A 72089-nucleotide genomic window follows, 5' to 3' on the forward strand; every position below is an offset into this window, starting at 1 on the left:
CAAGATGTGTCAGCAGCAGCACGTCGCCAGCAGTCGGTGTCGCGCGGCGTGGCAGCACAGCGGTGGGCAAGCGTCAGCAGGCCGTGCTGAAACTACTTAGCTTAGGAGAGAAGAGGCACATGGCCCACGAACTGCTACAGGGTCTGACAGAGCAGACCGACCGCTGGCTTGCGCCGCTGAGCCTCCAACCGGGCAAGGTTGTGTGTGACAACGGCCGTAACCTGGTGGCGGCTCTGCAGCTCGGCAGCCTCACGCACGTGTCATGCCTGGCCCACGTCTTTAATTTGGTGGTTCAGCGCTTTCTGAAAAGCTACCCACGCTTGTCAGACCAGCTCTGAAAGGTGCGCCGGCTCAGCGCACATTTCCGCAAGTCCAAGACGGACGCTGCCACCCTGCGCACCCTGCAACATCGGTTTAATCTGCCAGTGCACCGACTGCTGTGCGACGTGCCCACACGGTGGAACTCTACGCTCCACATGTTGGCCAGGCTCTATGAGCAGCGTAGAGCTATAGTGGAATACCAACTCCAACATGGGCGGCGTAGTGGGAGTCAGCCTCCTCAATTCTTTACAGAAGAGCAGGCCTGGTTGGCAGACATCTGCCAGGTCCTTGGAAACTTTGAGGAGTCTACCCAGATGGTGAGCGGCGATGCTACAATCATTAGCGTCACCATTCCTCTGCTATGCCTCTTGAGAAGTTCCCTGCAAAGCATAAAGGCAGACGCTTTGCGCTCGGAAATGGAGGCGGGGGAAGACAGTATGTCGCTGGATAGTCAGAGCACCCTCCTGTCTATATCTCAGTGCGTTGAGGAGGAGGAGGTGGAGAAGCATGAGGAGGAGGGGGAAGAGACAGCTTGGCCCACTGCTGAGGGTACACATGCTGCTTGCCTGTCATCCTTTCAGCGTGTATGGCCTGAGGAGGAGAAGGAGGAGGAGGATCCTGAAAGTGATCTTCCTAGTGAGGACAGCAATGTGTTGCGTACAGGTACCCTGGCACACATGGCGGACTTCATGTTAGGATGCCTTTCTCGTGACCCTCTGGCCACTACGGATTACTGGGTGTACACACTGCTCGACCCACGGTATAAGGAGAACCTTTCCACTCTCATACCCGAAGAGGAAAGGGGTTCGAGAGTGATGCTATACCACAGGACCCTGGCGGACAAGTTGATGGTAAAATTCCCATCCGACAGCGCTAGTGGCAGAAGGCGCAGTTCTGAGGGCCAGGTAGCAGGGGAGGCGCGGAGATCAGGCAGCATGTACAGCACAGGCAGGGGAACACTCTCTAAGGCCTTTGACAGCTTTCTGGCTCCCCAGCAAGACTGTGTCACCGCTCCCCAGTCAAGGCTGAGTCGGCGGGAGCACTGTAAAAGGATGGTGAAGGAGTACGTAGCCGATCGCACGACCGTCCTCGGTGACGCCTCTGCCCCCTAAAACTACTGGGTGTCGAAGCTGGACACGTGGCCTGAACTCGCGCTGTATGCCCTGGAGGTGCTTGCTTGTCCTGCGGCTAGCGTCTTGTCAGAGAGGGTGTTTAGTGCGGCTGGGGGAATCATCACGGATAACCCGCCTGTCAACCGACAGTGCCGACAGGCTTACACTCATAAAGATGAACAAAGCCTGGATTTCCCCAGACTTCTGTTCTCCACCAGCGGACAGCAGCGGTACCTAAGCAATACGTAGGCTGGACCCGCGGATGGAAGCATCGTTCTCTATCACCATAAAAAACGGGGACCTTTTAGCTTCATCAATCTGTGTATTATATTCATCCTCCTCCTCCTGCTCCTCCTCCTGAAACCTCACGTAATCACGCCGAACGGGCAATTTTTCTTAGGCCCACAAGGCTCAGTCATATAATTTTTGTAAACAATCTTTATACGTTTCAATGCTCATTAAAGCGTTGAAACTTGCACCTGAACCAATTTTTATTTTAACTGGGCTGCCTCCAGGCCTAGTTACAAATTAAGCCACATTAACCAAAGCGATTAATGGGTTTCACCTGCCCTCTTGGTTGGGCATGGGCAATTTTTCTGAGGTACATTAGCACTGTTGGTACACCAATTTTTTGGGGCCCTCGCCTACAGTGTAATCCAATTAATTTTTTGCCCACCTGCATTAAAGCTGACGTTACATCAGCTGTGCTGGGCACTGCAATGGGATATATTTATGTACCGCCGGTGGGTTCCAGGGAGCCACCCATGCTGTCGGTCCACACGGAGTTGTAACTGCATGTGTCCACTTCTAAAGAACCCCAGTCTGACTGGGGCATGCAGTGTGGGCCGAAGACCACCTGCATTAAACATGACATTACCTCAGCTGTGCTGGGCACTGCAATGGGATATATTTATGTACCGCCGGTGGCTTCCTGGCACCCACCCATGCTATCGGTCCACACGGAGTTGTAACTGCATGTGTCCACTTCTAAAGAACCTCAGTCTGACTGGTGCATGCAGTGTGGGCCGAAGCCCACCTGCATTAAACATGACATTACCTCAGCTGTGATGGGCACTGCAATGGGATATATTTATGTACCGCCGGTGGGTTCCAGGGAGCCACCCATGCTGTGGGTCCACAGGGACTTCACAATAGGGAGTTGTACCTGCCTGTGTCTATGAATTAAAAACCCCGGTCAGGTTGGGGCATGCAGTGTGGGCCGAAGCCCACCTGCATTTAATCTGACGTTAGCTCTGCTGTCCAGGGCACTGCAATGGGATACATTTATGTACAGCCGGTGGGTTCCAGGGAGCCACCCATGCTGTGGGTGCACACGGAATTCCCATTGCGGAGTTGTACCTGCCTGTGACTATTTATAAAAAACCGCGGTCTGACTGGGGCATGCAGAAACCTTGACAGAATGAATAGTGTGTGGCACATAGGTTCCCCATTGCTATGCCCACGTGTGCAGCTCCTGATGAAGGTGGCACAGGATTGGATTTCTCATTGCTTCTGTACAGCATTGTGGGCTATCGCCCCGCCCCTTTTAAAGAGGGTCGCTGCCTAGCCGTGCCAACCCTCTGCAGTGTGTGCCTGCGGTTCCTCCTCATGGCAGACGCACTTATAAATAGACATGAGGGTGGTGTGGCATGAGGGCAGCTGAAGGCTGCGCAGGGACAATTTGGTGTGCGCTGTGGACACTGGGTCGTGCAGGGGGGGGGGGGGGGGGTTGGGCAGCATGTAACCCAGGAGAAGTGGCAGCGGAGTGTCATGCAGGCAGTGATTGTGCTTTGTTGGAGGTAATGTGGTGCTTAGCTAAGGTATGCATTGCTAATGAGGGCTTTTTAGAAGTATAAATTGTTGGGAGGGGGGGCCCCACTCTTGCCGCTATTGTGGCTTAATAGTGGGACCTGGGAACTTGAGATGCAGCCCAACATGTAGCCCCTCGCCTGCCCTATCCGTTGCTGTGTCGTTCCCATCACTTTCTTGAATTGCCCAGATTTTCACAAATGGAAACCTTAGCGAGCATCGGCGAAATACAAAAATGATCGAGTCGCCCATTGACTTCAATGGGGTTCGTTACTCGAAACGAACCCTCGAGCATCATGAAATTTTCGTCCCGAGTAACGAGCACCCGAGCATTTTGGTGCTCGCTCATCTCTAGACACAACACATCATCACCACTGAGGTGTGAGATCCTCGCAGTTCTCTTTTTATAACCTCATAAAACCTTTAACTTATCACAAGAGTCGCCATGTGCTATGCCCACATCACCCATACATAAACCTCTTAGATTAGAGAAAGGATCCTGAGAGGTCCGAAAGCTTGCAACAACATCATGTATTTTTGTTAGCCATTAAAAGGTATCATATCTACAAGATTGCTTGGTTTCTCTTGATGGGAACAATCACATTTTAAACCTCTTAGAGACACAGAATACAGAATAAAACCATGAAAACATTAAAATGTAACTGCAAATAAAGATTACAAGCTCAAAGAACCCCTTTCTATGCAGCCACTATACTCTGCAGTCTCAACTTTACAACTGAGCATGTGCTGGATTCAAACAAAATGCCCCTTATAGAGACAGTCTGGAACTCAAGCTCGTTCATAGGTGGACAGCTCGGCACTTTGCAGAAAGAGTATCACAATACGTGACACACTTGGGCACTGAGAGAAGCGTCAGTCGTGGGAGTACAGGTCACTAGCTGATCTGCATCCAGAACAGACACTCCAACTTACTGTCCCACCCATGCTTAAGCAGTAGGTCCTTTACTTGGGCAGCCTATACACTGATCCCTTGAGCAGCCTGATCCTTGCTGCCATCTTTCATAAGCCCTCTCTGCTCTGCTGTGGGCCCAGGTCATTCACCAGCACAGAAGCCACTACAGTGGCCTTTCACCCTGGAACTATTGGGGGCCCTGATGGCTTACTGCCTCCTGGCCACTCCCCTAGAAATACGACTTTCTATTCAGTCTATGCCACACTCTTCTTTAAGTGCAAACACCAGCACTACTTATGTGCTTAACTGAGCCATAATGTCTCCTCCTGCTTTTGAGATGGTGCCTGTCAGAGCTGTAAATAGTTCTCTCTCCTTCCCTTCTGATTCACTGTCCATGTCACTACTGGAGGCGTATCTTAGCCCATTCACTTTCCCTATTGTGGGCTAGGTCGTTGGGATGGTGATGAACTAGTGGAGTCACCACCCGCTACAAAGAGGGAGCAAGACCCTGCTGTCTCAGCGGCCATTCTTAGGTGGGCATGGCTTTGGTCTAACAATGAAATAATGATTCTTCAGTGAAGAAGTGAGTGGGTTTCTCTACCACCTTACAGGTATGCAGTACCCTTCTTTTAGTTTTAGCTGCAACAAGTTGGAATTGTATCATTTAAAGAGGTTAACTAGTTTAGAAAATCTTTTTTGGTATCAGTGTCAACAGAGGGAATTTGTCTATTCAGAATCTTCATCTTTAGTCCACAGTGGAGAGGAATTACAAAACGCGCCTCTAGGTCTGGAGGACCTCTTCTCTCCGGCACTACGTAGACAACCCATTGATTCTTATGGATACTGTATAATGCTTATTTTTCCCTGTGATGGTGGCTGCACAGAAATTAAACACTTACTGCTAGACTTCCCCACCAGATTACAACTGATCGCTGGAGGATCCAGTTGGGGGATACTTTGTAATCGGTTTACCTTTCTAACATTTAAAGATTGATCAAAGTGTAAAACCTCCTTGAATTCTATGACCATGTAAGAGGGAAGCAGGGATTTGGAGAACTGTATCAAGAAAGATGTTCAACCCTTATTTTATGAAAAAAAACCCATTAGGGCACATTTCCTAATACAGTCTGAGAGTTAGGCAGTGCATAGTAAGACAGACAGTCTTAAAATGCACCAGATTCATTACAGCTGGATAGTAAGTCTGTCAGGTTTTAAAACTGTCTAGTCTAAGTTTATACAACCGATTAGTTGGGTTAGCTTATGCCAAAGAATTGCTCCAACATTTTGGTGCAATTTAGGCTATGTCTCTTTTTTTGGCTGAGTTGAAAAACGTGTCAGAAAGTGTCTAAACACACATAGTAAATGTGACTCAAATGTAAGGCAGTTTTCTCATGTAATTTGTGTCAGAACACTTGTATTTTGAATAGTAAAGGTCCATTTACACACAAAGATTATTGCTCAAAATTTGCTCATACAATGTCTTTTGATTGATAATCGTTGCGTGTAAATGCTACCATCATTTACTTTTCAGCCGAACGATGATTTTTAGGTGAGCATAAGATCCATCATTCGGCTGGAGAGCTGATAGCAGGGACTGCATGCTGTGTTCTCCATGGGAGAGCTGATTACATTGCATTCAGCTTGCAGCCACGCGGCAGAACAAAGGGGTTGTATGCAGATAATAGACCACCGGCTGTTCTCTGCATACAGCTCCTGGAGGTTCATTTACATGCAAATGTAGGTAATAAGCTGTTAATGGGCATTGGTGCCCATTAACAGCTTATGCAAAATGATCGCTTAAACGGTCATTCTCTTGAATCTTTTGAACAAATTTTGAGCGATCATCTTTGCGTGTAAATGAGCCTTAAGTCAACCTCATTGAGTTAAAAGCAGAAATTGACTTTCTCTTTAAATTGATAAATTGTTTCTTTACGGTTTACCAAATCTACATTCCTGCAAATTATAATAATGTTGTATTTATTCCTTAGGCCGCCTGCACACGGGCGGAAATCCCGCAGGATTTCCGCCACTGAAAGCCTGCATAGTAATGCATTACAATACGCACTCCTATGCAGACGGCCGCGTTTTGGCCGCGCGAAATCTCGCGTGGCAAAACCGCGGCATGTCCTATTTTTGTGCGGGGCTCGCAGAGCCTCGCACAGAAACGTCACTCACCCGGCCGCCGGCTCCGATCTGCGCATGCGCCGGCTGCCCGGCAGCTGGCACATGGAAGAGGCGGGGCCGCCGGGCACGGGTGAGTACGCGCTTGTCTCTGCAAGCGCTCGGGTCGGGTCCCGCGGCGAGAATTCTCGCCGCCGGATCCGACCCGCTCGTCTGCAGGCGGCCTTAGTACTCAGTTAATACATCCAAGGACATATAAGCTTTTCCACTTCAGTGTATGATGCAGAGAATAACAGCCGAATGATGCCTAGCCAGTATTATTACTCAAGGTTACTATATGGCAATTCTTGTGCCTTATGTTATAATGCATGTTTTACTTGAGTTGTGTTGAGATTTTAGTGAAGTATTTAGAATTTGGGTGTGGAAAGTGCAAAGATAGTAAGAAAATTAACTTGCTGAATGAAACATCTCACATACATATATTCTTTGGTAGGCTATAGTTGCAGAGATGTCACCTGGTAAAGATATTATGTGTTCTACTGGTATATATTAAAAACATATGTAGAGGAAAAAAGACATATTGCTTAACTATGGTTATTATGAGTGACGGTGGGGAGGGGGGAAAGCCAAATTCCTCAGCAAACCGGTACTTGGACCCAAACTGGCAGTATGGCCTTTCTGCATTACCATTTGCCCTGTCATATGTACATGATGTTTATAAGCTTACACTGTGATAGTATTTTATAACTCTGCTTAATTATTCAACTATAGTAATGTTTTGAAAAGGATGATGGTGAATACTTGGTGCAAAGCTACCTTAGATTGTAATCCCTTAAAGGGGTTGTCCCGCGCCGAAACGTTTTTTTTTTTTTTCAATAGCCCCCCCGTTCGGCGCGAGACAAACCCAATGCAGGGGTTAAAAAAGAAAACCGCACAGTGCTTACCTGAATCCCCGCGCTCCGGTGACTTCTTACTTACCTGGTGAAGATGACCGCCGGGATCTTCTCCCTCGGTGGACCGCAGGTCTTCTGTGCGGTCCATTGCCGATTCCAGCCTCCTGATTGGCTGGAATCGGCACGTGACGGGGCGGAGCTACAAGGAGCCGCTCTCCGGCACGAGCGGCCCCATTCAGAAAAGAAGAAGACAGGACTGCGCAAGCGCGTCTAATCCGGCGATTAGACGCTGAAAATTAGACGGCACCATGGAGACGAGGACGCTAGCAACGGAACAGGTAAGTGAATAACTTCTGTATGGCTCATAATTAATGCACAATGTACATTACAAAGTGCATTAATATGGCCATACAGAAGTGTATAGACCCACTTGCTTTCGCGGGACAACCCCTTTAAGGACTAAGACTATGTTGATATAAAGGATCACATGAATTTTTTATTTTTGCATTGCTGCAATCAGGGAACCAAAACGAGGAATTTGGGGGGATTCTTTGGGTGTTTTTGTGTGTTTTTTTTATATTGTTAACCGGGGGGTTTCAATAATGTGTTAACCTTATGATACTGGTTGTTACGATTGCAACAATACCATATGCAGTACTATGTAAAACCTTTAGGCAGGTGTGGAAAAAATAAAAGGCGTCTGATTGACTCTAAATCTATTCTGTAGCAGGACAATGACCCCAAACATACAGCCAATGTCATTAACAACTATCTTCAGTGTAAAGAACAAGGAGTCCTGGAAATGATGGTAAGGCCCCCCACAGAGTCCTGAGCTCAACCTCATCGGATCTGTCCGCGGTTACATGAAGAGACGGAAGGAGTTGAGCCAGCCTACATCCGCAGAAGACCTGTGATTAGTTCTCCAAGATGCTTGATAAAACCTACGTGCCAAGTTCTTTCAAAAATTCTGTGTCCCTTGAAGAATTGTTGCTGTTTTAAAGGTGAAGGCTGGTAACACCAAATATTGGTTTGAATGAATTTCTTTTTTGCTCATTTACTTTACAAAATTATTAACACTTCTTTTTGTGAACGCACTCTTACCTTGCAGCATTTTTTTCCACACCTGCCTAAAACTGTTGCACAGTACTGTATGTATATTTTTTTAACACTTTTCTAAAATAAAACCACTTTTTATGAAAAAGTGTATTTTTTAACTGTGAATAGTTCTTAATAAATATTAAAGAGTAACTTTACTTTCAGCTGAAGTCTGACATGTCATAATAACATGTCAAAAGTATTGATTAGTGGGGGGTCCCGCTGCTGAGACACCGGCTGATCGCTAGAATGAGGATGCTGCAGCGCTCATGGAGCGCTGAGCCCCCTTGGCTGTCTGCTTTTTTTAGTTGCTTCCAGCAAATGAAGACAGCCTCATGGAGGTCTATAGAAATTGCTATACACCTCTTTGAGGCCATCTTCAAGAGCCAGAAGCAGCTGAAAAGTATCAAAAACAGGCAAGGGGGCACAGCGCTCTGCGAGCGGTGCAGCCTTCTCGTTCTAGCGATCAGTGGGTGTTTCAGCTGATCCCACTGATCAAAACTGTTGACGTGTCTCCAGGACTATGATGAACAATCACTCACAAACCCTCCTTATATTGAGAGGGAGGGCTTCTTAGTGCTCTTTTGTGTATGAATAAGCACCTAGCAGCCAACCCCCTCAATATAAGGAAGGGTTTGTGAGTGGTTGCTGATCATAGTCCTCCACATGTTACTTGCTCCTCCATTTAGCAGTCTAGCAGTCTGCATGTTGAGGGATAAGTGATGTATACACCTGCCCTCTTGTTTCAGTATATCAGTGAGTATATGTCCACTTTCTGTGATTTTTTTTCTTTACTATGAATAACAATTAGACACCATTTTACTAGCAAACAATGCAAAAATTCAAGTAGTTCCTAAGAGTCTGCACCCTTTTTCTTGTGACTGTGCCAAAGTATTTTTGCCATCAATAAATTAATGTTTTAGAATTGACTTTGTTGCTGGCCTAGGCTCCAGTGTTATTTCTTTCCCATATGTTTCCCGCTGTCTTTAGGCTTCATTCACACTATCAGAGTAGACGCCATACCATTAGGTTTCCACTGCTTTTTGATGCCTTGAACTTTTATATACAGATACACTTTTAAGATTCACATTTAAGTGTATATTTCCATTGTATACATTTATGGCATAACCCACAGGATATACCCAAAATGGTAGTGATAGGTGCAGGTTCCACCTCTGGGACCCTCATATACCAGGAAAACAGGAGTCCCCTAACCCCAGTTTGTTGATTCCTACAGGTGGTGCTCCCCATAAAGTACAATGGAGTGGTGACAATTCTTGCATGTGGTCCACACTATTGAAGTCTGTGGAAGTTAGGGAACATGCTGAGCACTGCTTGATAGTTGAATAAATGTTTCTAATATGTGAAAAAAACAGGATAATTTATTAATAATATTGTTAAATATACATAAAATAGAACACTTTGTTAGACTGGAATTCAGTCACTGACAATTACAGCGGACATACAATGGTAAGTGTTGAATCAAGATTTAACACAGACGAACACTGTGACTAGATGAATCACATTTCCGAGTTCCAGACCTGGCATAAATATACATGCTGTGCATTAGTTTGTGAGCTGATCTGTGTGGAGAGGAATGAAGATCATCTCTAATGATGACTGGGATTCGTCAGGATGCAAAGACAAATTGTTATTGTTGTTGATGTTCTCCAAGGACCGTCCTTGCAGATTCTGCACCTTGTATCTCTTCAACAGAGTCACCAGAATCACTTTCATCATCACCATAGCTATGTATTTTCCTGCACATGCCCTGGGACCAAATCCAAAGGGCTGAAAGTGGCGGTGTGGGACCTGGAATCAACAGGGAAACAGAGCATTTAATAAATGTATGTACCTTGGCCTTAACTCTCTATATTGTAATATACTATATATGGTGACAACTTGCCAATCCCATGAGCTAACTTGCCCCCATCTATGGGGCAGGGCCTGTTTTAGACAAAGTGTAGTGCTGGGCAACGTTAAACGTGGGGCCCCAAATGCAGAAGTATTATACAACAGCATACTCAACAGTTCAGTTAGTGCAGTCATTGGTGTGCAGAGAGCTGTGGCACTTCCAGGAGTACTATTAAGCTCTTAAAAGATGAGAGGCACAAGCCCCAGGACATGCTGTATGTGCCCCCCCACAAAAAAAAGATTTATATACAAATATAGTTATTAAATATTACCACTATACAAGAAGCAAATATTACCAAACTACAGCAACTAAATATTACCTCCATACCGTTACTGAACAAAACACCTTACACAAAAATTACCACTACTAATGCTACAATAGTACAAGGCCCAAAAAAATACCATCACAACATGACCACCACCACTACTTACTATTATACGTCTGTATAATATTACTATTCCGTTACTGAATGAAAGAACACCATACAAAGACCAATGTTACAGATGTAGCAAAGTTTAACATGAGTGTGAAAACTTTATCTTATCTTAAGCCAATACAAAACGTTATCTTAATGCAAAAAAACATTGAAAGTTATTCATTGGTTAATAAACTGTGGCACAGAAACTTTACTATGTATGTTATTTAACATGTTAAGTCTCGAGCTAAACTTTGCCACATCTGTACCAGCATATAATGACCATATAGTGGTAGATACCTGTTCTACACAGGCACTCTGCAGACTGTATAAGTGAATACAGTACAGTGAGATCAAGTAACTCAGGGGTGATGCCGTCTCTGATTGCAGTCATTCACTTTTTCATCTGACCCAGACCACCATGAAAACTTCTTCCATTTCTAACTTGTTGGAAGAGTTTGTAAGAGAGAGATCTTTGACTCCTCAATTTTCTAGTAACCTCCCTACTATTTCCCAGGCCAACACAAACTCCCCATCCTGCTAATGCCTCTAGTTCTGTGCAAGTTACTGCTCCATCTGCCCATATTTTTGTATCTGTTGCGTGACACACTGCCCTCGAATACTATACTTAAGAAATAATGGTGTCATAACCAATATTCTCTCTAAGCGTTTGTAGCTAGTGAGTGGAAAATTTAGGGACCTGAGTGCTGTAACTGCTATCTAAAGCCTCTTCTCACTGACTTCATGTTCTCTCATATATTTTTTAGCTTAGATTTAATGCTTTCTGTAGCCTCCAGGAGATGAGGTGTATGCATTTGATCCTGACACATAGTACCATGACAAACAGATGTTAAAATATCTTTAAAATGGGATAATATCCTAGAAAATATACGGTATGATAATAAATGCATCACTGCTTAAGCTCTGGAAATGTTTTTGAACATCACTTTGTGCATTTATTTTCCACTGCATTGTCATATTAATGTGCCCACGTTCTGTATTACTCACCAAACTCAATTTCTAATAACAACATGTAATTATCACTTTGAAATTTGGGAGGATATTGTAACAATGGAAACTAGCCCTGGCAAATGAATCCCTGATGAGTATTTCCAGGTCTTACTTTTAAGATACATATGAACTATTTTCAAGGACATCTATAAGATGCTTAGAAATGGTTAAGTTCCCACTATATCACTTCCAAACATTTTGATTGTCCTAATACTCTCCCTGCAATCACAACCATATACCTAATATGAATGAGTAAAAAAACAGGCAAAACCAGCTTCTGCAAACAGCTCTGTAGAGATCTAGCAGAGAAGTTGCGGTTGTTGAAGCATATTTATCAATGCAATTGCACCAGTTTTCAGGCTGAATGCCCTATTCACAAAGCCCTGAACCCTTTTAACTGATGAATTGGAATTAAAATCAAAAACTGTGACTTTTCCACTTAAAAAGTGATGGTGAGCTATGGCAGGAATCTGTTGATGCACAGTTGGTGCAACATTCTCAGATCAGTAGGACATCTATTCAAATTACTTACTGGCCTATGACTTGTCAGTACACCAGTTTTAATAAAATTACACCTCCATTTGCTTTTCGGCATGCTCAGTTGGTGTTATGCAATGGGATGGGTCAATAATGCAGGAAAATGATTTAGTATTGCCTTATATGAACTGCAATCAGAGTAGCCTAAGACAACCCCCCCCCCTCCATTTCCTTATCTCAAAAGTATTCAAACAGTATGAATTCATGAGTAAGAAGGAGGCAGAATGAGTATTTCTAAAAAAAAAGGGGGAAAGAATATGAAAAGTTTTCCCCTTAAAATGCAATTTGAAACTTTGTTCCTTTATATAAAAATAACATATTGAGCCGTGATTACAATTAGTGGCATTTTGCTATGTAGGACTCCTACTTGCTTTGTATCGTAACAATAATATGTACATACCGTTTTCTCAAAATTGTCCAGGCTGAATTCATTTGGCTTTGGAAAAAACTCAACTCTATGCATACGTCCAAGATTTAAGATGATATTGGTGCCTTTCTTAACATAATACCCATCTATGATATCATCCTCCAGAGCTTTGCGCATGACCAGGTCTACCACGGGCTGGTACCTCATGCTCTCACAGATGAAGTTCTCCAGAACCTTAAGGTTTTGCAGGTCACTGCTCTGCACTTCTCGATCACCTACAACGATAAGGAAGATATTTAGTAATAATTACCATATTCTTTCCAGGCTTTGAGAGATGCTGTTACTAATCTGATCGGCATCCTAATTTCCACTGTGTTCACTCCAAAAGTCCTGAGTGCAGCTAAAGCGATTTAATTTTTAACAAGCGTGCCTAACTACTGTAGCTATAAAGTTTACAATATGGTTCCTTCATCACCCGTTTGCATTTCTTTTTGAGGCTGTAAAGTATTAAATTGCTGTAGTTCACAACATCTCAGAATTTATTATAACTGCTCTTTCATGTGCATTATTCTACATTGATGTATACTGTACATGGCAGCCAATGTTAACCTTGCATTGTTCGGATACTGTATGTGACTTGAGCTTTACAATGTCCTTTGAAATGCCTTCATGTTACAAAGTAATCATTACCATTTATGTAACATGTTGCCACAAGCTCTGCACAACAGAAATCAGGGCAGCCTTTGACATTGCATATCTGTAGAGCTAGTATCATCTATTGCCTACTGTATAAAACCGAGACAGATGTAATGTGACATACTGACCATCTCTAGGCAGTTTATGGTCATCAGGCACGACAAAGTTAGTTAGTAGGTTCATATTGTAAAAAAAAAGAAGTAAATCTAAATTAAATATTGACTTGATACAAAGTTTGCAAATGTTTTTTGTATATGAGTGTATACAGTATGTGTGCATATAGATGTATTATTTGGTACTACAACCCTTTCCCATTGATAACTATAGATTGTGCATCAGGGCTATAGAACCTTTTTTTTGTCCCAGGGCCACACTGTCAAAATGAAGTAAACAAGTGCTGCCCATACTGTAAAGTACTGTGTAGGATGCTATAATAATGCACATGAATTATGATGTATTGGAAGGGCCGAGTTGCATTAGTTATTTTCCTATAAAAATGTATATGAATATTCATGCATATAGCAAGACACTGCAATGAATTGGTACTCAATCTGGACAGTAAGATAACCTGCACCCCACACTACCTTGTATTACGCATGCAGGAAAACTGAGCTGGTTATTTACCTGAAACCTCCTTTAAGCATTGGTGTGCTGTGATAGCTCTCATTTAAAGGCATTGTCTCAATGTAGACATTCATGGAATATTGCTAGGATATGCCATCTACGTCCAGTTGAGTGGGACTTCAAATGCTGTGATCTTGACCAATTGCTAGAATGGATTGACAGTTGCAGTAAGAAAGCACCATGCCATTTTGTTTGCGTTTGGCTCTGTTCAGCTTTCTTCAGACTGTTACAGTCAATAACTGACTATGTGGCCACCGGGAGGAGACAAATTTCCATGTTGCTTTCTTTAGAACTGCTGACTTACCATAATAGCAATTGACAGGGTTTACAGCAGTCGAAGCTCTGACAATTGGACATTGGTGTTATATCCTAGCAATATGCTACCAAGGTCTATACTGAGATAAGCCATGTGAAAGTAACAAGGGGTCATCCTCCACGTCTAGAGGAAAGACGGTTTCTACACCGACATAGCAAACTCAATAAAAGAATTTATGAGGGCCTGGACACTTTTCTTGAGTGCTACAATATTACATGTTATAGTCACTAATTACTTTAGAAGGGCTGTTGATCTGGGGATTATTCTGATTGCAAGATTGAAGTTGGGAAGGAATTTTTTTTCCATTAAATGGGGAAAATTGGCTTCTACCCCATTGGTTTTTTTTTGCCTTCCTCTGGATCAACATTGGGGGAGAAATAGGCTGAAATGGATTGACATATGTCTTTTTAGGCCTAATATACTATGTTACCATGTTACCACAAATAAAAATAAATAACATGTTTACTAGTTTCTATGCTGAGAGAACCCAGAAATAGCAATGTTCTTTCCCATTACATATTTACCAACTACTGTGTTGATCTCTTTTCTTATCTTCTCTTCAGTAATTGGATGTTGAGCAATCAGGATCAGCATGAAGTACAGAGAGACAGACATGGTGTCAGGAGCAGCTATCAGCATCTCCAAAATACTCTGGTTCACATTTTCAGCAGTCAGATCTCCATGGTTCTTTAGGGGAAAAAAATATTCAATAGAATAATATTTTTTATTAGCATTTATCTTCTATCCCTATTTACTTGAATGGAGCTAGTGCAATTTCCTGCACAGCGAGGTTGCCAGTAATATCACTGTGCAGGGACAAATTAAAAGGGGATACAGTGCTAAAGTAGTGCTCGATCATTCATTATCAGGATCAGTGGTGATCCCAGAGGTCAGACCCCCATTAACCATAAAGGGATGGCATATCATATGGAAATGCATTCACTTTATAAGGCGAGAAAGGGGCTTTTTGACATCTGTGTGGATTTTTGGAAAACCCATTTACTATGCAAGATATTGAGAAATAAAATAACATTACTGTATTCTTACGTCTTGAAAAAGTCTTGTTCTGCCACTGTAATGTCTATTGAGGTGACAGATGACAGGACTTTGGAAACAATTGGTTGCCTTGTAAGGAGCTGAGCCATACAGTAATTGGCTTTCAGAAACATGTGACAGATCTATGGACATGACATCACTTCCCAGAGGATCGACAGCAGGGTAAGTGCTAAACAACTTTACTTAAAAGAGGACAAATTTTCGCCACGCTGAAGGATCCGGCGTTGGCAGTTTGTTGGAGGGAAGTTCATGATCCACGTAGGGGATACACCTTCTTCTCGACCCCTCACAAATCATACTCTCGTATCGATTGGGTGCCGGTGTCCATTCATCTACTTCCCACCCTCGCACAGACTAGACACATACCTTGTGTCTGGTCTGATCATGATATTGTTCTAACGCATTTTGTGGGTCAGTTCTCGCAGATTATACCTAGGAGATGGAGACTTAATGAGTCCCTGCTGAAAGACCCCGTAACCTTCGTCCAGATTTTGGATCAATTAGCTACATTTTGGGTGACAAACGACAATGGAGACACACAACCGGTGTGGTTATGGCTTTCGCATAAACCCAACATGAGGGGCCAAATCTCCCAGGTAGCCTCCATTAAGAAGAGGGAAAAAACCTAGGCCCTACTAGCCCTGGAGAGGCGCCTTGCCCTGCTAGAAATAGCCAATCAACAACGCCTTAATTTAGCTTTGACTAAAAATATTAGAGACATAAAACTACAGATTTTGTACACCTGCCAGGCAGAGAGGGACCTTCAGTGGACTCAGTCGGTTTATTTCAAACTAGCAAACAAACCCGATAAGCTACTGGCCGCTCAACTTCGAGCAAAGGAAAGAATTAACTCAGTATATTCTATCAGAACAGAAAACACAACCTGCACTTGGAACTCAGACAAACTTGTCCACACTTTCTATGACTTCTATACCAACCTTTACAAATATAAACCTCAAAAGTCCCCCTCCGCCCCCCAGGACTTTCTGAAAGAGATTTCTCTTCCACAGCTCATGGAGCATCAAAGCAAGCTTCTTGGCCAACATATCACAGTAGAAGATGGGGAGGAGACTATTAAACCTTTAAAACTAGGTAAAGCCCCAGGTCTTGATGGGCTGACGGCCCTGTATTACAAAAAATTTATTGCAACCCTCTCTCACCCCCTAACGCGATTCTGTAATGATATTCTGTCAGGAAAAATTACCCCAGAGGAGTTCATGGGAGCTCATATCACGGTTATACCCAAGCCAAACAAGAACCACACCTCGCCCCAAAAATTACAGACCAATTGCACTTCTAAATCTAGACTACAAAATCCTGACCAGTATTCTGGCAAACTGTTTAAACATTTTTCTTCCCTCGCTGATCCACAAAGATCAGGTTGGTTTTATCCCCTCCCGTCAGGCCCCAGACAACATTAGATAAGTCCTCAACCTCATATGTGTCTCAACAATACACAGAACCCCGCTATTGACTGTGGCCCTGGACATTAAAAAGGCTTTGACAGCCTCTCCTGGAATTACCTTTTCGCAGTTTTAGCGAGGGCGGGTATTCAGGAAAGCTTCGTCACAGCGCTACGTTCCCTCTACTTAACCCCCTCAGCAGAACTAAACCTGCCCTGTTCGTCAATCAATAAAATTTCTGTACAAAGAGGAACTCGGTAGGGTTGCCCCTTGTCCCTGGCCCTCTTCGCTCTGGCGATGGAGTCTCTCACCCAAATCATTAGGAAAAACCCAAACATATTAGGCATTAAAATAGGGGAGCAAGAACACAAAGTTAGTCTTTTTGCAGATAATATTCTCCTCACACTATCCAGGCCCCTCACCTCTCTACCAAACCTAATAGCAACCCATGACTCATTCGTGGAAGTCTCAGGTCTAATAGTCAACATGGACAAAACTGAAACCCTATTCTACAATACCCCTCCACATACTCAGAAACTCATAGAGATTAATTTCGGGTTTAGGGCTTGCCCACAATATATTAACTATCTGGGTGTTAGGCTTACTCCCTCACTTGATACACTATACTACCCCCCTTTATTTGCTTCTCTAAAAACAGAAATGAAGAAGTGGAGTCAGCCTGCGCTCTCGTGGATAGGTTGCATCAATTCGGTTAGGATGACAATCCTGCCCCGCCTTTTTATACCTATTCAGATGCCTCCCTATAGATATCCCCACAAAAGATATATCTGGGATGCAGAGCTCAATTTCCCAATTTATCTGGAGGAACAAAAGACCCAGGATCAAACAAAAAGTAATGTATTATCATAAAAGAGTCGGAGGGTTGTCAGTGGCTAACCTGAAAAAATATTTCATAGCAGCTCAACTGTCACAGATCTCCCCCTTTTTTTCGCGGACACAAGGAGACCCCTGTGGGTCGACATGGAGGCCTCCCTTCTGGCTCCAACGGACCTCGGGGCACTTTTCTGGGATAGAAGTCTAAAACTCACAAATGCCCATCAATTGTCTCCACTAATTTATCACCTGTTTTTTATCTGGAGGAAAAACAGATTTAAATATTCCTTAATGTTGCCTGTCTCCCCACTGTTGCCTGTTATCCCTAACCAGGGACTTCCCCTGAGCTCGCAGGACAGAAGTTTTCAATGGTGGCGAGCCAGGCACATCACCCTTCTCCACCATTTTATGCCGCAAGGCAAACTTCTACCCTCGCAACAATTGCTTGACAAATATTCAGTCCCAGGCTGTCTATGGCTTGAGGTGGGGCAAATCTACAGCTTCCTTCACTCCCTGGTAGGCCCCGCTGGCGCAAATGTAATTCCCACAGCATTCGAGAGATCCTGTACCTGGCCACCGCTTAGATCAGGTATGATATCCTCACTATATGCCTGCATGAATAAACCCCCACAGGGATCCAAACTTCCCTCTATGCATCGTTGGGAAGCAGACCTCAGTATCTCCCTCTCACTGCCCCAATGGCATCACTGCTGCACCTTCATTTCAAAAAGGAGTCACCAAGTCACCGAGTCATCGCTAAAAATCCTGCACAGAACCTATCTAGTCCGTTCAAGAGTCCATAAATACTCTCTATCCACATCCCTGAACTGATTCAGGGGCTGCGACAGCTGTGGCTCGATGACCCATATATGGTGGGCTTGCCCATTCGTTAGGTCGCTCTGGAGACGAGTGACTAGACTTATCTCTTGTGTATTGGGTAAAACATTCCTTCTCTCCTTCTGCTTGCCTGCTAGCTGACAGGCCCACAGGCTTTAATAACCAACAACATAAGCTTTTACAGCAAATATGTATGGCCACTAGAATCTATATAGCCTCTCAATGGCTGTCACAAACACTCTCTCTAGACCTAGTCACTGCAAGAGTCCCGAGAATGATGTTATGAGGGAAGACAGCATGGAAATACTACTCAAAACTTGGAAACCATGGGCGGACTTCCTAGACATACCAGGCCTAAATAGAGTTCTTAGCACCCAAGGCTTCGGATCGGAGCTGCCTGTGGCTTCCCCTTGGCACGTCACGGGAGGGGGGGCAGAGGGCCTTGGCAGAGGTAGGGTTGGCGGGGGGGAGAAGGTTGGGGCCTAGGTTTGGGACACATGGGAAGGAATGGGGGAGAGGGGCAAGGGGAGAGGGATGGGCTACTGGATGCCTGTATCACATATTGATTATAAGACGAGGAGGGGAGAGGGGTAGATATAGGGGAGCTGAAGCATATCCCGACCACTTTGATACATCTCGATACTGCTTGTGGTTTTACGTTTCTATATTTGTGTAATTTTGTCTTTTTTTTCCCTTTCCTTTCCCGTTTACTCTTTATCTATACCTTCAATGACATTTAGATGCCCCCTGTTCTTCTACATACTTTCAATAAAATTCTTTAAAACAAAAAGAGGACAAATTTATCAGCCCTCTACCAATCATCACTTGTGGTCTTTTTTATAGGATTCACAGCACGCCAACAACAAATCTCTCTTTATTTTTGAACTTTTCATTGGCTGGACTCTTTAGATCTCATGCATATATATCATACAGATCCTAATCCAATGTAGCTGTCTTACAAATTCAGTATTACATAGGTATTCTATCCTAGAAGCATTACATTATATCTTGCCTCGTAAAGGCAGCATACAGCTGTGCATTGAATGCAATATGTGCATTTGTAGTGTTAAGGCAGCTCTTGCTCATGACCTGAAGGTTGCAAGTTTAATCCCTGAATAGTTCAGGTAGCCGACTCAAGGTTGACTCTAGCCTTCCATCCTTCTGAGGTCAGTAAAACGAGTACCCAGGTTGCTGGGGGGTAAAAGATGACTGGGGGAAGCAATGGCAAACCACCCCACAAAAACAGTCTGTCAAGAAAACGTCACGCTGTGACGTCACCCTAGGAGTCAGTCATGACACGGTGCTTGCACTTTACCTTATCTACCATGCATGATTCAGATTAGATCACATATCTTACAGCTGAATGCTAAAGTAGTTTGTAAGCAAAGTGTCATCTTCTATTCTCCACGCACTTACTTATACAGGTATTTATTTAAACTCTCACTACACACCTGTGCAAGAATAAGCTCCGTTGCAAAATCAATGTTCTCATCCAGCTTGTCTGAAGTGGAAAGCTCCCGTCGCTTTTGCTCAATGAGAATTTCAACAGCCTCTTTCAAATCATTGCTGAAGTACAAAAGAGAGGACGGTTACTCTCAGAATCAGCAAAATCATTTTTGGATTCATACACAATTACATTCACAGTAGGCAGAGGGTTGCTTAGACAGTAGGAACTCACGCTGATTTCTCATACTTCTTGTAGAGCCAAGAAATTTTAAAGAATATGTCTGGTTTCAGCAGAAGTGCCTGCCACGCATCAAAGTATTTCTGAATCTTTACAACAATGTCATTTTCTGGAACAACAATGATAAGATGATGAAAACATGACAAACCACTTCAAGCATACGTCTTTGTAAAACAAGCATTGTATTCTGCAACTTATGCACATTGCCTTGATCAAGAACAATACTGAAAGAGCATCTGTTATCAGAACAGTGTTTTCGCATGTTTTAGACTAATTAAATGAAATAAGATTGTTTTGTACTTTGTGAGATTTAGTGTTTTTAAACAACTAATGTGATTCTCTTAACTTTCATCATTTCATTTGCACATTAAAGTGCCTTATAATGAATATTCACTAAGGCCGCCTGCACACAAACAAGTTTGAATTGCGGAATCCACAATCATCTCCTGTACGATCCACGGAACTCTGCACGAATTCAAACCGATAGAGCATCCACATATCCACTCATGCAAGTGGACAGCGACTGCGATTTTCTGCTTGCGGAAAAAAAAATTGCAGCGTGCTCTGGTGAGCTATGAGCAATGAATGTGATTTGTCCTCTCTAGACTTGCCCCACCTAACAGTCTCATTCAAAGATAAATAGGGCCGCCTTCACATGAGCATACGCATATTTGCACACGCATGAGCGGAGCGAACAATGCTTTTTTTTTTACTGTACTTTTTGTGTCCACTAGGCATGTTCATTTGCATGCAGCAAATAAAGATGTCCAGATTGAAATGACTAATTTGTTAAATCAGTTCCAGATGTGTTTTATCCCCAGTGGAATTACACAGCGTATTGCGTGCGCATTTGTGCCCCCCTCATTGACTTCTATGGGGCCTTTGGTGCACAAATGCACAAAAAAGTAGAGCATGCTGTTAGAGATGAGCGAGCATACTCGCTAAGGGCAATTGCTCGAGCGAGCATTGCCCTTAGCGAGTACCTGCCCGCTCGAGAGAAAAGGTTCAGGTGCTGGCGCGGGGGAGCGGTGAGTAGCTGCAGTCAGCAGGGGAGAGTGGGGGGGGAGAGAGAGATCTCCCCTCCGTTCCTCCCCGCTCTCCCCCGCAGCTCTCTGCCCACCGCCGGCACCCGAACCTTTTCTCTCAAGCGGGCAGGTACTCGCTAAGGGCAATGCTCGCTCGAGCAATTGCCCTTAGCGAGTATGCTCGCTCATCACTACATGCTGTATTTTTTTTTCCATGACCGAAATGTATAGGAAAAATGAGTGTTTGTGTACAAACCTAAGATCCTATTCTCTGCATATTGCATGCGCAAATAAGCCCGTGTGAATCTGGCCTCAAACCCCATTAGGCCTTAGTCAGACGGGCATTTTTAGCCGCGATTTGCGCATGCGCATGCGTCCGGCGATTTTATAAAACTATTGCTTTGCAATGGTATCAGACACATGAGCGCTTTTTATGCGCTCATCCGATAAATTATAGAACAAAAAATCACTGATCGCACCTATCTGCGATCTGCGATTCCTGTTCGCTTCTGTATATGCGCTCAATGTGGCCGGCTGCAGCAGCGCCGACCCCATTGAGAACATATAGAAGACAAATCATTCTTCTCTGCCACAGCTGTAACAGCTGTGGCAGAGAAGAACGATGTTTGCCCATTGAATTCAATGGAGAGGCAATACAGCCGCTCCATTGAAAGCAATGGGCTGCCGGTGTGCGCGGGGTGAATTGTCGGGAAGGGGTTAAATATATAAGCCCTTCCCTGCAATTCATCCTAAAATGTGTTAAAATAAAAAAAATTTGTATACTCAACTTTCCGCTGCAGCCGGAGTCCAGCCGCGGCCGCTGTCAGTTCTCCTGAACTGCTTCTCGGCACTATTCAGCCGGCGGGGCTTTAAAATCCCCGCCTGCTGAATGATCTGCCTCTGATTGGTCACAGCCCTGACCAATCAGAGGCCGGTTTCACTCACACACCCATTCATGAATTCATGAATGGGTGAGTGACTGCTGCCTCTTAGCGCTGAGCCAATCAGGGGCAGGTCTGACTCACATCCATTCATGAATTCATGAATGGGTGTGAGTTAGGCATGCCTCTGATTGGCTCAGCGCTGAGCCAATCAGGGGGCAGGTCTGACTCACACCCCCTTCACACCCACTGCAGGACGGCTGTGCGGAGCTCCGGCTGCCGGGAGAAGATGAGTATACAATTTTTTTTTATTTTAACACATTTTAGGATGAATTGCAGGGAAGGGCTTATATATTTAAGCCCTTACCGACAATTCATCCCGGGCTCGCCCGCAGCGCATTGCTTTAAATGGAGGCGGCTCTATTGCCGTCTCCATTGTATGCAATGCGCTGGACAGCTCCGGCCCGTTTCTAATGAAACGCGGCTAGGAGCAGATTTTCGGGCGATTTGCGGGCGACTTGCGCGCACCGGTCACGCGATTTGCGGATGCGCATCCGTCATGCGATCCGCAAATCGCGCGAAAAAACGCCCGTCTGCCTAAGGCCTTAAGTTGCATAATCGCAATAAGGTAAACGTCTTAGTGTCGGTGCAATATAGTTCACAGAATGTAGTTATTGCAGGAGTCATTTTTAGGCATAAAAAACAGGAATGGATCCCAGAAGGATGAGAAGTACAAAATATCTTTGAGACTTGTTTCCTACTTAACCTAATCTCTCTTCTCTTGGCTTCTCATCCCATTTTGGTCATAGGCCAATCAGATGATTGCTGGTTGAAGTGCAAAAAACATCCGTAGTTATTTCAGAAGGGGAAAATGTTTTTTTATTGTTTTATAATTTTAGAACAATTTCCTAATCTCAACTGATATCATGTACGAACAAGCCTTCTTAAAGAAGGAAGTGGCTCTATGTTGCAGAATAACAACCTTAAACTTCCCTAATCTTATAAGGAATAGGGTTTATATATAAGACATAGCGTCAGGGCTGCTATACTGGTTGACTAAGCACACACATTACTGGGACCGTGACTCTAAATGAAGCCTACACCTTTTTGTATTAGACACATCTGTGTCAAATAAGACATTGTGTAATTTATAAAGCTGATGTCATGTTATATCCACATTACAGTACATTGGAGTATAGAGGGAGATGAACTTGTCACATGGAGCGGAAATGAGTTTGCCATCTAGGAATTATCCTGATATCTATTGTCTTTTCTGTGACTTTATGTGGACCTGCAGGCTTAGAAAAAATTGCCAGAGTAGAAGGTATACCAGCTAGAGTAGGAAAATAAGTAGATGACGGGGAGGCCAAGGAGAGGAGGAAAACACAAGGATCGAAGAGACTAGAAGAATCATGTCCTTGTGGCGTGGACTCCATTTCAACTTATGCTGTGAGGTCTCATTGCTAGGCCCAATGCACACGGCCGTATTTGCAGTGCGAAATCAGAGGCGGGCGTCCACCCTGCCCATGAGCGAAAATCAATTGCACATCTGCAGTGAGTGCTGCACAAGGTTCGCAGGATCCGCGTCATCATATCAGCGACGGAACCTACTTCGCATGTGCGACAGCCAGCCCATCTGCAGCATAGAGGCCGCCTGCACAGGAAGACGCTGGACAGGTACGCAGGGGCCACAGTCGGGGCACAGGGTTGGATTCTGCAGAGAGATCCCACAGGCGGAATACGACCCGTTCGTGTGCATTCAGCCTTAATGTAAATGAAGTTAGAAGCCACTGCTACAACATGTCAAACTATTTTCTCATAAAGAGTTACGGATAAAGGGGTCAGTATAAGAGATAAGATGAGATTCATAAGACATTGATTGCAGCCTATGTGATCTCATCAATTTCTACTGAAAATCAGACGTGAGCCTTTTCTACAATGTACAAAGAACACTAGTACAGAGTGAGGTTATTTGGATAGAATCTAAACATAAAGAGGAAGTTCCTTCAATGAGTCAACTCGCTGAGTATATTTGTTGACAATTACAGAATTAGGGCCATTTAAGGCTGGTTTCAGATGCCCGTATGTGCAAGTAAGCTTGCCGGCATGGAGCGTAGTTGTGCATGAACAAGGTTTTTTGATGGCCAGTCAAACTGCACGACAGTGCAGGAGTTTGAAAAAGATAGCGGGAAGATAGGTGCTCCCTATCTTTCCAGCACATAGTTAATACTACGTGTGGGAAAGATAGGGCAAGTCCTATCTGTTCTTGCCTGTACAAGTAACAGGCCAGAATCCCACTAGTGAAAACGAAACCACTGAATTTACTGGTTTCGTTTTGTCACGTTATGCAGCCGTGATTATCATGGCCGCATAAGGGGAGAAAAACATGTTCACGAGTTTAAGCCTTTGAGCACATCATCGGGTTTTTCTCCCGTTGTGTGGCCGTAATAATTACGGCCACATAATGGGACAAAACTAAACCATTGATTTTAATGGTTCAGTTTTCACTAGTGGTAATCTATTCTATTAACATTAAATTAAAGATAGGACTTGCCCTACCAGGTGCGAGAAAGATAGGGCAGGATTAGAGATGAGCGAGTATACTCGCTAAGGCACTACTCGCTCGAGTAATGTGCCTTAGCCGAGTATCTCCCCGCTCGTCCATAAAGATTCGGGGGCCGCCGCAGCTGACAGGTGAGTTGCGGCGGGGAGCGGGGCAGAGCAGGCGGGAGAGAGAGATCTCCCCTCCGTTCCTCCCTGCTCTCCCCCGCAGCTCCCCGCCCCACGGCGGCACCCGAATCTTTCGGGACGAGCGGGGAGATACTCGGCTAAGGCACATTACTCGAGCGAGTAGTGCCTTAGCGAGTATACTCGCTCATCCCTAGGCAGGATCTATCTTCCAGCTTTTTTTTTTCTCAAACTCACACACTATAGCACGGATTTTGAATAGTCCAAAAAAAACCTGGTTCATGTGCTTATATGCTCCGTAGCGGTGAGCGTATTAGCGCATGCCCCATGTGTTTTTGCCCTAACTTAAAGTAAAAGATTAAGGGAGTTGAAATGTGTAATGTGAAGCATGACAGGACCGCTCCTCTTTATTATATACATGTGCTCAGTAGTCGGATCTATGCAGTGGATGACTGGTTTGCGGACGCAAAGGCAAGGGAATAGAAAGGAGATTTTAACTCGGTGTCCTCTCTAGTACTCATTACTTTACATTGTGGGGGTTGTCCAAGGTGACAGAGTCCCTCTAAAGGGTTCAGTTTCCTCCACCTGAGCAGCATGAAACAAATGCTAAAAGCTCCTGCGTGATGAGAATATACAGTTTGACAGCTCAGATATAATGTATTTACTGCTAAATTGACAATGAATTTCATTTTACCAGAGTTTCAGCATAAACTGAGATGGAAGGAGACTGTGACCCTTACCAAGGTCTCTACTTTTCTTATTCATCTCTTCCCATAAATAACCCAATTGACTTACAGTCTACATGTTTGCTGATTTACCTACCATCTAATGGGACGCTGAGAAAGAGTTTGTTGGAAGTGTCTAACATGATCAGTCTCATTAGCTTGAGAACATTTACTTTGCCCAGATCATCAGTGACATCACTCAGCTTTGCCAGAAAGTGTTTGGTTGAGTTAATGCAGTGCTCCGTGGTCTGCAGTAGTCCGGGTCCAGACAAAGCTAAAATATCAATGAGCATAACATCAATATCATCCTATATGGTTGTGACAAAAGAATCAAAATCACTACATTGACTTACTACACTGTACACATATAGGATTCCTCCTGAGAAGCCACCATATATGATTAGTCCTTGGTCACAGAAGATTCCGTTCAAATCAAGCAGTTTGGGATATTTTACCATATTTTGAGATCCATTCACATTTTTGAGAGCTTATACTTACATAGTAGTAGGGTCTTCCTGCCAAAATGGTCACCTTTACATGTAAATCCAATAGTTTTGAAGCCTTTTTTTAGTTCTTTCTACTTCAACAGAGGCTCCACAAATACAGATTGAATGGGTTCTGCTTTAAGCATTAGGGTGCTTGCACACAGGACGGAATAGGACCCAACGCAGATACAGATTTTATCAATTAGTATGGATTTTGTTGTATCTTTAGCTACGGAATGTGTCCTGCGGAATGTCTTGTGGAATTTCTTGCGTTTTTTCTGCAAACTTTAATTGCAGAATTATATCTGCTGTATGTGAGAAATCAGGAACAACAATTCCATAAGACGACCTTAATTCTGCAGCTGCAAGCTTGCAGAATTTAATCTTACGGTTTTCGAGTAAAGACATTCAGAGGGGGCATTTGTGCATCATAGCCCCCCCCCCCCCCCCCTTTCCAAGTAAGTGTCACAACAAATCACTTTGTTTGTGATGCTCACGTACCAGTTTTCCTTAGTTTTACTCCATGCTGAGCGCGGACATTTTTTCTGACATTTTATTATTTGCTGTATCTGGGGGCGTTCTGATCTTTAGACCCCCGGTTTGTATCTGCAGCTCTCCTTTGACCCAGAGGATTGGAGTACTGAGGAAAGGATTCATCTGAGTCACTAATCATACCCTTTTCATTCCTGGATTACATCTACCTGTGGCGCTCCCTACGATTTTTTTGACCTTTTGGACACATATAACATTATGGCGCAGAAATGTCTGCACTGACATACCCAATCCCGTATGAAAGCACCCTTACATGTGATAGCTTGTTAAAGTAGCTTTTGACCAATCCAGTCTCTACTCTGGATACTAAGTGAAGAAGGACGGGTGCCTGGGAGCAATGATCCAATTGGCTAAAAGGCGCAGATAGGTTGAGTGGCACCTCTTACTTTTGGTAAAATACTGTATGAACAAATACTGTTTGCACCAAGCCAATCATGCATAACGGCTGCATTGTCCAGTAAATTTATCGAGCTTTCCACATAAAAAGAGCAATCAGTGTATATTAATTAACAGTGAATATTCTAATTGGCTATCTGAAGTCTTAAAAAAGAAAAGTAAATTTACAGAAGTGCAGTACAGCTTGTGCACGTCTGATGCTTTATACGACTGCTCGACTGATTACATGATGGTTCTTCTTTCTTTGGTGATTTGTGCTAAGTCCCTTACTGTCTATGGCAAACTCTAGAAGACTGAGGCCTCATGTCCACAGGGAAAATAAGGCCCGCTACGGATTCTCCATGGAGAATCTGCAGCGGGTCCCTCCTGCCCCGCGGACATGATGCTAAAAAATAAGAATAAACTCTTCTGCAGCCGTCCAAGCGTGTCTTCTTTCCGTCGCGGCCGGATCTTCTTTCTACGGCCCGGCGGATGTGCTCGGCACATCGGCTGCGTGCCGTGCACATGCGCTGGGCACATCCGCCGGGCCGAAGAAAGAAGTTTCCGGCCGCGAAGGAAGGAAGACCTGCATCGCCCGGAGCAGGTGAGTTTAATTCAGACGCAGGTCTCCTGTGGATCCAGACGGCTTCCATAGGCTTCAATAGAAGCCTTGGCAGCCGTCCCCACGGGAGGCCCGCGCCTGAATGGAGCATGTCTGGATTTTTTCCTGCATGCGGGACCCGCGTCTGCAGGGAAAAATGACATCCACAGTTATTTAACTACCTGTGGGTGTCTAATGCATCCCTATGAGGGGGCGCGGATCCGCGTGCAGGAAAAACGCTGCGGATTTAAAATCCAAATTTGTCCGTGGACATGAGGCCTAAAAAATCTACTGAATATCTGAATGAGCTAACAGAGTTCTTAACCCTTTCCAATCCAATGTCGGGCCTGCCCCGACATCATCATTTCCCTCCACAGCTCCGATATCGGGACAGGTCCGACACTGCAGTGTGGGGTGCATCTGCACCTGATCGTCAGACACATCGGGTGCAGATACACTCCTGCACTGATCCTCATCGAGGACCCCCGAGGAGATGGCAGAAAGGGTTTCAAAACCATTTTTCAGCAAGCTCTCAACTGTACAAAGTGATTTAAAGGGCCATTCTAGTGATTTTTTCCCCATTCCTTCTGTATCTATCTCCACAGTATATAAAAGTGAGTTAGTATTATCTTGGTTACTTATTCCTTTCTATCTGAAACTCATGTCCGCCTCCTCCTCACATGGTCATGTGATCTCAATTTTGACCAACACGGATGTACTTGGGGTTATATGTTTAGTTTCTAGTTGCTTTCTCAGTTTGTGTGATGCTATTACACAGAACCTACCATAGAAACTACTTAGAGGGGGATGCAGACACTCCTATCGTCAGGGGCGTAACTATAGGGGATGCAAGTTATGCAGTTGCACCCGGGCCCAGGAGCCTTAGGGGGCCCATAAGGCCTCTCTTCTCTATATAGGAAACTCGGTACTATGAGAAGAGCATTATATTTGGAGGCCCTGTAACAGATTTTGCATTGGGGCCCAGAAGTTTCAAGTTATGCCTCTGCCTATCACAGTTACTTAGGGTGATCACACAGCTCCTGTCACACAGTTTTAACAGAGAAGATCACAGCTCAATTACCTGACTGTATACGTATGGCTTGTAGCTTCCATAGGTGAACACAGAATACAGATGGTAATGGCAATGTTGCAGAGATGGTGCAGACTGTAGCTGATCATGTAATGATGTGCTGATGCATCATGGGATTGATGTGAAAGCAACATCAAGATGGTGCCTGATAAGCAACATACAGGAGAAGGCTGCACTGCAGGGAAGTACTGCAATATACAAATGAGATATCCAGGGTGTGACAGGCAAAGATAGGACATGCTGCAATTTTTTTTTCTTGCAACATCGCAGGAGTGAAAATTGCAAATGTGTAGGAAACCATTGAAAATCGTTGATTTCATAATTCTGAGTTTTCACTCACTCTTGCATCACACAAAAATCGCGCAATTTTATCGCCAGTGGGAAGGCCCCCTAATAAAGTAGTCAGACACTGCAGCAGAATATAACAAGGTATTGCACAGTCTAGGTGTGAGGCCAAAAGAGCCTCTGCACTGTGTAGTAGGAGAATAGTCTAAGCTTCAACCCTGGAGACATACTACTGAGAGAGTGGGCCGTGAAATACTGTAGAAGAGTGCAAGTCTGATTTTACAGCCACTGCATGATGCACCATAAGGTGCTTCCAGGCAGGTGGAGAGGAGAAGCTTCCAGCATACAGAGGCTAAGACGATAATTGTCAGGCTGACGGTTGTGGATCTGCCCTGCCACACACTGGTTTAGCAATAGGCTAACTGATGTGGCAGTTCCTGGGAACTCTGGTTTTAATGCTTTGTAAGGAGGGAGCCCAGATTCCAGTTTATGCTGTACTGAGCTCTGTTATGGTTCCTATAGTTATGTAATTGGATGACATAAGTGCGACCTCTACTGGCTGCCATACATTACTGCAGTTTGTGTATTTCCCTGTGGAGTGTTGTATGTGAATTCCCATTGGTTACAGAGCTCCAGGATACCTGGAGGACTGAAGAGCATAGAGAGGTGCAAGCTGGAGAACAATTCCAGTGGTACTGAGCCTTAAGAGACACTGCATTCCCAGGAGAGAGAGCTGCCAAAGGAGTGAAGAGTTGGCTTTGGGAGCCATTGAGGAAGTGTCCTGGAGAATCTGTGCCTGCTACAGAGGGATAGTAACATAAGAAAAGAGGCAGATGGTGCTTGAGAAGCACAGCTCCATAATGCGCCAGAACCGACATAGCAGAGAGAGCAAATCTGCAGGGAATACAGCTAGAGAGACTGCTACAAAGGATTCACATTGTCCCACAGTTCTGTGAATCGAAGTACTTCAACAGACTTCTGAAGTACCTACATTATGGTACTGAACACGTTGGAGATATGTAAGTGAGGAGGGCCCTCAGGAAAAGGCCCGACGTGTGTACACGGGTAGTGACTAAAATATAGGCCTACCAGTTAAAATAGCCGTCTAATGTTTCTGAGTAACCGCATATTGTTTATCTATTAACAGAAGTTTCTGTGGCCAACTTAATCTCCAAATTTGTTAAAATGAAGTAATATATATATATTTGTAAGCCTGGTGTCCGCATCATACCCTAATTCCTGTGTTACCTGCCCCTACTGCAACAGGTTAACCCCTTCAAATGGGATACTGACTTTACTGTGTGGTCCCTAAATTGGTACAAAGACAGACAGCCCAGGTAGTGTGGCTGCTGATGCTGTACTGGGACGAGGCACGGTACCTAAAAGTCTGAACAGGTGTCTGGTAGGAATACAGGGTGTGGTCAGGGCTGGCAGCACAGGTACAATAACGAGATCAAGGCTGAAGGTTAGCTCAGGCAGCAAGTTATAGTAAAGTCCAGAATACAAATCTGATGTCGGGGAACACAGAAATCGGGATAGCCAGAGTCAGGCTAAGGCTGCATTTAGACGAACGTATATCGGCTCGGTTTTCACGCCGAGCCGATATACGTTGTCCTCGTGTGCAGGGGGCGGAGGATGGAAGAGCCAGGAGCAGGAACTGAGCTCCTGCCCCCTCTCTGCCTCCTCTCCGCCCCTCTGCACTATTTGCAATGGGGAGAGGCGGAACGGGGGCGGGGCTTATTCTCAGAACTTAGCCCCGCCCCCGTCCTGCCTCCTTTCATTGCAAATAGTGCAGAGGGGTGGAGAGGAGGCAGAGAGGGGGCAGGAGCTCAGTTCCTGCTCCTTGCTCTTCCATCCTCCCCCCCCCCCCCTGCACATGAGGACGACATATATCGGCTCGGCGTGAAAACCGAGCCGATATACGTTCGTGGGAATGCAGCCTAAGGGTCAGAACCAGAAAGTACATAAACAAGGCCTTTGTTATAAATGACTAATGAGAACAAATTGCTTAAGGCCCATTTACACACACAGATATGTTACAAAAAATTGGAAGATCAGCGATCGTTTTGCATAAAAGTACTAATAGGCACTAATTGTTATTAGTACTTATCAGCTTGATTTGCATGCAAATGAGCTTCTGGGAGCTGTTACAGAATGCAGCAGGAGGTTTGAGACCCATAGTTAGCTGTATTGTTCAGCCAGGGGCTCCCTATGCAGAATTCAGCACCATGGACAGCAGCCACAGCGTGCAGTCCTGCTTATCAGCTGTTCTGCTGGTGAGGGTAAGAACTGAAAACAGCTGTAAGAATGTTATCAGCTGTTATCAGATCGGCAGAAAATAGCGGTCCTGCTTATCAGCTGTTCTGCTGAAGGATGGTTTTCGAGAAGAACTGAAAACCATTGTTCGGCAGAAAGCAGAAAGATGGGCACATTTAGACAGAACGATTATTGCTCAAAAGATGTCTTTTGAGCAAAGTTTGAGCAATAATCGTTGTGTCTAAATGGGGCTTTAGGCATCCTCCATGAGTACATTATTAACTGTTATGACTGTTAATAATGTATTGTAAGTGCCATTACATCTAATATAAATACGCCTACTTGCTTTTTTTTTGCACCACATGTTGACCCATTTGCTGTAACTTTGGTGTATGATGTTGGTGTCATTAGATGACACACATGCTCACTGGTGCTGTAAAATCATCAAATGTGAGTTTAATACACTCAGGAACCTGTCAGGCGGGTTGAAAGTTACAATGTTAAGTCTATGGGTGGCGCTGCTGTGCTTCAGGAATGCGCTGGAATGAGTGAAGCATTGCCAAGCAACACACCATACACTGCTAAGCTGCACCATACACTGCCCAACCAAGAGCGATAGAGAGACAGAGAGACATAGAGAGACAGTGATAGAGAGACAATGTGAGAGACCGATAGAGACAGTGAGAGAGAGCAATAGAGAGAAAGTGAGAGAGAGAAAGAGACAGAAAGAGATAGTGATAGAGAGACAAAGAAAGAGAGTGATAGAAAGAGATAGTGAGACAGACAGAGAGAGAGAGCAATAAAGAGACAGACAGAGAAAGCAATAGAGAAACAGACAGAAAGAAGGCAATAAACAGACAGAGAGAGAGCGATAGAGAAACAGACAGAGGAAGAGTGATAGAGAAATAGAGAGAGAGCAATAGAGAGACAGACAGAAAGAGCGAATGATAGAGAGACAGATAGCAATAGAGAGACAGAAACAGACAGAGAGGGCGATAGAGACACAGAGAGAGAGAGAGAGAGTAGAAGGACAGATAGAGTGATAGAGAGACAAATAGAGAGAGATAGACAGACAGAATGAGAGCAATAGTCATACAGAATGAGAGAGAGAGGCAGACAGAGACAAACAGACAAAGAGACAGACAATGAGAGAGACAGATAAACAGGGAGAAAAAGACAGAGAGAAAGACAGACAAACAGAGAGATACCTGTAGGCTTTTTTTATATTAGATATCTGCCCAAATACAAAGTGACTCTAAATAATCACCTAACCAATCAGATTTAGAAGTTCACAAAAGCCACTACTGAAACATTTTATGTTCGCGTAGTGAACATCGGGTCAATCTAGTTTCTCTATAAAAGAGTAACATGAAACTGTTGAGCCCCAATGCAAAATCTGTTATTGAGGCCACAGCTATAATGCTGTAATCATAGTACTGGTCTCCTTATATGGAGAAGTGGGCCACCTTAGGATCCGGAGCTCAGTTGTGACCCCACTTTCTACACCCATTAAACAGTAGTTACACTCCCGATGGAGTACATTTGGCTGTGCCTGCCACTGCAGCTTAGTCTCATTTACTTGAATAGGTCTGAGCTACTGTGAACTGCAGCATGCTGTATGCTTACAACCTAATGTATGGTACCCATTGTCTGGTAAGCAATGAAGGAGACATGGCTGCATCATTCAACTGATGCACAAGAGTGTCAGGAGTTGGATCTTCGTCAATCGTACACTGATGGCCCATCTTTAAGACAGACCAGCAAAATTATAGTCCTGTAAAAACAGTTTTTACATAAAAAATTAAGGTGTACATGATTAGTTTAATTGCCTGCTTTCCTATTATGGGATGTGATCTGACACAAAGGTGTAGTAGGTCATTGTGAATATAGGATTATAGGAGATGGCTACATAGGATCTGCTGGTGTTAAGCCAATCACTATGGGTCAGGCAGTTGAAACCCCCTGGTATTAGCTTTTATCACAGAGGGAACTTGCAGACAGTCATACTTTTCTTCTGAAGCCGAGATGTGTAATGGGCATAAGACTTGTTCTTTACAATGGGTGTCCACACTGACTAATACAGGTGTCCCAAGCAAGGGGCCTCCTTCTATGACATCTAAATGTCATATTAGGAGCTGTTCTACTGGGAAAACCCCTTGTATAAATTAAGGTAGAATAATAGTATCGCATGGTCAGCTGTACAGTTTATGCCAATATGATTGGTTGGTACAATAGATAGGCAATCAGATAAAACGCAATCTAAATTTGGTTTCATGACACTTGAAAATAGTGAAGAGCATATATATTTTTTGATTACTCTCTGCTTTGGTGGAAATACTATATGCTAATGTAAATTATTTTTCAGTTTTTCAAAACCTGAAGTGTACCAGACAACAACACAAACAGCATTTAAGTGTGCTGCAGTATCGACCACTGCCAGCAGGTGGCAGTGTGATACCTTTTACTTCTAAGACAATGCCATTTGAAACACTATGTAATTATTCTTTACAGCACATATTTTCTGCTACTGGAAAGTTTTGAAGGTTGTTTTGAATCTTATATTTTTTGCACGGTCCTATCTTGGAAGGTTCATTTTGGAACTAGTAAAATGTCTTTTTAATTTAGTGTTGAATTCACACTTTCCAAAATATGGTCTTTTTGTTTTGTTCTTTTCCACAACAGATCTGAATACAATAGATTGCAAATTAATTCTTATTGTTAATGTTGTTGCTATTATTATGCAGTACAATAAAAGTTCAAGATCATAGCTTGGTAGTTAGTCTACATAACACATGGAACCTAGGATGATGTTATGTATCGCCATAAGATGCATGCAGAATAGAGATGAGCGAGCATGCTCAGTAAGAGCAGTTACTCGAGAGAACACTGCTATGTTCGAGTAATTGCTGGCTTGTCGGAGAAAATTCAGGGGGGCCGCGGGGGTGAGCGGGGGGGGGGGGGGGTTAAGGAGGGGAGCGGGAGGGAGAGAGACGCTCCCCCGGCCCCCCCTGAATTGTCTCCAACAAGCATGCAGTTACTCGAAAATAGCGTTGCTCTCTCGAGTAACTGCCCTTACCGAGCATGCTCACTCATCTCTAATGCAGAACCCAGCAGTGTGGCCTTTGCAACTAACAGATGTTAAGTTTGTTGATATTGAGTTGTTTTAAGTGCCAGTCAAAGTCTTTAGGCGCGGCACCCAGTGTGCCAATTAACCCTTTCCAATCCACTGTCTGACGTCTAAAGACATTATGATTTAAGGCTGTACAGGTCCGATGTTGGAAGACATCCGTCAGGGGTTCTCTTACTGTATATTGCCAACCTCTCTGCTGTTGGAGGCTATCCAATGTATCACCTCATGCAGTACTGGCTTTAGCCAGCAGATAGCGCTGTTTTATATTGGTGGAAAAAGAGTAAGCCCCTAGGAAAACCAAGATACAAATTGGATTGGAAAGGGTTAACCCTGGAACCACAACTGCCAGCATGTACCAGAGACATTGTATTTCCACTTGCAAGTCTTATTATAATTTAATTACTTTCAAATATATACCTTTGTTAAAGAAAGGCCGGATGACTTTCCACAGAGTTGGGTTACTGTTGAAAATAATTCCATTTTCATTCATGCCAATGCACTGTAATCCCAATTTGCTGCCAAACCTTGACACATAATGACCGTGCTTCATTACATGGCATGTTGCTGAAGATCTAAAAGGAACAAACAGCCATATTCAGTGCTATATAACATATGTACAGTAGTAGAAGTTTACAACATGTGGTAAGGACCTTGGGTACAGTTATTGTATCAAAAGTAACTTTAAAAAGAATTCTAGCTCATCCACATACTCAGAAAAATAATAAAGATTTACTTTTTAATATGTTTCTAGGTCTCTGGACAAACTTGACTTTGTTTCAAAGTTGCTTATTTATCTGAGTGGTTAAACAAGTCTGTGCTCTCCTGCGAATCTGGAGTGGGCTGGTGAGCTGGTTCCTCTTTTTCTATATTGTCAACTATAACAAAAGTGTCATTTTTATATTCCTGTCTGTATTGTAATTCAGCTGAGAACAATAAGTCCAGGAGCCAGCATACCAGCTGGTTCGGCCACTCAGGAGTAAAGAGGGGACAGGGGGCCGACTGCTGAATGGCCCTGTCTCCCTGACTTGTCGCCAGGTCCTCCTTCCCAGAAACTCTGGCCACGTTTCAGGCAATAACTTTGTCCTTTAGCAGCCTCTTCATGACAACAAAGGACCTGCAGGATACAGCGCTGTGTACAGAACATACCTGGCCCCAGCTCTGAGTACAGCATGCATGGAGCCAGGGGAAGGAGGCAGGTAGGCTCTGGGCACAGCGTGGCATCTGGCAAGTCCCATGTGTCATGAAGAGGCTGCTGCTGTTGGAAGGACTTACTAGATGCAGGACCTGGCAGTAGGCCAGGAGGAGCACTAATATTGTGTGGGAAGAGGGAAGCACTGCCAGTAAGTGGAACCTGAAAGGGAGGCTATTAGTAAATGGGGACACAGAGGGGATGCTGTTAGTAAATGGGACCCCAGAGGGCACATTATTACTGTGTGGGGCCATTGGAGGCCATTAGTACTATGATTGGTTACTGACAGGTTCATTGGGGCAGTAGCAGGATGGGAAGAGTGTGCAGAGACAAGTTGCTGGTAGAAGGAATCTTCATGGTGGTTTGGACCCAGATATAAAAAAGAAAGTAGACAACTCCAAGCAGAAAATATGTCACCTGTGATCACTGGGGTAACTGCACTGTAATCGCTATCACTGAATAGAGCCAATATATGACTGTTTAGAGTCATAGTAGAGATGAACTGCTGTATCTGAGTCTAGAATATTGTAAAAGGCATTTTGTACTTTGCAGGAATATTATATATATATATATATATATATATATATATATATATATATATATATATGATATAAACGATAAGATGACTTTCATAATATATATAATAACCGTGTTTGTCTGCATGAGAGCTGATACACAAGACCAGAGTACTGTTCTATAATACAAGAACTCAGTAAAATCTATGGTGTACTTCCATTTGACTCTGATTTCACAGGGGCATACAGATTCATACAGGAATACTAATGAGTAATAATAAGTGATATAGAAAAGTACAGTACCATAAAGCAGCACACTAAGCGCCAAATGTGGCTCTATAAGACTAGAAATAGACATATATTTTCAGTAATGCTTGGTTATAGGAATATGTACTTGTGTTAAACATTAATGGGAAATGGATAGATGAGCATGAAGTTTCCTCTGTTAAGCTGTATTCACACCCACCCCGCATATCTTCTCCCAGTTTCTGTTTTTGCTATACCGCTATTTTTCCAGTAAAAAAAGGGAAAGCTGAAGAGATGGAAACAACGGAAAGCCAAAAAATCCCATTGAAATCAACAGGATCCTTCACAGAAATATTTCTTTCTGTTTTTCACAAAACAGAATAAAAAAGCAAAACTTGAAAGGAGACACGAGGCGCAGGCTGGTGCCGGAGTGAATGCAGCTTAAAAGCCCATTTAGACACAACAATTATCGCTCAAAAGAAGTCTTTTGAGCAACGTTTGAGCGATAATTGTTGTGTCATTTACATCGCAAGATTGCGCTCTGGAGGATGCAGAGAACAAGCCGAGCGCTTCCAGCGGAGGATGCAGAAGGCAAGCTAGGTGTCCCCGCTTGTCTTCTGCATTCAGCTGTTTCCCGCTCCGAGCACCTGGCTGTTATACAGCCGAGTGCTCTGAGCGGAGGATGCAGAAGACAAGTGAGGTGTCCCCGCTTGTCTTCTGCATCCAGCTGTTTCCTGCTCCGAGCGCCTGGCTGTTATACAGCCAAGCGCTCTGAGCAGAGGATGCAGAAAATAAGCGGGGTGCCCCCGCTTGTCTTCTGCATCCAGCTGTTCTCCGCTCCGAACACCCGGCTGTTATATAGCCGAGTGCTCCGTGCGGGGTATGGAGAACACAGCTGGACCGCTCTGTTCTTCATACCCAGCCTGTCATCAGGTAGCGGGATACAGCTGAAACAATAGTATCAGCTGTATCCTGCTGTCAATCCCTGATAAGGCTGATAGCTGATAGCATGCTGAAAGACAATGATGAGCAACGGCTTAACGAAAACTGCACGATGTCAGTACAGTTACACACAACGATTATCGCTCAAAAGACGGCTTTGAGCAATTTTTGAGCAATAATCAATCTAAATGGGTCTTAGGTGAGCGGGAAAAAAATCTTTCTGATTGCCTAACAGGTGTGTAAATGGCCCAAAGTGACAAGTGGCCATTCTCATCCCACAAGCAGTTCTTGGCCACAAGGTCTATAGCTTCTCTTATGACATTTTATAGTAAAGGACCCCTTGCTATAAGTTCTATTTCTCTTTTGTGTTCTTTCCATTGTTACAAATATAATTGGCGCCATTTGATGCCAGATATATGAAGGCCATCACACTGCCCACTTGTGATCCTTTGCCTTTTTTTCAATTCTTTCTGATCCACTCAAAGAGAATAAACCATCAGCAATTACATAAAGAAATATTAAACCAGGAAGGGATTAGTCAGGAATGGCTGCATTTCTCCTGTGTGTGCCACACTGATTTTAGAGATTTCCGGTACTTATTGCTGTCAGGTTGTTATTACGGCTGGCTTCATTTTGCATCTGTATAATTATAAGTTTGAATTAAGAAAGTTTTTGAAAAATATATATATACGTCTTCTTGCTTGGTGTTCTAATGCTTTCTAGGTTCGAGCTTTATAAAGATATTTGTAGCATGACAACTCCTATATTCTCAAGCAACAGCTGGAGTCTATTAAAATGCACATTAGTCCATTCATCTCCTCTGGACTGAAGCAAAGTCTGGTAGCGTGTAGGCCAGTAGGACAGAACATTACTGATCTCAGTAAGGGCGGCCGCACACCAGCGCATTTGGGGCCGCAAAATCTGTGCGAGCAACTCACAGCATATAAAACCCATTCACTTCAATTGGTTCCTTCACATATGGTGTATTTCTGCGCACATTTCAGGACACGTGACATGCTCTATTTTTCTGCGTAATTGTGCACGGAAGGCTGCCATCTGCCAGAAATCGTACAGTGGACTGCACGATTTTGCGAGCTTAATCGAAAACACCTGGGCCTACCAAGTCAGCTGACCCACCTCCTGAGTCAACTGAGCTGCTTACAAGTAGGCTGCCCCACCTACTAAGTTAGCGGTTCAGCTTACTCCAACATGGTGCTGCCGGGACCGTGCTGAACGGTCTCGGCAGCGCAATAAAGTGCAGTAAAATGCCCCGATCCGGGCGCAATAGCCTGTGATCGTGCTCCATGCATAGGGCATATACGTCCCATGATAGCGATTGCATATGTGCATACGCTTGTGTATTTGCATGTGCAACAGCGCTTTTTATTGTACTGTTTGCACACGCAAGGCATTCTCAATTGCGCACACAAAAACATACGGCGCTATAATTAGTTCAATGAGTTCAAGATGCGTTCTTTTTTCTGTGCAATTATATAGTGTTTCTCACATCTCCTAGTGTATTTTGCGCACATTTGCGCATCCCCATTGACTTCTATGGAGACTTTTGGTTCACAAGTGCGCAGAAAAATAGTGCATGCTGTGCTTTTTTTTTTTTGCACGATTGAGACATGCTGGAAAATTTGCACATGTGAGCAAACTTCTTGAAATCCATGAATTCTATTCACTGCGGATTGCACAAATACGCACGCAAATACGTCCATGTGAAGCCAGCCTATGAGAAACAGCATCATCGTGTAGATATACCTTTTAATGCTAACAAACAGCACAAGGTTTGGAGTTTTCTCAAAGACTCTCATTAACATCATGTATTGTTGTTAGCCTCTAAAAGGTATCATATCTACAAGATGACTTGACTTGCTGGGAACGATTCTGTTTTATTCTGCTCTGGGCAGCAGACCTGGAGCTGTCATACTACAATAAGTGCTTGTGTAGCTCTAACATATGTATTCAAGCACAGCGGTATGTTACATCAGAAAGCTGCATGGTTACTACACTGCAACAACTATTGCGGTATCTATGTGTTGGGGCTTCTTCACACAACTGTACTTGTGCATAGTGTAAAATATACGTACGCTAAACACAGAAAATAGAATCCATTTGTTCTCGTGAGCGTATTCTGCGTATGCGGAAAAAAGTCATACCTACTCTATTTTCCTGTGTTTTACATAACAAAGGCCCCCATAGAAGTCTATGGGAAGTGTGCAAAGAAGTTTTTGCACATATAGATGTTTGAATAAGCCCTTACTTTACTTTTACTTATGTATATAGGCCAGATTCACACATCTGTATGCATGTTGTTTCAGGTATAACACACACCGGACAGCACACTGCATGCGCTATTCTCTGGGCACCAATATGACATGCAGCAATTTTTTTCACACAGATCACTGGACCGAATATACAGTCATGTGACCTGGCCCTTGCATGCACTTTACTTGCAATTTTCTTGCATTTGCAATTGTGATTTTAAATACAATGTGCAAATTAGATACAATGTACATATTGGATACAATGGGCTTATTAGATACAATTGGCTAATTAGATACAATGGGCTTATTAGATACAATGCATATATTGCAATCGCAATTATTGGAAATTGTAACACATGACGCATACAAATAAACACATTTTTTGTGATGTAGTAATGGCACAGGGCATTGTTTCCCGCATTCCCCTTCTACGTACATAAACCTAGGGGTGGTTTCACACAGCATTCTTTGTGGCGTTTTTACTGGCCACGGACAGATTTTAGTTGTAGGTAAATAGGAAATATGAAACACAGTATAGATTTAGGGCAAAAACCCACGGGCGCACGCTCTAATACACTGGCCGCTACAAAGCGTATTAGCTTTTTTTCTGACTATTCAAACTCCGCGCTATAGAGGTCGAGTTTAAAAAAAAGAAGCGTGAAGACAGTTCCTATCCTATCTCTCTCACACCTAGTATTAACGAGCAAGAATTCCGATAGTGGAAACGAATCATTGAAATCAATGGTTTTGTTTTGACCTAAAGTACGCCCATCTGTTTAAGGGCTTATTTAGACGACCCCATATCAGCTCGGTTTTTACGCCGAGCCGATATACGGTGTCCTTGTCTACGGGGGGGGGGGGGGATGGAAGAGCCAGGAGCAGGAACTGAGCTCCCGCCCCTTCCCCGCCCCTCACCACTATTTGCAATGAGGGGCGGGACAAGACCCCCTCCTATTGCAAAAAGTGGCAAGGGGCAGGGAAGGGGCTGGAGCTCAGTTCCTGCTCCTGGCTCTTCCATCCTCCCCTCACTGCAAACAAGGACACCGTATATCGGCTCGGCGTGAAAACTGAGCCGATATGGGGTCGTCTAAATAAGCCTTTAGCCCTTGTATACATTTATTTGTGGTGCTTATCTTCCATCGTCTTGCTTTTTATCAGTCCGTGCTGTTTCGGTTATTTTTATCAAATACAGCATACTCTAGGTTTGCAGTTCTTTTTGAAGCCTAGTAACCCGGCCCAATATTGTGTTTGTAAATGTGTGTTCTACCCGCAGATGCGAAGAGTATATGACTCCATTCAAAAGAATGATGTTCATATTCGCGCAAGTTTTGTGCGTCTCGCAACGCACAAAACTTGCATGAGATTCACTCTCATGTGAATGTAGCCTTATAAAAACAAGACCTGAGAACAGCACGGGTGTTTGAAAATGATCGGTGTACTACAAGGAGGAAAGATAGGGCAGGTCCTATCTAGTGAAAACAAAACCACTGAAATCCTTTTAAATCAATGGTATCTTTTTGTCCCCATATGTGGTCATGATAATCAGGGGGGACAAAATCACGTTCGTCTGACTCCACCATAATACGCAGTATGCAGCACATACGCATGTAACATGCATATTTAACATGCATTGTTTTAGGGCTTAAAACACATGGGCGTGATTTTGTAAACAGGAAACGGATGTATCTCTTATATGGGGCGCGAATATATAGGTCTTGCCCTATCTTTGACCATGTTATACAGAAAGCTGCCATAGATCTCTATGGGAGCAGGAAAAAAAGGAGGCGGAGGGAGTTACCCTGCATACAATGCTGGGAAAAGAAGACTGCTTGCCCTAATTAGGCAGTAATTGTCATCCGATCATCACTTGCCATTGCTTCAGTGTGTTGTTTTACATTCGCACTGCCTCACCCGGTGGGCATGGCTTTGAAAATGCCAATTACAATCAGGAGTCGAGCTTGTTAAAAATTAATCTATGCGAATATACATTCCGTACAGGCGAACGCATATATGCATACGCCCGTGTGCAGGAGCCGGTAGGATGGTATTGTTTTCAATAGGTTCATTCACACTTTCACTTTTGTGTATGCCAAGAAAACCCCAGGATGCAAATTTTTTGTCCGAATTTGCGAGCAAAAGATCTCATAGGAGTCTGTGGGGGTGCGCATTTTTGCAGGGAAAACTTGTGGGATTAATTAAGGCTGCACAGCCTTTCAAACATTCCCCAATCCCGGGTAGAGCAGAAAGTATAGTAAAATGTGTAGATACACGCGATAGCACAACCTTCACTGCAGAAAAAAATCAGGCTATTGCATGCATTTTTGCACTTATGCTCATGTGAAGCTGTCCTAAAGGGCTCCTTTACATGACCATACACGCAAAAACACTTGCTGCTGTGCAGCGTATTTGTAAATGACTGAGATTTGAAGAAATAGATTTGTACACGTGTCTGTGCACAGTACTGTACTTTTTATGCACACAGGACTAGTTCACATGTGCACACAACACACCCTTTCGCCTTATTCACACAAGCGTATATTGGCGCGTTTTCACGGCCGGCTAATATACGCTACCATCTGATGCATTGGATTCCAATGCATCAGATCACACAGGTGTATTCCTTTGGCGTAAAAGCGCCTGGCCGGCACTTTACGCCAGGCATGAAAGATAGTCCTGGAACTATCTTCCTGGCTGGACTACAGACGCTACCCCATCCCGCCCCCTCCCCATGCAAACAGCAGCAAGGGGCAGAGAGGGGGCGAGAGCTCAGCACACTAGCTCCCGCTTTTTCCTTTTGCAGAGAGATGGCAAGAGGAAGACAGTTTAGCAGCGTTAAGCTGTCTCCCAACGCCCGACGGCAATTACACCGAGCCCATGCATCAGATGGTAGCGTATATCAGCCAGCTGTGTGAATAAGTGAATAAGCCCTTTCCGTGTAATAAAAGGCTAATTAGTCTAATGATGTGTTCCTTTTCCCACGTCTTGCGCAGTGTTTCGCAGGAAAATAGGGCAGGTACAACTTTTTTCTACGCACATAAAATGCACTCCTGAGAATGACCCCATTGAAATCAATGGATTCTATTTTCTGTGTTTAGCACGCGCAGATACGGTCGTGTAGAGAAGCCCTAAGACAGCTGTCAGCCAGTTCAAGCTGCCCATAGGGAACCATGGGTGTTCGCACTTGAATATACATATACGGATTTGCTTTCCGGATTCCACATGCGGAAAACAAATCGTAGCATACTCCATTTTAGTGCAGATTCTGTGAAGTCATATAAAAGCGGTCCGCTCAACGGCTCGGCCATAATTGACATTGCGAACAGGCTGCAGATTCCCGAAGCAAAGCAGGAGTTTGAGAAAAAAAAACTGTAATGTGCATGTGTGCCGGATGGCACTTTCACACACATCTGCAGTACAGAAAAAAGAAGACCTGGACAGGTGCGCAGGGTCTTCAGCCACGGGCAGGGTCAGATTCCGCTGTGGGCTCGCGCATGTGGAATCCGACTTGTCCGTGGACATGAGGCCAAAGACTGTATTACCCCTGGCTCACCCATAAACAATGTGCATGTTTTTTCAAAGGTGAGAGCAGAAACAGCAGTCCAATCTCCTACGGGAAGAAATGATCGTACATATTGAAATCCAACATGCCCAATCCTTCTTTCCCCCTAATGGGCCTTGGGGGAAGCATCAGGGAGTCCCCTACACATTGGCGTCTGTTCACATCTCTCTTTCCCCTATGTCCTGGATTTCAAGCAGTCTTTCTGCTGCAGAAAGCTTGCAGAATTTCTGTGCGGTCCCACTGCAGACATTCCACGAGATTTCCGTGGGATTCCCGTCCCATGAGAACCCAGCCTAAATGTTCCATTCAGGTTACGACTTCAGAATTTTAGATGTAAAGCCCAGCAGAACCCTTGGGTGTAAGGAATAATGAGATGTGAACAGACCCTTAGGCTACCTACACACAGACGAGCGCGATTTCATAATCGTGAATGTGCGATTTACCCACAGATGCGAGGCGATTTGCAGGCAAAAACTCCTTGCATCGCATCTGTGAAATGCCGATCCTCTTGCACGAGTAGACCTCTATGGGGCCTTAGGTGCGCAAATGCACACTATAATAGAGCATGCTGTAGGGTTATTTTCGTGCACACAAAGAAGATGAGAATGAGCCCACTGAAATCAATGGGCTCTATTCTTTGCGTATTGTGCATGCAAATACGTCCATGTGAAGCTGCCCTTAAAGTGGGAGACTTCGAATCCTCACCCTGCAGGCTTCTTCAGACGTGCGTATATCGGCTGGGCTTTCATGCCCGGCCGATATATGCTGTCCCTTTCGGCAGGGGGTGGAGGCGGGACGGGACGAGAGCAGTGCACAGAGCTTCGCCCCCTTTCCGCCCCTTGCCACTGTTTGCAGTGGGAGGGGTGGAACTGGGGCCTGGCTAAGTTCTGCCCCGTTCCGCCCCCTCCTCCTATTGCAAATAGTGGCGAGGAGCGGAGAGGGGGAGGGAGCTCAGTGTACTGCTCACGTCCCATCACGCCTCCACCCCCTGCAGAAAGGGACAGCGTATATCGGCCGGGCATGAAAACCTGGCCGATATACGCACATCTGAATAAGCCCTGCCGTTGTAGAGTGGTAAAGTTGTAAAGACATAAGTGACTGGACTGAATTATATTTCTTTTTGTCTTCAACGGCTTGAATAAAACACCTCTATCCCACGGCCCCTTCATACAAGCACATGCGTATTTGCCCGCACCAGAGCGCTGCATATTTGGGGAATGAACTATGCTTTTTTGTGTGCACATCAGTATATTTTATTATACTTTTTGCACCTGCAAGGCGAGTTCTTCGCAAAACGCAAACAAAGACGCACTGATTTAAATGTCTAATTAGTCTACTATAAACAGCGAAGAGTTAAATCAATGCTAACTTTTTCTAAGGGTTTGCCTGCTCCATGTAAATAAAGCCTCATCATTACATAATGCAAGATAACGGGACTTTGTCTTGCAGTTCATCATCAGTCCAAAGATCTTGGCTTATTGTCATGGAATGAAAATATTGAGGCTTGAATACCTATCAGAGACCCAAGCTCGTGCTGCTCGCAGAGCGTAGCTGATGCTCTGTTACACTGTACCAGTAAAGGTGAATTCAGCAGCCGCACGTATCTCTACTGTCTGGGACTCACACCAGCAGCGCTGATAAGATGGGGGGGTCACACATAGAGTCTTCAGGAACAATGTCACCTCTCTAGTGTTATTCTGCCAGGCACTTTCTGCAGCAACCGAGCTCTGTGCAAGGTGTGAGCTTCAAGTCATTAGGGAAAAAATGAAACCACACATAGCTTGCTTTTTGTGCTGTTTTTTTTTACATGAGTCTCTTGGGTAATAATTGGCTTTTTTTGCAATCATAGCATGTGCTATGTCTGCTCTCTTTTTTTCTGATGTTTTTGCATAGGCTTCTCTATAGGAAAAAAAAAGTGCCTGAAAAAAATTAGGTGTATAAAAATGTGTGAGTAGAAAAAAAACACCAACCCAAAAATGCTTCTAAAAAGGCATGGACCAGTTAAAAAACAAAAGCTGGAATTTTGACATGTATTTTTGAAGGAAAAAATGTACACTAGATGTATGAAAAAAAACAGAGTACAAAATTCTGTGTGAGCAGGAGCCATGGTAAAGCTCAGAATATAAACAAAACAATAATTCCATTCACTGGCAGCAAGCAGCTGTTCAAGCTCAGTGTTTTATAGCACACTATGACTATAATGTACAGCATTCTCCAAAACTGCCTTTTTTGGCCCACAATATTAAGCAAACCTCCCAAATAGTCATCATCTCATGTTAGAATACCTCCCTTTGATGAGTGCAGATGTAATGTGTCATTTGTTGTCTACCACAGTCTGAATATACATTATTCTTCATAATACACTTGACTGCTGAGGATCTAGATCTGTGCTGTCATTCAGTAGCCGACTCCAGTGACATACAGTATATGCATATCTGTGGTTAGTATTTACTGTATCCAGCAACATCATTGCAAGAATTGTACATTTACCGACTGATAATGAGGGTTTCTTCGCCATTAATCCAGACTCTTACAAATTCTCCATACATGTTATTGTAATAGTTTGACGCTGTCCCAATTCCAGTGAACAGAAATCGGCTATAGGAAATCAGTGGGCCGAGTCCCAGGTAATAGCAAGGACCTGAAAATGCCAAAGACAGTAACAGTTAAAGCAGATATATGGATAGAGAAGCAGACAGAGAGATAGAATAGATACATGAAGGTAGATATATCTTCATAAGGCTGCCTGCGTCAGTTTTCCCCTGTTTTACCCCGCTGGACTGCTACTTTTTAGTTAGGATAAGTTAATCACTACTGTGAATGGGACTTGCCACGCGATGGGATAACGGGGTAACTGCAGTCAGACTGGAATTTTTTGATTTTGACTCAAATTAAACAGTTAATCATACAAAGCCAACCCTGTGTAAAGAGACACTGACCCTGAGGTAAGCTGATTGACACATTCCCTGCTTCTCACATGGTGGAAATGCTGCAGAATTTCGGCACCACTTACAGTACAAGCCATGTGGAAGGGATTTAAAAAATCTCCTTCACATGGTATGAAAATTTTTGCACGACGAATCCGCAGTGTTTTTGAAAAACTCTGCAGATTCCCATTCTGAAGCTTGGCTATCATGCTATGGAATCGCGCTGCAGGATTCAGCCCTTGAATTGCAAGCAAAAGCACAGCCAAATCTGCACCATTTGTCCGCCATGGAATTCTTGCAGAATTGCTGTGGATATTCCATTGCGGAATGCCCGTAGCAATTCTGCCATGTGAGAAGTCGGCATAAGGGCCATGTCTGGACAGGCATTTCCTCTGTACAGGTGATTGCCGGGAAAATATAGCATTACTTGGTGGTCATTCAAAATAGCCAATTATGTACTACATAGATGTGTTGGGTCTGTAAGAGCTGCTCTACGTGTGCACCTCTTCACTCATGGGGGGGACCTAAATGGGGGGCCCTTCTTTATAACAGCCATATGTCCTGGTAACCTTTATGGTAAGGCAATGGGTTTACATCATCAAAACCATATGTAACGTCTTACAATATTATGTTTTTACATTCAGTTATTTGATGTGATTCAGATATAAAGTTGCACATTTGTATGAGATAGATGGATGGATGGATGGATGGATGGATGGATGGATAGATGGATGGATGGATGGATGGATACATAGATAGATAGATAGATAGATAGATAGATAGATAGATAGATAGATAGATAGATAGATAGATAGATTTGTATTGATTTCACTTAGACAGAGTATTAAATGTTTAAAATAACGCTTAATTTACATGAAATATGTAATCTATAACAATTGGTATAAAACACAGTTTAGTAAATTTGGTATTGGGCACTAATGGAATTTAAGGGCTCCTCAAAGACAGTTAGTCAAAGTAAAGTTAAAACTCTTACCTGGTATTGATGACGTCTCCTCATAATTCCAAATAAGTATAAGTAAAAATATTAAAACCACCACAGAAGCCGCTGTTGCCGGAGCCACACTGGGCATAACCTCGGTGATGTTGTACTGCATTGGGTTTAGAACGTCTGCAATCATGTCTTTCAAAGGGCTGTCTTCTCTCCTAAGTGTAGGTGTAGAGAGTATTAGCTTCCAATCACCTTGGACTTTTAAAAACCCCAAGTGACAGCAGACAGAAGATATAGCATCAGATCGAAGGCATATTGTGTTGGCATTTACCCTTTTCATGTTTTGGGAATGCGCTTGATAGCAGGAAAGCTTAGCCAAAACAGAAGGATAACATTCCTTCATCAACTTTGTACTGCTCTACACATTACTTCTTGATTATACATGTGCCATCTGTGAAGAGGGGGGGTGCCCTTGACAAGCCATTTGCAGCAATGTAATTTAAGAAATTAAGAATTTTACACATGAAGTTTACTACAAAGTGAAACTAAGGAGTAACTTACATGACAGTTTTACTTCTGCACATGATAATCTATTCTTTTCATACCTTTTAAAGGGATAATAAAAATGATCACAGTGCTTTATTGCTAGAAAAGTTGTAAAGATAAGAGTTTTCATATGTCTGCATGTTCTCTTCTGCATAGCCTCATATTTAGTGCACAACTATGAAGGGGACTATCCACCTTTTAAGAACCAGGTCATTGTTAGGTCCAACAGTCTGTGTTAGGGGGTATTCTAGGACTTTTTAATATTTTTTATTGATGACTGACAGGTCACCAATAAATGATAGACGGGGATCCGCAGCTCAGATCCCTGCCAATCAGCTGATTCCTAGGACCACTGTCAATGCTTGTTGCATTAAATTCAATGGGAGCTGCACCTGTTATACCAACGTGGGCAACAGTGCTATGGTTAACACTTTCTGCACTGACCCCAGTGACAGCAGCCCCAAGAATCAGCTGATTGGTGGGTATCCAAGTGGTGGGTCCCCACTGAACATATATAGCTGACCTGTTGGTCATCAATACAAAAATAAAAAAATTCCGAAATATTCCTATCAATGAGAAAATTCTATTTGCATGTCATCACCATTAGTCAAAGCTTACTGCATACTGTTTTATCATTGATTTCAATTAGAATGCTCTTAAAGGGGTATTTCCATCTCAGCCAAGCATAGCTGGGAAGAGAATAAAATCACATTTGTCATGGCAATGATTAAAGAAACAGCATAACTGGCTGTTCTACTGTACACTGTTTTCGTAAAACATAATGATAATTACAACTTTCCCAAGTTGCAGAAACAGCATGGTTCACTTTGTTATGCTGTTTCTGTAATTCCCATTAACTTCTATGGAAGTTACAGAAACAGTGTAGCAAGGCCTGCTCAGCGGTTTCTATAAATCTTCATCAACCCTGATCACAACATTCATCCAGGCCGGGAGCAGTAGGGGCCCAAACAAGAGGTAGGCGCCGATCCGTATGTGGGATCTGCGTCTCTCAGGCTTTCAAGGCATATCTTGTGGATATAACATGGACGTCTCAGATGAGAATACCTCTTTAAAATTATTCTATTTTTAATCAATTAAATGTATGGCTAAAGACAGGAGTTTGAGACAAGTACAAATAGAACCTCCCTAGAACATATTCTTGTAGATCTCAAGTATATGTGAAAAAGCCAACGTTTTTATTTAATTATATGTTATTATTCTGTAATCCAAAAAAACCCATAAAAAACAATAAAAGATATTTGCTGCTTCCACAGATAAGAGCGTATCTTAATTTCATATAACTAAATGCAAATATTTATTGAAATATACATTGGTGTTTGTAACATATTTATTTTATTTTTTAGCTGGGTGGGCAGGTATTTTGTCTAAAATCAAACAGCTGCTTTATATAAGGCGCAGGTGCCCCGATGAGTGGATTTCCAGCCTGGTAGAACTCTCGTAGTGCACTGTGATTCCCAGCACTCTCATGATTGACACTCTACTTGACATTTTTGTGAGGGACCTCTGACTCTCCCCGAGGCACCTCTGGCAGGCATTGTTATGGAGGACTTCTGATGATTTTCTAGAATTTGTATGGGTGAACTCTGGATGTGACTATTTGACCTTGACATCTGTCATATCTCTCGCCATCCAATGATAATAAAGTGAGTCTCCTGACCTTGCTTCAGCCTTCTCTGTACAAGCTGAAAAGTGTTCTACATAATATACACTGCTCCAAAAAATTAAGGGAACACATAACTCACACATCAGATCTCGATGAGCGAAACATTTCAGTTTTAATTCTTTATCCATATAAAATGTGTATTTCATTGAGAACAAAAGGATGTATTAACCCTTTCCAATCCACTGTCTGACGTCTGAAGACATTATGATTTAAGGCTGTACAGCTCCGATGTTTGAAGAAGTTCGTTGGGGTTCTCTTACTGTATATTGCCAGTCTCTCTGCTGTCAGAGCCTATCCAATGTGTCACCTCATGCAGTACTGGGTTCAGCCAGCAGATGGCACCAATGTATAATGACAAAAAAAGAGTAAGCCCCCCTAGGAAAGCCAAGATACAAATTGAATTGGAAAGGGTTAATGGTCAGTGGAAACCAAAATCATCGCCCAGAAAATCAATTTCTCTGTCGAATGCCAATTACTTGATGCTGCCTCCATCACCAGACATTGAAGGTTTTTGTTCCCGGGTACTGGATGAGCATACACGCGTATTACCGTCTCACAGAGCTGAGAGGGCCACTAGTCTAAAGCAAGAGCTAGGCAGCAGACCGAGGACCCCAAGACAGAAACAGACCGAAGCATGGCCAGACAGCCGGCTACTACTGAGAAAAGTATGTGTGCCTCCTCTACTACTAAGTAATTATAATACATTCATTTTCAGATTCCTGTCATCCGTTCCCCCCAGATAGGGAACTATAACTTCCATTTACAGACAGCTGATAGCCCAAGGAACATTCCTAAGGTTGAAGTTACACACAAACCACGCTGTTATTCGGTTTTACTGTAAGTCAGCATGGTTTTGAGAGGGATGGTAATGGGTACATAGAACTGTAGAGAAAACCACATAGACTGTTCATCCGAGTAAAAAAAAGGCTCATGTACATACACCTATTCAAATTTCTGTCCGATTTTTCGGGACCTTTCACATAGGACAGAATTATGACACGCGGACATTTCTGCGTCACAATGGGACTTGAATTCTGCACCTGTTAAAAACCATTCGTCTTTACTTCAAAACTGCTAAATTAAATTCTGCAGCGCAGAAGCTTTCTAACAAACAGAAGATGTAATTAAACAATAAAAGTTGCAGAATTAAACTCAAGAAATTCCACAAGACATCCTGCAGTAAAAACACCCCAAAATCCCCACTAATTGACAAAATCCAAATTGCGCTGCTTCCTGTGGACAATCCTGTCCCGTGTGAGAAGTCTATTAAGCTGTTATTACAAGAGCGCTAACAGCTACCACTAGCACTCACAAGCATCTTCTAGTACAGGTGCAGCCCAGCAATTAGAGCTATTACACGACCATTAACAGCACTCGTGTAATAGCAGTCTTTAATGCTTAAGGCCACATTCAGATGAGTGAGGGTGAGTTGTGCTTAAGATTCCTAGTGCGCAAATTGCATTGAACGCACAGGGACTGGGGGAGAGGGCAAAAAGAGAAATAGTGGGGTAGTCAGTATAGCTAGCGACCTGGGGCCAAGTAATGGGAATGGGGGTCGAGCTGGAGGAGGGGCTAGTACAGTTAGAACTTACAGATCAACCAACAGTACCATTAGTAACAAAACGAATTTAAAGAACACAAAAACTGTATAAATTGTATGACCACGAACACAAGAAGTCTGATTGGTAAAGTGGCTGAGCTTGAAGCGAGAATGGCTGATGAAAACTATGATATAGTCGGAATTACGGAAACATGGCTTGATGAAAAGTGCGATTGGGCGGGGAATTTACAGGGTTACAATCTCTTCAGAAGAGACCATGGGAACCAGAAAGGGGGAGGGGTATGTCTGTACGGTAAATCGTACTTAATGCCGAGGCTACGGGAGGATATAGGTGCAGGAGATGAACACGTGGAATATCTGCGGGTGGAAATACAGGGAGAAAAAAATAACAAAACCCTGATAGGAGTTTTCTATAGACCACCAAAAGCAACAGAAGAAACTGAAAACTTACTATTAAGGCAGATAGAAGAGGTGTCAAACCGCAACAAAGTAATTATCATGAGGGACTTTAATTATCCAGATATAATATGGGAAAACGAAACCTGCAAATGTCATAGGGTTGATATGTTCTTAAGATCAATTAAAGATAATTACCCTATCCAACTTGTGTGGGAACCAACGAGAGGGAGGGCCATTCTGGACTTAGTACTAACTAACGAACCGGACCAAATAAAGGGGGTACAGGTTGAGGGGCACTTGGGGAACAGTGACCACAATATAATCAACTTCCAGCTGTCATTTAATAATAAACCTTATCAGGGAGCGACAAATAAACTAAACCTTAGTAAAGCAAAATTTGAACAGCTTAGAACTGCTATCAGTAACATTAATTGGGACAACGTCCTAAAAAATATCAGTACAGAGGACAAATGGGAAAAGTTTAAAAGGATCCTAATCACCTCAAGTGAGCAGTTCATTCCCTTTAAAAATAAAAGAATCTCAACTAAAAGGAAACCAATGTGGCTCGACAAGACGATAAGGGGGGCAATAAATGAAAAAAAGAATGCGTTCAAACTACTAAAACAAGAAGGCAGTGAAGAAGCACTAAAATCATACAGGGAAAAAAAACAAAATATGCAAAGATGAGATCAAAATTGCTAAGGAGAAGGCAGAAAGACTGATTGCCAAAGAGAGCAAAAACAACCCGAAACTATTTTTCAACTATATTAACAGCAAAAGGATTTGCACGGAAAGCACTGGCCCTTTAACAAATAATGCAGGAGAAATCATTGAAGATGATGGAGGGAAGGCAAATCTATTAAATAGTTTCTTTTCACGAGTATTCACAAACGAAAAGGAAATGCCCCACGAGATGCAGGGGAATAAAATGAATCCCTCACAAAATATCTCATACCTAACGCAGGAGGAAGTGCGGAACAGGTTAAAGAAGATTAAAATCGATAAATCGACGGGCCCAGATGGAATACACCCAAGGATTCTAAGAGAACTAAATGATGTGATAGCTAGGCCGCTATATCTAATATTTGTGGATACTATCAAGACCGGGGTTGTACCACTGGATTGGCGCATTGCCAACGTGGTTCCAATTTACGAAAAGGGGACCAAAAGTGAGCCTGGTAACTACAGGCTGGTAAGTCTTCAGTAACGGGAAAAATATTCAAGGGGTTTCTGAGAGACACAATCGAAGAATACCTCAAGGAGAACAACGGAATAACTTTTCACCAGCATGGGTTTATGAAGGGTCGATCATGTCAGACAAATCTGATCAGCTTCTACGATGAAGTAAGCTCTAGGCTGGACCTAGGAGAGTCTATTGATCTCGTATATCTGGACTTCTCTAAAGCATTTGACACAGTGCCGCATAAAAGGGTAATATATATAATGAGACAGCTTGGACTGGGTGAAAACATGTGTAATTGGGTTAAGAATTGGCTCAATGATAGAAAGCAGAGGGTGGTAATAAATGGTTCATACTCTGATTGGGCCACCGTCGCTAGCGGGGTGCCACAGGGTTCAGTATTAGGCCCCATTCTGTTCAATATATTTATTAATGACCTGATAGAGGGGCTGCACAGTAAAATATCAATATTTGCAGATGACACAAAATTATACAATAAAATAAATGCAACAGAGGACAATGTACGGCTAGAAATGGACCTAGATAAGCTGGGGGCTTGGGTAGAAAAATGGCAAATGAAGTTCAATGTGGATAAATGTAAGGTTATGCACATGGGCAGGAGAAACTGATGTCACCAATATACACTAAATGGGGTACTGCTAGGGAAAAGTGATATGGAAAAAGACCTGGGGGTACTAGTGGATTGTAAACTTAACTGGAGAAATCAATGCCAGTCAGCTGCTGCAAAAGCTAATAAAGTCTTGGGGTGCATTAAAAGAGGTATAGGGGCGAGGGACGAGAACATTATTCTTCCACTATATAAGGCACTTGTCAGGCCCCACATGGAATATTGCGTACAGTTCTGGACACCGCTGCTCAGGAAAGATGTTACAGTGCTTGAGGGGGTTTAAAGAAGGGCAACTAAACTAATACATGGAATGACGGGACTGGAATACCCAGAAAGGCTATCAAAATTGGGATTATTTACTCTAGAAAAAAGACGGCTAAGGGACGACCTAAGGAGTATCTATAAATACATTAGGGGACAATACAAGGATCTCTCCCATGATCTGTTTATACACAGTACTGTGACGGTAACGAGAGGGCATCCACTATGTTTAGAGGAAAGCAGGTTCCATCACTAACACAGAAAAGGGTTCTTTACTGTAAGAGCAGTTAGACTGTGGAACTCTCTGCCTGAGGATGTGGTGATGGCAAAATCTATAGAGGTGTTTAAAAAGGGGACTTGATGTCTTTCTAGAGCGGAAGGATATTACAGGATATAAATCTTAGGTTAATTGTTAATCTGGGTACACAGCAGGTAGGAAATATTAGGGGTTGATCCAGGGAACAGTCTGATTGCCATTAGGGAGTCGGGAAGGAATTGGCTTCTGCTCTTGGGGTTTTTTGCCTTCCTCTGGATCAACAAAACAGGAGGATAGACAGGCTGGACTAGATGGACATTGTCTTCATTCGGTCTTACAAACTATGTTACAATGTGTTGTCTGATACCCACGGGCAATGAATCGGACTGGACCAGAATAGAACATACTGCAAGTTTCTTCATGCAGATATTCTGCATATGTGATAAAATGCTCGTGAATAGTATAATTGGTTCTAATGAGTCCACGTACTATCCGGGAAATACACTTGAAGTGGAAAGGAGGTGATAATATGGCATGGTGGTGACCATCGAAGGCAGAGGCGTTATCTCTTTTTTAACTTAATGAACTGGTTAATTAGTGCTTCCTCTCCATAGGAGGGCACGGCGGATACACATACACTTATGGTGCAAACATCATCTCAAGTCTCACGTAAATCTTGTATAAGCAGGTAGCGCTACTTGCGAGTGCCCTGTCCCCATCACATCACGATATACCCATAACAATTCATCAGCCAGCATCCTATATCCTGTGAACGTCACATTACTCCCATCATTGGGACATCATTTAAACTTCTGTCATACCCACTGCCCTTAGAGTGCATGTTACTGTTGTTGGACCGGTCTTACGTTGTTCCTTCAACTTTCATCTTTATTTGGATCCTGGTTCATGGTGCCATCATCTACTTCAGGGACTGTGTCTCCTGTGGGAAGTAAGACTCCCTCTCCTTCCACATGATCTGTAGGCCCCAGATCTTTGGGCCCTCTTATGTGCCAGTTTGTCTTATGCTGCTTCCACAGCATGGGGACACCGCGCATTCTCCACTCCATTGGCATTACAAACAGCTGCTGCCACATCACCAGATGCTTTGACATGGCTCCCCTCATTCAGCTGTGCTTCTCTGCCATGTGCTGCTCTACCCTGATGGGGCAGCTGTCATTTCTCATATAGCCAAGATGGCCGTCCATATCGTGTGAGGGGGTGTGGCCTCACTCAAGTGGCAAAAGAATATTCTGCAAATACTCACTTGGGACAATAAAAGTTCTCATGAGTGAATCAATATTCTCTTGGATGCGTGAATATTCACCATCTGAATCTGCCCTCTGTGTTCCCTTATTGTTTTGAGCAGTGTAGCAAGTGCCAGCTTATTGTGAGTGCTAAAATAAAGTCACTGAAAAAAGTGTCCTGCCCTAAAATGTGAAAAAGTATTTTCATAATAAAAATCTGATATTTGTCATTTTCCATTTGTACATTTCCTTTATGTATACAGTCAGTGTGTCCACAAACATTATATTTTCGTGTAGAGCTTTTTCACTTCCAGGAATTTATTAATTCATCCAACTTTCTCATACATATTAATCAACGAATTCATCCTGAATAAAGATGAGCGAGTGTACTCGTTAAGGCAAAGTACTCGAGCGAGTATTGCCATTTTCGAGTACATGCCTGGTCGTCCGAAAAAAATCGGGGGCTGGCGGGGTTGAGCAGTGAGTTGCAGGAGTGAGCAGGGGTGAGAAAGGTAGAGCTCCCCCCTGTTCCCCCCCCCCCCCCCCCACTCTCCCCCGCCGGCCCCTGAATCTTTTTGGGCAAGCAGGCAGGTACTCAAAAATGCCCATACTCGCTCGAGTAATTTCCCTTAACGAGTACGCTCGCTCATCTCTAATCCTGAACATTTATCTATAAATTCATCAGCTATTACAAAAATTCATTTTTGTTTTGCTGAAAAGTCTCCATTATTCTTTCACTCAAATTTATATTTCAAATGCCATTGTACTCATCTGAAAGTCCCAGTCCTCCCGTGTGGCAAAAAAATTACACATTGATTGAAATGCTTAATTAATCTTATGAGTTCCAGATGTGTTCTTTTTCCTGCGCAACTACGCAGTGTTTCACATATCTCCTAGCATATTTTGCACACATTTGTGCATCCCCATTGATTTCCATGAGGACTTGAATGCGCAAGAAACAAAATAACCCATTCATTGCAAGGAACGAATATAGAACCTAGCACTGCAAAGTAAAGCATGTAGCATTTTTTTTTTTGCATGACCGAAATGCGCAGGAAATATGCGCATGCGTACAAAGCCATTGGAATGAATGGGTTCTATTCTTTACATATTGCGTATGCAAATGCACCCATGTGAAACCGGACTTGGGGATATTTAACCTCTTAGCACAATTTCCACATCTTTTCCATCCTTCTATTCCTCAATCAATCCTTGCGTGTCCTACTATAAAGACCATATGAGTGTAAGCTTCTTCAGCACACTTCATACTCCCAAGACCTGCTAATGACTTGTATTGAGTACAGGCACAATAAAAAATGGCTCAATGATAAGTAATTCCTTCGTGTTAGTACTACAGTCAACCAGTAGAACATTGATGGGATTTGTTTGTGCGAATTTTGGGTTCAGTTGGGCTTTAAAGCTATAAGCTATGTAAGGAGGGGCAATATGAAAATATCATGTTAAAGGATGACCACGTGCCAATACAGAGGAAAACTATTACATTTCTTTGTTCAAAATCCTAGTTCTATTGCACTAAATAAATGAAACCCTTATTGTAAATGTACATTACTTTATGAACATCAACATAAAAATGGCTGCTGTGAAAAGATCAAAATGTAACTGTATTGGAACTGCTGATATAAAGCTGAAAAGTTATAGCAATTACATCTAAAAACATCATTAAGTTAGAAGAAATTGAGATACATTTTGTTGTAATATTATATGTGTTTATATCTATTTATATGTTTGCAATATCTTGTTTGCTCCACTTATTAAGACTATATGAAATCTAATGTTGGACCCATTCCATAGCCAATAAACTAGTTGTGCATTGTCTATTAAATAGCTCTTGGCTTTATAGACTGTCAGCAAGCAGCCATACATCAATAGCTCTCGGTTCACAACTATGCTCCTGGGTATTGTGCTGAAGTTTGCATTACAATTACTGTAATACAAAATTGCTAATGTATTTTTTTTACATGGCAGACAGACAATATTTAATGCATTCATCTCTGCAATGCCTGCCTGCTACTGCACAGCATAATAGGATGCTATCTCTCCATCACTTTCCATCCCAGCTATAAAAATCCCACATCTGTATGATAAACTTGGGAATACTACAAATCAAGAAAAGCAACATACAGTTACTCACAAATGTCATATATAGCTATAATTTCCAAGTTTCAATTATAGAAGGCAAAATCCTAAAAAACTATAGCAATAAAAGGACAATTTCAGTTCTCTACGCAGCTACACATGCTTATGTCTATAATAAGACTTTAAGATAATTTATCCTTAAATGGAAAAATCAATGATACCACACAACTTCATATTCAATATAAAATAAGTCTACAACTAAATGCATTAAATACATTGATGCCATTTCCAATGGGAAGTAGCAGAATAGGCAGCAATAAAGAGCTCTACCTGTGTGCAGTGCGCAAATCTGCATTCTCTGAAGAGCCTCCGAAGTTCTCACCCCTTTAATATACTGACTGTGGAAAAAAAAGGATGGCCAGCCCTGTTTGTAGGAAAGGTGCTTCAAGTTGCTATGAGATCAGTTGCTTAGATACAGGTGATTTATTTCATAAGTGTCATTACAACAAAATAAGAGAAGTTTGTAACTTGACCTTACATTCGAGGCTGTTTTCATTCAATTATTGACCTAAATACAAATTCTTACAAGAACATGAAGTCAATGTAAACTTGATATACATTTACAAATGACTCTATATGTTACGTTTTATAAAAGTTTTTTTTAAATTATGGTTACTAGTGATAGTAGAGCATAGTTATAATATGGTTGTATTAATGGTATTATGTACCATGCATGTTCCATGGTTATACATATGTGTCTGATAATTACAGGTCATGGATACATACAGATATTGTTATCTGTGCAGAATGATATTGTGCCTGCCAACAGAACTGATTTTTATTTTGTAGTTCTTTATTTCTTTAACATGGTAGAGTTTAAACAATTTCGGTGGTCTCATGCATAATGTAGCATTTTTCCTAGTGTTTTTGGGGTCAAAAAATGCTGCAGCCAGATGTTTGCTGAAGGGCAATAAGAAATTGTAAAACTCACTTTAAACATTTTTTGTGATGTTTTTTTTCTCGTTTGGGCGTGTATTTTGGATGTATGGTGTTTTTTTTCCAAATGCAGCACAATCTAGGTTTGGCATTTTTTGCAAGGATTTTCCCAAAGACTTCTCTATAAGAAAAAAAATTCTGTGATCGTGCCTGTGTATAATAATACAGCAATCAAAAATTGTTTGTCCATCGAGATGTAGGACCCCAGAATTTTTCGAGAAATGGGAAAAGGAGATGACCGAGAGCTCTCTTAAATTAATTAAACTCCTATTAGAAGAAGAGAAAACCACCTTGGAAAAAAACTTCCATTTATTAACTGAAGCTATAGAAAAGGCTAAGTTCTTTTCTTCGGCCCCCGACTTTCAAAATAAGGAAAGGATCTTACAGGAGAATATTGAGAAACACATGTTATACATCAAAGAAAGGAAACACCTCCATTTGTTGAGGGACCTACAAGACTTTAGAGAAAATAAATCTTATAAAGCAACAGAGTCGAGATCAGAAATAGAGATCAGTTCATCAGATGGTGACTATTCTGAAACTGAGTCGAATAGCAAAATAGACAAATCCGTTCCTTTTTTTAGGAAAAACGAAAAAACAGGTACAACCCATGCTCTCGGGGAAGGGGGAGACAGTCAACCAGGAGAGAAATAGGCTCTCTGGGTCAACCAATTGGCCAGTACTTCTTAAGGGAATGCAGGGACCCACATTAACTCCAATCAGTAAAGCAACCACACTACCCTCCGTACCAACAACTGGGGGCAAGATACCCTATCACTTAGTGAAGACAAAATGATCAACCTGTCCACCAAAACACTTACTAAGGGACAGATAAACATCTTAGAGAGGGGCCTGTCCTTCGTCCCAACTAGCCGCTTCAATGGGTTTGTGTGGAAGAAGGACATAGCCCTCTTCTCGTGCAAATTAAGATGTAGAAAGTTCTATGCTGTCAAGGATCATAGTAAAGTGGGAAGTCTGGGCCTGGAAATGAGTGACTTATCAGGGCTTAGAGACTTGGAGGCCCTTGAGGCTGATGCAGAAAGACCTATTGGGGAAGGCCCCTTTACAGACCTTAAGCTGACTAGTACCAGAAATCCTCCACAATCTGTATTACATACATTGACATCTGCGAGAAATTATTCATTGATGAAATCAAAAATATTTCTATACCCTCAAATAGATCTGGAAATCTAATGACAGCTGAGTCATTGGGGTTAAGACAACTCGAGAATGACCCTAATCTGATTATCAAATCTGCGGATAAGGGGGAAAATATTGAAAGCAATGGGATAGCATCTTGCTCTGTTGCCAGAGCTGTGACAGCTGTGGCAAGGGATTCCTCCATCCCTGTGTGGAGTCCCATCCTCAGTGAACACTGTGACAGTGCTGTCAAAGTGTTCAGTGATGAGGGGACTCCCCGCGGGAATGCAGGAATCCCCTGCCACTACTGTGGCAGAGGAGCACATCTTCTCCCTTTGTTTTCAATGGGGCCAGCGCTGTTGCCACCGGCCTCCTTGACAACAAGGTGAAACCCCTGGATGTGATAGCATCCAGGGGTTTCACATCCAAGGAATCCCCTGATGCATCTGTCATAGCCGCAGCAGGGGATAGCAATCCTTTCCCATTGCTTTCAATGGGGCCGCACTATATGTGCGAATTTTAGGATTGTCTGACCGCACACCAATGCGAATTTAAAAACTCATCTGTTGATTTGGTCATGCGATTTTTATACATGCATTTTGTGTTTTGTTTTCACGGACCTTTACATCCATGATAAAAATGCTCATATGACTGAGCCATAATCGTTATGTGTAAACACGGTCATGCACTATTCGTTCTCTTGTCGTTAGCAGTTGGTTTTTAGCCAGCATAAAAACTACCATGAAGCCACTTAGATTTCATTCCATTTGAATGCAGTTCGTTCAGTCTTTTGAGTGGCTTTAGGATGGTTTTGCTTGCCTTACATATACAATAAGTGCTGTGTTTACTCATGCCTGGAGAAGACCATGCACTTATTATGTATGCATGGGAGAAAACAATGGAATCTGCAGCCAGATAATCTCCGGCACAAACACATGCCCACCTGAACTCAAGGCCCTTTTGCACCAAACAATTATCACTCAAAATTCATTCAAACGGACGAAATGAGCGATAATCGTTGCATGTAAAAGCGGACATTGCACACTTTTTGTTTGAACGATGATTTTAAGGTTAATTTAAAATCTATCGTTCAGCTACTGACAGATAAACTAAACACATTTATCTTTCAATAGACTGCAGGCTGTTCTCCCTACTGCATTTATGCACTTGCCAGAAGAGAACAATGGAATGTGTGGCAGCAAGGCGTGTGTTTAAACACATGCTTGGCTCTGCAAACAACCTGTCCAGGCCCTTCTACATGCAAATGAAGACGATAAAGTGTTAAAGACCATTAACACTTTATTCAAATAGATCGCTAAATTTTTCAATCTTTCAGTCACTTGAAAGATTACCTTTGGGTGTAAAGGGGCCTTAAGGCCCTTTTAGACAGGATGAATGTTGGGGAAAAGATGCCCGACACTCGTCCCCACACATGCCAGTTCCCGTGCACCTGCACAGGAGCTAGTATTGTTAGCTCATAGCGAGGAGGCTGGAGGAGAGTTCTTTCCTCGCGCTCCCCCACCCCTCTTCATTGACTTAACAAAGTGGCTGTTCAATACTGAAATACTGAACGGCCGATATTTACATTGAACGATGAGTGATCAGCTCATCGACCATTGTTTTTGCAGCCTAAAGACAGTAACCAATACCTCGTACATTCTGTAGTAATTCCACCTATGTAGTATAGATGATGAACGATGAGCTGATCGCTCATCGTTCAGTGTAAATAGCGACCATTCGGTATTGAACGGACGCTATGTTAAGTCAATGGAGAGGGGCGGGGTAGAGCGAGGAGAGAAATCTCCTGCAGCCGTCCAGCCCCCATGCTGGCCACTCTGTGAGCGAGCCAGCAATACTAGCTTCCGTGTTACAGCATGGGAGCCAGGACAGTTGCTACTGAGTTTACTTTAGCTAATAAGGGAAAATACAGATGATGAGGTGCGAGTAATTTTATGCAAAAATGTTGTCAATTCATTCAGTTGTTATCTTTGTGTGTAAAAAGGCCTTAACAGCATCCTAGGAATTGTTTTAATCTTGCGTTTGCTTAGTTTGCTGTTGTTGTCTCACTTTGTTTGTTTGTTTTTTCCATTCTTAGGCTGGGTTCACACAGGGCGGATTTGCCGCCCGCGTGGCAAATCCGCCCGCGGCCGCTAATCTCGGGATTAGCGAGCCATGTGGACGAGATTTCTCAGAAATCTCGTCCACACGGGACGGCCAATCCGCTGCGGTAAGTCAGGCTGGAACCGCGGCTGTGGCCGCCGCAGCCGCGGTTTTAGAATATGCAGCATGTCTATTTATCTTTTCTTTTTTGTTTATTTTCGTCGCGGCTGCGCTCTCCACTATGGAGCGCCGGCCGCAACGGAAAAGCGAGGGGCCGGGCCGCTTCAAAGCCGCTGCGGGTTAAACCGCGGCGGTTCTCCCGGCGGAAATCTCACAGTTTTTGCTGCGGCCAAACCGCGAGATTTCCGACGGGAATCCGCCCTGTGTGACCCCAGCCTTAAGGTAACAGGATAAATATTCCAGCAAGGAATACTAAGATGATCTGCTGGCTGAGATATTTGATTTGAAAACGAATGAAGTACCTTTTCTAATGAGATGAGGCCCATTTAGAAGCAACGATTATCGCTCAAAATTTGTTAAAAGGTTCAAAAGCGAGCGATAATCGATACGTGTAAACACGCGCCCATCGTGCACTTTTCGGTAGTAATTCGTTCATCATTGTCTTTCAGTCCACTGAAAAAATCCATAATTTTGCAGTTTGCTTTTCATTTAGTTTAAATGAAATTTGTTCAGTCGTTTAGTGATTTGAGGGGAGTGGTTCATCGTTTGGTGGGGTGTACATTTTACATGCCTAAAGGCAGAGCGATTGGGAGTACAAAGCTTTAATTTTTACACGCCAACCCACTCCTGTGAACTCAAGCTAATCATACGAACGTTTTTCACAGCCAATGCAAAAACACTCATTTTTTTACCTTCACTGATGGACATGCCTTTCAAACAAACGATCATTCAATTATCATTAAATTATCGTTATATGTAAACACTACACGATGATGAAAGAACAACTGAAATTCCCGTCCGCCTCATCCATTTTCCAACAATAATCATTAAGTTTAAATGGTCGTCTCTAAAAGCAAAACAATTGCTCACTTTTGATCGCTTAAACAAATTTTGAGCAATAATCATTGCATCTAAATGGACCCTACAGGCCTATTTACACACACAGATAATCTTTCAAAAGATTGAAAGAAGATCACCGATCGTTTTGCATAAAGTACAAATAGGCACTAATTGCTATTAGTACTTTATCAGCTTCATTTGCATGCAAATGAGCTTCTGGGTGCTGTACCAGAACTCAGCAGGAGGTCTGAGCTCTATAATTAGCTCCATTGTTCAGCCACGGGCTCCCTGTGGAGAATTCAGCACTAAGGACAACAGTCACAGTGTGCGGTCCTGCTTATGAGTTGTTCTGCCAGCAGGGCTGACAACTGAGAACAAACAGCTGATAAAACATAATCAGCTCGATGAACCAATCACAACCATTCAGCGCTTACTTGCTGGAGGCGGGGGGATTCAAAGCCCTATTTACCAGAGAGAGATGACAGCGAGGAGGATTACAGAGCAGCCTGCCACACAGCCGGGGAGACCATAGTGGGGGACACAGACGCCAGGTGTGAGGTGAATATTGCATTTTGTTTTTTTTACCTAGTGTGGCTAGGGCTTATTTTCAGAGGAGGGCTTATATTTCAAGCCCCCCTGAAAATCCATATAGGGCTTATTATTACATTTAGGCAGGGGTTCCACATCCCCCTGATTTGTAAGTGACAGGCTTCTTCATCTAATTTTGCCTGGAAAGGTATAGTCTGCTTCAGCATAGTACTATGTGTGCTTTTTGCATTTCAGTGTGAACACCGCCCTGCGTACATGCTCGGTGTGGTGCTCTTGAGCCGCGTAGGAGTGACAGGTTCTTTGTATGTAATTAAGAAACTTTCCTGGATATTGAATAAGGGAAAGTGTAGATATGAGATACCTACATAATTGATAAGTGTAGTCACTTGCATGAATTGGATTAAGGCTGCCTGCAGACGGCCGGGTCGGATAGGACTGCGAGAATTCTCGCAGCGGGACCCGACCCAAGCGTCTGCAGAGAGCAGCGTGACACTCACCTGCTCCCGCGGCCCTGGCTCTTTCATGTGCTGGCTGCCGGGCAGCCAGCGCATGTGCAGAGCGGAGCCGGCGGCCGGTGAGTGACGTTTCTGCCGCGATTTGTTTGCCGCGCGACATTTCGCACGGCCAAATCGCGTCCGTCTGCATAGGATTGCGTTTGTTAACGCAATCCTATGGCAGCTTCCAGGGGCGGAAATTCCGTGGGAAATCCCACCGCGGAATTTCTGCCCGTCTGCAGGCGGCCTAATAGTGTATCTATTTAGGTTTTGTTTTGGGGGAAAGCTCTGAAAATATATTGCATAATAAGCTACTTGTTACAAATCTAAGAATTGGAAAATTATGTGAATATATTGCATAATGATTTACTTGTGAAAACGCATTATGACAAATCTAAGAATGGGATGTGATTAGAGATGAGCGAACACCAAAATGTTCGGGTGTTCGTTATTCGGAACGAACTTCCCGTGATGCTCGAGGGTTCGTTTCGAACAACGAACCCCATTGAAGTCAATGGGCGACCAGAACATTTTTGTATTTCGCCGATGCTCGCTAAGGTTTTCATGTGTGAAAATCTGGGCAATTCAGGAAAGTGATGGGAATGACACAGTGACGGATAGGGCAGGCGAGGGGCTACGTGTTGGGCTGCATCTCAAGTTCACAGGTCCCACTATTAAGCCACAATAGCGGCAAGAGTGGGCCCCCCCCCTCCCAACAACTTTTACTTCTGAAAAGCCCTCATTAGCATGGCATACCTTTGCTAAGCACCACACTACCTCCAACAAAGCACAATCACTGCCTGCATGACACTCCACTGACACTTCTCCTGGGTTACATGCTGCCCAACCGCCCCCCCTCCCCCCCCCCACAGCGCACACCAAAGTGTCCCTGGGCAGCCTTCAGCTGCCCTCATGCCACACCACGCTCATGTCTATTTAGAATTGCGTCTGCCATGACGAGGGACCGCAGGCACACACTGCAGAGGTTGGCACGGCTAGGCAGCGACCCTCTTTAAAAGTGGCGGAGCGATAGCCCACAATGCTGTACAGAAGCAATGAGAAATAGAATCCTGTGCCACCGCCATCAGGAGCTGCACACGTGGGCATAGCAATGGGGAACCTATGTGCCACACACTATTCATTCTGTCAAGGTGTCTGCATGCCCCAGTCAGACCGGGCTTTTTAATTCATAGACACAGGCAGGTACAACTCCCTATTGTGAAGTCCCTGTCGACCCACAGCATGGGTGGCTCCCTGGAACCCACCGGCGGTACACAGAAATATCCCATTGCATTGCCCAACACAGCTGAGGTAGTAATGTCGTGCTTAATGCAGGTGGGCTTCGGCCCACACTGCATGCCCCAGTCTGACTGGGGTTCTTTATAAGTGTACAGATGTAGTAAAAACTCCGTGTGCACCTACAGCATGGGTGGGTGCCAGGAAGCCACCGGCGGTACATAGAAATATCCCACTGCATTGCCCAACACAGCTGAGGTAGTAATGTCGTGCGTAATACAGGTGGGCTTCGGCCCACACTGCATGCCCCAGTCAGACGGGTTCTTTAGAAGTGTACAGATGTATTAAAAACTCAGTGTGCACCTACAGCATGGGTGGCTCCCTGGAACCCACCGGCGGTACACAAAAATATCCCATTGCATTGCCCAACACAGCTGAGGTAGTAATGTCGTGCTTAATGCAGGTGGGCTTCGGCCCACACTGCATGCCCCAGTCAGACTGGGGTTCTTTACAAGTGGACACATGTAGGTTAAACTCCCTGTGGACCCACTGCCTGGGTGGGTGCCAGGAAGCCACCGGCGGTACATAGAAATATCCCATTGCATTGCCCAACACAGCTGAGGTAGTAATGTCGTGCGTAATACAGGTGGGCTTCGGCCCACACTGCATGCCCCAGTCAGACGGGTTCTTTAGAAGTGTACAGATGTATTAAAAACTCAGTGTGCACCTACAGCATGGGTGGCTCCCTGGAACCCACCGGCGGTACACAAAAATATCCCATTGCATTGCCCAACACAGCTGAGGTAACGTCAGCTGTAATGCAGGTGGCCTAAAAATTAATTTGATTACACTGTAGGCGAGGGCCCACAAAAATTGCTGTATCAACAGTACTAATGTACATCCCAAAAATTGGCCATGGCCAGCCAAGAGGGCAGGTGAAACCCATTAATCGCTTTGGTTAATGTGGCTTAAGTGGTAACTAGGCCTGGAGGCAGCCCAGTGTAACGAAAAATTGGTTCAAGTTAAAGTTCCAATGCTTTTAAGCGCATTGAAACTTATAAAAATTGTTCTGAAAAATTATTTGAGTGAGCCTTGTGGCCCTAAGAAAAATTGCCCGTTCAGCGTGATTACGTGAGGTTTCAGGAGGAGGAGCAGGAGGAGGAGGAGGAGGAATATTAGACACAGATTGATGAAGCAGAAATGTCCCCGTTTTGGATGGTGAGAGAGAACGTAGCTTCCATCCGCGGGTGCAGCCTACGTATTGCTTACGTATCGCTGCTGTCCGCTGGTGGAGAACAGAAGTCTGGGGAAATCCAGCCTTTGTTCATCTTGATGAGTGTTAGCCTGTCGGCACTGTCGGTTGACAAGCGGCTACGCTTATCTGTGATGATTCCCCCAGCCGCACTAAACACCCTCTCCGACAACACGCTAGCCGCAGGACAAGCAAGCACCTCCAGGGCATACAGCGCTAGTTCAGGCCACATGTCCAGCTTCGACACCCAGTAGTTGTAGGGGGCAGAGGCGTCACCAAGGATGGTCGTGCGATCCGCTACGTACTCCCTCACCATCCTTTTACAGTGCTCCCGCCGACTCAGCCGTGACTGGGGAGCGGTGACACAGTCTTGGTGGGGAGCCATAAAGCTGGCCAGGCCCTTAAAGACTGTTGCACTGCCTGGGATGTACATGCTGCTCGATCTACGCACATCCCCTGCTACCTTGCCCTCGGTACTGCGCCTTCTGCCACTAGCGCTGTCGGCTGGGAATTTTACCATCAGCTTGTCCGCAAGGGTCCTGTGGTATAGCAACACTCTTGAACCCCTTTCCTCTTCGGGAATCAGAGTGGGCAGGTTCTCCTTATACCGTGGATCGAGCAGTGTGTACACCCAGTAATCCGTAGTGGCCAGAATGCGTGCAACGCGAGGGTCACGAGAAAGGCATCCTAACATGAAGTCAGCCATGTGTGCCAGGGTACCTGTACGCAACACATGGCTGTCTTCACTAGGAAGATCACTTTCAGGATCCTCCTCCTCCTCCTCCTCCTCCTCCTCAGGCCATACACGCTGAAAGGATGACAGGCAATCAGCCGGTGTACCGTCAGCAGCGGCCCAAGCTGTCTCTTCCCCCTCCTCCTCATCCTCCTCATGCTCCTCCTCCTCCTCCTGTACGCGCTGAGAAATAGACAGGAGGGTGCCCTGACTATCCAGCGGCATACTGTCTTCCCCCGCCCCCGTTTCCGAGCGCAAAGCAGCTGCCTTTATGGTTTGCAGGGAATTTCTCAAGATGCATAGCAGAGGAATGGTGACGCTAATGATTGTAGCATCGCCGCTCACCACCTGGGTAGACTCCTCAAAATTACCAAGGACATGGCAGATGTCTGCCAACCAGGCCCACTCTTCTGAAAGGAATTGAGGAGGCTGACTCCCACTGCGCCGCCCATGTTGGAGTTGGTATTCGACTATAGCTCTACGTTGTTCATAGAGCCTGGCCAACATGTGGAGCGTAGAGTTCCACCGTGTGGGCACGTCGCACAGCAGTCGGTGCACTGGCAGCTTAAAGTGATGTTGCAGGGTGCGCAGGGTGGCAGCGTCCGTGTGGGACTTGCGGAAATGTGCGCAGAGCCGGCGCGCCTTTACGAGCAGGTCTGACAAGCGTGGGTAGCTTTTCAGAAAGCGCTGAACCACCAAATTAAAGACGTGGGCCAGGCATGGCACGTGCGTGAGGCTGCCGAGCTGCAGAGCCGCCACCAGGTTACGGCCGTTGTCACACACGACCATGCCCGGTTGGAGGCTCAGCGGCGCAAGCCAGCGGTCGGTCTGCTGTGTCAGACCCTGCAGCAGTTCGTGGGCCGTGTGCCTCTTATCGCCTAAGCTGAGTAGTTTCAGCACGGCCTGCTGACGCTTGCCCACCGCTGTGCTGCCACACCGCGCGACACCGACTGCTGGCGACATGCTGCTGCTAACACATCTTGATTGCGAGACAGAGGAGGAGGAGGAGGAGGAGGGTGCTTTAGTGGAGGAAGCATACACCTCCGCAGATACCACCACCGAGCTGGGGCCCGCAATTCTGAGGGTGGGTAGGACGTGAGCGGTCCCGGGCTCTGACTCTGTCCCAGCCTCCACTAAATTCACCCAATGTGCCGTCAGGGAGATGTAGTGGCCCTGCCCGCCTGTGCTTGTCCACGTGTCCGTAGTTAAGTGGACCGTGGCAGTAACCGCGTTGGTGAGGGCGCGCACAATGTTGCGGGAGACGTGGTCGTGCAGGGCTGGGACGGCACATCGGGAAAAGTAGTGGCGACTGGGAACTGAGTAGCGCGGGGCCGCCGCCTCCATGATACTTTTGAAGGACTCAGTTTCCACAACCCTATACGGCAGCATCTCAAGGCTGATGAATTTTGCTATGCGGACGGTTAACGTTTGAGCGTGCGGGTGCGTGGCGGCGTACTTGCGCTTGCGCTCGAACACTTGCGCAAGCGACGGCTGAACGGTGCGCTGAACTACACTGCTGGATGGGGCCGAGGACAGCGGAGATGAGGGTGTGGGTGCAGGCCATGAGGCGGTAGTGCCTGTGTCCTGAGAGGGGGGTTGCATCTCAGTGGCAGGTTGGGGCACAGGGGGAGAGGCAGGGGTGCAAACCGGAGGCGGTGAACGGCCTTCGTCCCACCTTGTGGGGTGCTTGGCCATCATATGTCTGCGCATGGTGGTGGTGGTGAGGCTGTTGGTGTTGGCTCCCCGGCTGAGCTTTGCGCAACAAAGGTTGCACACCACTGTTCGTCGGTCGTCAGGCGTCTCTGTGAAAAACTGCCAGACCTTAGAGCACCTCGGCCTCTGCAGGGTGGCATGGCGCGAGGGGGCGCTTTGGGAAACACTTGGTGGATTATTCGGTCTGGCCCTGCCTCTACCCCTGGCCCTGGCCACCGCACTGCCTCTTGCAACCTGCCCTGCTGATGCCCTTGACTCCCCCTCTGAAGACCTGTCCTCCTGAGTAAGCGTTGCACACCAGGTGGGGTCAGTCACCTCATCGTCCTGCTGCTCTTCCTCCGAATCCTCTGTGCGCTGCTCCCTTGGACTTACTGCCCTTACTACTACCTCACTGCAAGACAACTGTGTCTGATCGTCATCGTCCTCCTCACCCACAGAAAGTTGTTGAGACAGTTGGCGGAAGTCCCCAGCCTCTTCCCTCGGACCCCGGGAACTTTCGAATGGTTGGGCATCAGTGACGATAAACTCCTCTGGTGGGAGAGGAACCGCTGCTGCCCAATCTAAGCAGGGGCCCGAGAACAGTTCCTGGGAGTGTTCCCGCTCCTGAGCAGGTGTCATTGTAGTGGAGTGAGGAGGCTGGGAGGAAGGAGGAGCAGCAGACAGAGGATTCGGATTTGCAGCAGTGGACGGCGCAGAACTGCGTGTTGACGATAGGTTGCTCGAAGCACTTTCTGCCATCCAGGACAGGACCTGCTCACACTGCTCATTTTCTAATAACCGTCTCCCGCGTGGACCCATTAATTGGGCGATGAATGTGGGGATGCCAGAAACGTGCCTCTCTCCTAATCGCGCAGCAGTCGGCTGCGACACACCGGGATCAGGAGCTCGGCCTGTGCCCACACCCTGACTTGGCCCTCCGCGTCCTCGGCCGCGTCCACGTCCTCTAGGCCTACCCCTACCCCTCAGCATGCTGTATTACCAGTGATTTGATTTCACAGGCAGGAAATAAATTGGCGCAAGACTGCAGGCCAAATATAATTTTTTCCCTTTTTGGAAAACGAAAGGCCCCACTGCCTCTAGTGAATGAATAATCTAAGTTTAATAACTGTGCTGTGTCCCTGCTAATGTGTCACAGAACGTGAGTGTAGCAGAGTTATTATAACTCTGGCAGAGCAGGTATTTTTTTTCCCAATTAAGGAAAGCAAATGGCGAAGCCAGCAGTAAAGCGTAGCTGGGTGCGTATGATTTAGCAATGTTTTTCACGCAGCTCACACGTGTCCACCGCCCGTAAGGACGGACAGAGGCTGGACAAATAGATTTGTTTCCACTTGTTTTTCCACCAAAAGGCAGCACTGCGTATATTCAATGAACATGAGAAGTTTAATAACTGTGCTGTGTCCCTGCTAATGTGTCACAGAACGTGAGGGTAGCAGAGTTATTATAACTCTGGCAGAGCAGGTATTTTTTTTCCCAATTAAGGAAAGCAAATGGCGAAGCCAGCAGTAAAGCGTAGCTGGGTGCGTATGATTTAGCAATGTTTTTCACGCAGCTCACACGTGTCCACCGCCCGTAAGGACGGACAGAGGCTGGACAAATAGATTTGTTTCCACTTGTTTTTCCACCAAAAGGCAGCACTGCGTATATTCAATGAACATGAGAAGTTTAATAACTGTGCTGTGTCCCTGCTAATGTGTCACAGAACGTGAGTGTAGCAGAGTTATTATAACTCTGGCAGAGCAGGTATTTTTTTTCCCAATTAAGGAAAGCAAATGGCGAAGCCAGCAGTAAAGCGTAGCTGGGTGCGTATGATTTAGCAATGTTTTTCACGCAGCTCACACGTGTCCACCGCCCGTAAGGACGGACAGAGGCTGGACAAATAGATTTGTTTCCACTTGTTTTTCCACCAAAAGGCAGCACTGCGTATATTCAATGAACATGAGAAGTTTAATAACTGTGCTGTGTCCCTGCTAATGTGTCACAGAACGTGAGGGTAGCAGAGTTATTATAACTCTGGCAGAGCAGGTATTTTTTTTCCCAATTAAGGAAAGCAAATGGCGAAGCCAGCAGTAAAGCGTAGCTGGGTGCGTATGATTTAGCAATGTTTTTCACGCAGCTCACACGTGTCCACCGCCCGTAAGGACGGACAGAGGCTGGACAAATAGATTTGTTTCCACTTGTTTTTCCACCAAAAGGCAGCACTGCGTATATTCAATGAACATGAGAAGTTTAATAACTGTGCTGTGTCCCTGCTAATGTGTCACAGAACGTGAGGGTAGCAGAGTTATTATAACTCTGGCAGAGCAGGTATTTTTTTTCCCAATTAAGGAAAGCAAATGGCGAAGCCAGCAGTAAAGCGTAGCTGGGTGCGTATGATTTAGCAATGTTTTTCACGCAGCTCACACGTGTCCACCGCCCGTAAGGACGGACAGAGGCTGGACAAATAGATTTGTTTTCACTTGTTTTTCCACCAAAAGGCAGCACTGCGTATATTCTATGAATAATAACTGTGTTGTGGCCCTGCCTATACAATTCTTTCCCTGCAGTATCAATGGAGGGTGGAATGCTCTGCAGAGGCGATTTTGAGAAGCCCAAAAAAAATGCAGCACAGCTAACAGCAGCCTGGACAGTACTGCACACGGATAAATATGGCCCTAGAAAGGACCGTTGAGGTTCTTGAAGGCTACACTCACTCCTAACACTCTCCCTGCCTATGCAGCACTTCTGTCCCTAATGCCAGGTGCAACGCTCTGCAGAGCCGATTTTGAGACAAAAAAAATGCCACTGCTAACAGCAGCCAACACACAGCTATCAGTGGCCCTAATAAGGACCTTTGGGGGGTCTTGAAGCCTACACTAACTACCAATTCTTTCCCTACAGCAGCTCCGGTATAAACAGCACTGTCCCTCATCTAACTCACCAGGCATCTGAGGCGAGCCGCGGGAGGGGCCGACTTTTATATTAGGCGAACACCTGATCTCGCCAGCCACTCACAGCAGGGGGGTGGTATAGGGCTTAAACGTTGCAGGGGGAAGTTGTAATGCCTTCCCTGTCTTTCAATTGGCCAGAAAAGCGCGCTAACGTCTCAGGGAAGGAAGTGAAAGTAACCAGAACACCGCATGGTGTTCGTTACGAATAACGAACATCCCGAACACCCTAATATTCGCACGAATATCAAGCTCGGACGAACGCGTTCGCTCATCTCTAGATGTGATAAATAACGGTGCTGATAGTGATGATGATAAATCTAAGATTATTTTGTTGTAAACTTGATTGACTTGACTTGCAATGTTTGAAAACATAATATCAAGAAATTACTACTGTTTGTTTAAATGACTAATTCATGAGTAATGTATATAGGGTATATAGAATTTGTTTATGATGTCATACAGATAAATACATTAGAAATAGTGGAAATATTTTTTTTGCCATAGCAATACACTCCTCCACATATACAGAGGAACTCACCTGGCTATCCTCCAGATACGACCCTACAACCTGTAAGTGTCTCCTCTGCTTCCAGGACCCTTAATATTACTTTACAGATAGAGACACCTGATACCTGCTGTACAGCAAGCCTTAACGAGTTCAGCCTTTCAACCCCCTTCCTACATGCTAACATGGCACCTGAGGATCAGGCAAAGTTACAGCTACTGCGCACCCGAAAAGAGATGAAGCTGCTACTCAGGAGCAACTGCTGCCGCTTCTGGTGGACGACCAGGAGAACAGAGGACAGTGAAACAATGTTCCCCTGAAAGGCCTTCCTGAACATATTACACAAAATGACCTTCTGCGAGTAGTTATCTCCATCTCTAATACGGTGACTCATAGGCTGTTGGAAGCTACTTTCACTGTAGACTGGGTAGACCATGTGTCCCGCTTGGGTCTGACAAATTCTGCTAATCCACGTGATGTATTATGCAGGTTTGACTACTATACAAAAATCCATTTTAAGGTGCACCTAGTCCCATGGCCCTGTTATCTTTGGCGATGTGGAAGTCCGTTTATTCCCTGATGTCTCCTCCCACACTTTGGCTATGCGAAAATCCCTAGTCACTTCTCACCAAAATCAAAGGGGTTGGAGTGACTTATGGATGGGTCATCCTTTCTACCTCATAGTCACAAAGAGGGATCCACATTCTCCTGAAGAAGCACATTGACTTGGACAGCCTCTTTGCCTTCCTTGGATGCCCTGCACTATCCATTTCCAATTGGCTTCTGCCATCGGCATTTGCTCCACAACTTTCAGACTTCTGATTATGGTGATCTCCTTTGGAATGCATCTCGAGTGTGTTTGAGCAGGCTGACACTGGTCTAGTGCACAGTGCAGGGCTGGCCTAGACTCATCCTCTGC

At 44.3% G+C, this 72089-nt stretch overlaps 1 protein-coding gene across 1 annotated transcript; it reads right to left on the reverse strand.

Moving 5' to 3' along the window:
* Nucleotides 1-9830: 9830 nt before the first annotated feature.
* Nucleotides 9831-56879, reverse strand: CYP19A1 (cytochrome P450 family 19 subfamily A member 1). Its single transcript, XM_066589970.1, has 10 exons — nt 56836-56879; nt 46695-46864; nt 45264-45414; nt 34470-34624; nt 25376-25552; nt 19954-20068; nt 19727-19841; nt 14670-14832; nt 12543-12784; nt 9831-10076 (listed from the first exon to the last, which is right to left on the reverse strand). The coding sequence occupies exons 2-10, from the start codon at nt 46837-46839 to the stop codon at nt 9831-9833; spliced, it is 1509 nt and encodes a 502-aa protein (XP_066446067.1). The 5' UTR covers nt 46840-46864; nt 56836-56879.
* Nucleotides 56880-72089: the final 15210 nt, after the last annotated feature.

Source organism: Eleutherodactylus coqui, chromosome 2 (genome assembly GCF_035609145.1).
Source record: "Eleutherodactylus coqui strain aEleCoq1 chromosome 2, aEleCoq1.hap1, whole genome shotgun sequence".
Taxonomy (NCBI): Eukaryota; Metazoa; Chordata; class Amphibia; order Anura; family Eleutherodactylidae; genus Eleutherodactylus; species Eleutherodactylus coqui.

Excerpts from the sequence above, each read along its gene's own strand:
- CYP19A1 (XM_066589970.1), bottom strand. The coding sequence starts at position 46,839 with ATGATTGCAGACGTTCTAAACCCAATGCAGTACAACATCACCGAGGTT. Across the intron at positions 14,833-19,726 it reads CGGAGCTTATTCTTGCACAG|AACCATGGAGATCTGACTGC; the intron begins GTGTGTAGTGAG and ends TTTCCCCTAAAG. Across the intron at positions 12,785-14,669 it reads AGAGATCAACACAGTAGTTG|GTGATCGAGAAGTGCAGAGC; the intron begins GTAAATATGTAA and ends TTATCGTTGTAG.